Genomic DNA, 72,089 nt, shown 5'->3' on the forward strand with positions numbered 1-72,089 from the left:
GTTGTGTGAAGGCTTGAGAGTTTGATTGTGTAATTGGATGTTTGGTGATGTTTAAGTGTTATAGAGCTTGGGTTTTGCTGTTAAACTTGTTATAATGTTGTGGTGATGATTGATTGTGATATTGAGATTGGTTTGATGAGTTTTGGCTGGGTTTAGATTGAGAAAAATGCAGGGGAGCTAGGTTCGCGGGGTCAAGTTGCGATCGAGTTCATGCAAGTCGCAACCTGAGTGAACCCCAGGGCCTTCATTGGGCTCTGCTTGGCAGGGGCACCGCGACCCTTGAGGACAAGTCGCAGCCCGCCCTTGGCACCCAGACAGGGGGCTCTCTGTCTTGGGGGTGTGCCACGGCCCTTGGGGGCAGGTTGCGGTCCACCTATCCTCTTTGAGCCATATGGGGTTTTAGTCAGTTTTGAGCACGGGTTTTCGAATCTCAAGGCTCGGGATCGAATTTACTAGCCATTTTAGTAGGATTCGAGGTCTCGGGAGCTAGGTTTTATTCCATGAACCTTTTATTACTCATTTTTATTGACGGGATTTTATATTTGGTTATGATTGGGTGATCGCTAAGGGCTTAAGGACAGGATCGTTCTCAAGGGTCGTTATTTATTTATTTTACGCTCGAACTTGAGGTAAGAAAACTGCACCCAGTATGTGACATACATGATTATTGATGAGGCATGTTGAGTGCTCTATATATGGACATTGGTTGCATTGTAAATGCCTGGCAGCATAGCTTACTTGTGAATGGCACTGACTTATTAGTCAGAAACGACAAAGGTGTTTAGTACTGGTCGCGAAGCTCTGACTTATCAGTCATGATCGGCAATAGTACTGAGCGTTGGTCGTATGGAATTGACTTATGAGTCAAGAGCAGCAATGACATATTAACGTGGGCCAAAATGATTAGATCTCATCAACATGCGCATTAAATGCTTGACCGACCTATTGGTCGAAGAAAACTAAAGCACTTGGCTAGTCTATGACTAGTTACTCAGAGCCAGGGCTGAAAGGCTTAGGTGACTCGATAGTCACATGGCTTAGGGCGCAGGACCCCAGATAGACATATTAGTCATCTATTCAGGGCATAGGACCCCAGGGAGACTTATTAGTCTCTATTCAAGGCACTGGACCCCAAAGAGACTTATTAGTCATTTATTTAGGGCGTAGGACCCCAGAATGACTTACTAGTCATCTATTTAGGGCGCAGGACCCCAGCATGACTTACTAGTCATCTATTTAGGGCGCAGGTCCCTAGAATTACTTAATAGTCAACAATCCAGGGCACAAGACCCCATAATGATTACATGATCATTTATTATTATTCGTATACATGCAATAATAAGTTTTCTTGCTGAGCCTTGGCTCATGAGTGCTATGTGGTGCAGGTAAAGGGAAAGAAAAGCTTACCCAGCCTTTAGTGGAGAGCTTAGGTGTCGATGTGTATATATGTGACCGCTTGACCACCACAGCCAAGGTGTTTCTCAGGGGAACTAGGGTTTAACCCTATTTTTGCCGCTTAGGTCAACGGATTGTAACTTTGAACTGTAATGGCCATTTTGGATTGTAAACAACTTTGTAAACACTTTTATGGGATCCCATGTACAATTTAATGTTTTTAGTAAAATATATCCATTCCTTTTGACTGAAAATTTTCACCTTAGCCCATTAATAACACTTAGATGCATGTGTTATGACCTAATGACTTGTTTAGCGAGTTAAGCACTATTTAAAGTACACAGTGTGCTAGTCTTGGCTAACCAGGGAATTACACTATTCTTTCTAAGTGTTTTCGCTTACCTATTTGTTTCATGTTGTAGGTAAGTGAAAAGCAAAGTGGAGCAGTGAGCGCTAGAGTCTGCTTGCGGATATGTACATGTGGCCTGACCTAGGGAGGTTTTTGATGGAACACCATTTTGAAAAGAAAAAGCTGGGAGCTTGTTATTTCTTTTATGACATTTGTTTTGCTATAACTCTGTGGAAGAGTAGTTGTAATTCTGTTTGCTAAACTAAAAGTGTGTGCACACAGTCTTTTCTTAAAAGTTTTTTATATGGATTTTTGGTACAATGATTTAAAGTAAAAGTTTAGATTTCTGCATGTTTTTGGTCTTATATGTTTTGAGGGTCGTTACAATGAGTATGCTCATATGCATTCCTTGTACTCCAATACTGCTGCATGTGATTGTTTTGCGGAATAATATAGTTCAGCTCATTATGTGTGCATTAAGTATAAGGATCAATTGGTCCACCAATTGCCAACAGTGGATTCTTATCCATAGCATCCTCTGTATTTTCCTCTGCAGCACGAGCATCCTCTGGTTGAGCAGCCTTGGCATGCGGACGATGATGAGGTCTTTGTTCCTCAAGGTCAGGAACTGCTATAGGTGCAGAATAACCATAAACAACACCCCTAGTAATAATACCTTGCACCCGCCCTTTAACATCTGCCTGATGCACCAGAACCTCATAAGTTTCACATAGGTCTGTGATAAAAGATCTATGCCCCAATCCACCAGTTTTCATGAGCTAACAAATGGACCCAATATTATTTCTTATATGTTTTCCCAGATCAATTTTCATCCCCTTTGTGATTGCATAAACTTTAAGCAATCGATCCATGGCAATATCAAAAAAATGTGAAGAAGGGATCAACCAAACACTCACAAAATATAAGAACGCACGCGCTATTCGGTTGAACTGACACCTATACATGTGTTTGGGCTCATCATGAGTATAAGTAACCCTAGCCTCAGTACAACCAATGAACTCTAACATCTCCTCATAATTAATTTCAGTGCGTAAGAACGCATTATACTCATCTTGCTCATCCGAGTAAGACTGAAGCTCGTAAAAATTGTTAAATGTCCCAACACTAATTGGTACCTTCTTCCCCCTCACAAAACATAATTATTTTCTTGCTCATGCCAATTTTCATAAAATTCATACACCAGAGAGACATTTGGTTTAGGAATGCTCTCAGCATTTACCAACGACTGCCAACTTCTATCTTGAAGTATAACCCGAATAGGCTCATAGGTCGGGTCATCATAATGCAAATTCTGGTAGTCCATTCCTCGCTCTGGAACCAAACTCAACTTCATTAATTGCTCATGTCTCTCTTGAGCTTCTTTACTTACAAACCTCGACCTATCAATAGAAGCTACCCCCCTTGAAGACGATGCACCACCACCAGATCTTTTAGGTCCCATTACACTTCTCAACACTTAAATTCTACAAAAATTTGGGCAGCACCTCCCCTTGTTTTTTCTACTTCCCAAGACAATAAACACATCACAAATTCACCAAGATAACACACAAAAATCTTCCTTCCAACTCAAAATCAATAATCAATATCCAAAAAATTAAGATATCCCCTTTTTCTCACACAATAAACAACATCAATCACTCCCAACACCAAAATAACAAAAGATAAAGAGGAATATGGCTTACCCAAACAAAGAATCGTTGAATGAAACTTCAAGCTCTTCAATCCATCCAATGAGTGCTATAATTCCCCCAAATTTTGAAACTAGGGCATGAAGATGAAGAAAATGGGTTTTAAAGGCAATGTAGGATAAATTGATGGTGAAATAGTGTTGAAATAAGATTTATAGGAAGATTAATGAGGATTTCATGGGAGATTTAAGGATTTCGCATGAAAAATTGGAGTTTGGAGGTGAAAAGTTTCGGAGATGGTGAGAGCTTTTGAAAGAATAGGGGAAAAAAATCTGAGACAAAAGCTATTTAGGGTCAAAGTCAAAATAGTGCTGCGGCGCAAAGGGTTAAGGGCCGCGACCCTTGTCAATTTCTAGGTTCAATCCTGGGGATGCGCGCCACGGCTCAATTTTAGGGCACCGTGGCACCTGGGCACTTCGTGAAATACCTCAGCTCTCTATCTGTGCACATGTCGTGGCTCAAAAGTGGGAGCGCTGCGACTCAAATGCGTTCTTGTAGAAAACTTCTTTTTTTTTAATAATTTTCACGATTTCCATGATTCATATTTACAATCTAAAGTCTAAAGGTCCAAAATTCTAAAGAAAAACTAAAACAACATAAAAATTTAACACTAAACAAAAATATAATTGTCCAATTAAAATAAAAGAACAAAATACTAAAAAGAACTAGGGATGCCTCCCAAATAGCGTTGTCGTTAACGTCATTTAGTCGGACACTTGCTTCTTCTTTACAAAGGTTGTAGTTGGATGATGGTCTTGACTGGATCAATAAGACCACCCAAATATGGCTTTACTCTTTGCCGATTCACCTTAAATGTCTCTTGACCCTTTCCTAGAAACTCCACTGCCCCATAGGGAAATACTTTAACCACAGTAAATGACCCTGATCATCTCGACTTTAATTTTCTTGGGAACAACTTCAACCTAGAAATGAACAATAACACCTGCTGCCTAGGTTGAAACTCCTTGCAAACAATATTTTTATCATGCCAAGCTTTAGTATGCTCTTTATTGATCTTAGCGTTCTAATAGGCCTCATTACGAAACTCGTCCATCTAATTCAACTCCAAAGACCTATGATGTCTTACTGATGTGGCATCCATATTCAGCTCCCTCATTGCTCAGTAAGCTTTATGTTCCAACTCCACCGACAAATGACATGCTTTACCAAAAACTAACCAGTAGGGTGACATGCCAATATGAGTCTTGTATGCAGTCATGTACACCCATAATGCATCATCTAGTTTCTTAGACCAGTCTCTTCTTGATCTGTTGACTATCTTCTCAAGGATACTTTTGACTTCTCTATTTAACAGTTCTGCTTGACCATTGATTTGAGGTTGGTATGCCAGAGCGGTTCTATGACGAACACCATGATGAGCAAGCAAGGCATCCATCATCTTGTTACAAAAATGTCTGCCTTCGTCACTTATTAAAGCCCTAGGCATGCCAAAATGAGTGAATATGTATTTGTGCAAGAATTTGAGTACCACCTTGCTGTCATTTGTAGGCGTTGCAGCTGCTTCCACCCATTTAGATACATAATCCACCGCTAGCAGGATGTACTTGTTATTGTAAGATGATGGAAAATGACCCATAAAATCGATACCTCATACATCGAATAATTCCACCTCAAGAATCCCAATTAAAGGCATCTCACTCTCCTTGAAATACTGCTAACTCATTAACATCGATCACAAGATTTCACAAAGGTATCCGCATCTTTCCACACGTAGGCCAATAGAAACCACACTGTAATTGTAATGCCCTAAACTCCAGGGACCGTTACGGTGTGCCTTGTAAACAGTGCTAAACTCGCTAATCGAGTCATTTGGCCAAAATCGTGTACTAAGTATGATTAGCGGTTTAGGGATTAAATTTTTTGGTTAAGATGTAACGTTTCATTAGAACGTTTAATATATATGTTGGGATCCCAAAATTATAATTTCAGAGTCTATTACAAGAAAATGTTTACAACAGATCGTTCTATGCGGCAAAACAGGGTTTAACCCTAGTTCCCCTTTAAACCTCGGCTGTGGCGGACGAGCAGCTGCATATGTACACGTCATCACCTAAGCTCTCCAACTCAAGGATGGTCCAACTTTCTTTTGCCTTTACTTGCACCACATAGCACCCGTGAGCCGAAGCCCAGCAAGAAAACACAATATAACATGATATAATATCAACAGTGATTGTATTAATTATTCAGGACCAACAATCCAAACAAATAGGTGACTATCACAAAAGTCACAAATATGGGGACAACACCCTTTAGCCATGTGACGATAGGATCACCAGGGCTTAACAAATATCAAAAGTCACTAATATGGGAACAGCACCCTTTAGCCATGTGACGATAGGATCACCAGGGCTTAACAAATAAGTGAGCATCTCACTAGCTTTAACAGGATAGGTGCATGGTGATTAGTCACCAACATAACCTTCCTCCTGACTCTAGAGTCATAACTGTGGAATAGCGTTCCCTAGCCATGTGACAAATAGTCACTGGGGCCATATGCCCTGGCTCTGAATAACTAGTCTCAGACTAGCCAAGCGCTTATAATTTTCATTGACCTTCCGGTCGGTCCAACATTAATACCCCATATGAGTCATTCAATGCTGATATCGATTAGATCTAATCTTCATTTGGCTCGGCATTCACAACGCTATGCCATTTCTGACTCTTAGGTCAGTAAAACATGACTAGTGTTCAACTCATTGTGAACTTGACTAATAAATCACAGTCTCATAGATGGATCTAACACCGTTGCCGATTCTGACTAATAAGTCAGTGCCACACACAAGTAAGCCATGCCACCAAACATGTATCACATATCCAATATCCATAACAAGGTATTCATCATGCTTACCTACCAAGTATTAGTACAATTAGGACTATGCACGAACACAAAGGCTCAAGCTCTGAACGATATCATACTTAGTATATAAAGCATGTCCTAATCACACGTTTCTTGTGCATCATATGCATTATATTCAATGATCCAACATGCACCCATAATAGCCATGCATGTCATACTTAATAATCAACCAACATGCATCAAGAATAGCCATGCATGTCACATATACACAGGGTGCAGTTTTCTTACCTTTGGTCCAAGCACAAGTTACCAATAAACGAGCCACAAGCATGACCCTGATTTCAAGTTTCTAGTGATAACCTAGTCACAACCATAATATAAAATCTCATCAAAATGAGTAAATAAATACTTCCAAACCCAACCCAAGACTTCGAGACATCGAATCCCACTCAACTAGGTAGTGGGATCAATCCCAGGCCCTTAGAATTAAGTTCCCATGCTCAAAACATTAATTTGCCCAAAAATGACAACAAGCGCCGCGGCCCTCCCGGCAAGCGCCGCAGCCCTTAGGCAAAACAGAACCTCCACCTGTTTCTTCAAGCCTGGGCCGCGGCGCCCAAGAACAGGGCCGCGACCCTACCTCGAACCAGCCATTTTTCCTCATTTTCAACCTTTTAAAACCTCCCAAAAGCATATCCAAACATCTCCAAACTCAAAAATCAAAGTTCCCAAACATCCCCATCATCCAAAACCAACAAAACCCAAGTCTCAAATCACCCAAAAACTCATCATAACACAAAGTCTAATTCAAGCTTAAAAACTTTAAAAACTTATAACTTAAAACTTGAATTACCTCTCATTGAGTTGTTTCCAACTAAATCCTCCGGCTAATAAGCTTCTAATTTTCCTTAGGATTGCTATGCCACAATCCTCGCTTGAATCCGAGTCCTAGAACTCAAGTTATCTTTGAAAACGCGATCGGGAGATGAAAAGGAAACTTTTAAGGAGAGAGAACGTACAGAACGTTCTTTTTATTTCTTAAAAGGTTACTTCAAGCTTAAGTAGCTTCCAATAAAACCTAATGCTCGGGGTCCCGAAAACACCCCCGGGGATATTATAGTCAAAACTTCCAGAATTTCCCCCTGATCTTACTAACTCCCAATTTATCACCAAATATTAATTCCCATTACCCAATAATCCAGTAATGCTCTAAATACCCCTTAACTTACTCCAAGTCAAGCTTAAATCCCGTTGTGACTTTCCCACTAGCTTACCTCTTGGGATCGTCTTTTGCTGGGTAACCCTGGCATAACCAAATAATAACAAAGAACCACGCCCATTTCACATATATGCCAAAAATGCCCGAAATGGCCAAAATATGAAAATCACCTCGTTAATCACAAATGGGTTCACATGCATATTTAATACACCTAAACATGCATATTATCATTAAATATCATAATAAAGCAATTATGGCCCTCCCGACTTCCTAATCAAGGTCCTAAACCTTATTTAGAAATTTGGGGCATTACAGTAATTCCTTTGCAATTGTCCTTGTTGCTCCGAAATGACCACCACAATGGAAAGTATGACAATGAGTCAAAATCGACACCATCTCATCTTTAGGCACACAACGACAAATAATCTGATCTACGCAATGCTTGTATAAGATGGGCTCCTCCCAATAATAATGCTTTACCTCTAAATATAACTTTTTTAGTTGTTGTCTAGACATCACTGGAGGCACTATATTGGCGGCCAAGAAGTTAACATAGTCAGCAGACCATGGTACCTCATTATTCTATTATACTTCAAATAACTTCTCATCTGGAAAAACATCATTAATCTTCACCTCTTTCATATTTTGACTCTTTTCTAATTCTAATCTAGACAAATGGTCAGCCACCAAATTTTCAGTTCCTTTCTTATCCTGAATCTCCATGTCAAAATCTTGCAGCAATAGAACCCAACGAATGAGACGAGGCTTAGCATCTTTCTTGGTCATAAGGTATTTAATGGTGGGATGATCAATGTTTACTATTATCTTATTCCCAATGAGATATGGCCTAAACTTATCAAAAGTGAACACAATGGCCAAGAGCTCATTTTCTGTAGTTGCATAATTGACCTAAGCATAGTACGACTTGCATAATAAATCGTTTTAAACACCTTGTGAACTTGTTGCCCCAACACCGCTCAAACTGCATAGTCACTTGCATCACACATTAACTCAAATGGCAATTCCCAATTAGGTGCAACGACTATCAGTGCTGAAGTCACTTTCTCTTTAAGTACCTTGAAAGCATGGCGACACTTCTCATCAAATTCAAAAGGTACTCCATTCATTAACAATGTAGATAGGGGTTTCAAAATCTAGGAAATCTTGAATCTTCTACAAAACCCTTCATGACCAAGAAAACTTCTCACTCCTTTAATTGAGGCAGAAGGTGGTAAATTCTATATTGTTGATATCTTAGCCTGATCTACCTTAATTCCCCTATTTGATATCTTATGCCATAAAACAATTCCTTCATTTACCATAAAGTGGCACTTCTCCCAATTCAATACTAAGTGTGATTCCTCACATCTCTTCAGAACTAACTCCAAATTGGCCAAACAGTTATCAAAAGAAAAACCATAAACAGAAAAATCATCCATAAAGATCTCAATACCCTTTTATACCCTATCAGAAAATATATCCATCATACACCTTTGGAACGTTGCAGGTGCATGGAAAAGTCTAAATGGCATTCTTCTAAATGCAAAAGTACCATACGGGCCTGTAAAAGTGGTCTTATCTTAATCCTCAGGTGCAATGGCAATTTGATGGTATCTTGAATACCCATCCAAGAAACAATAATAACTATCGCCCACCAACCTATCCAACATTTGATCAATAAAAGGCGAAAAGAAGTGATCTTTTCTAGTGGCCTTATTTAGTTTACAGTAATCTATACATATCCCCCAACCTGTCACAGTACGAGTCGGAATCAATTCATTATTCTCATTCTTAACCACCGTCATTCCTCCCTTCTTTGGAACTACTTGCACTACAATCACCCATGCACTATCTGATATTGGGTAAATTACTCAAGCATCTAACCACTTAAGAACTTCTTTTCTTACCACTTCCTTCATTGTTAGATTTAATCTTCTTTGAGCATCAATTGTCGGTTTAGCATCATTTCCATCAAAATTCTATGCATCATAGTCGATGGGAATATTCCCCTTATGTCAGCTAGAGTCCATCCAATAGCAGTCATATGAACTCTTAATACTCTTAATAGCTTTTCTATCTCTACCTCAGTAAGAGATACAATACTATAACTGGAAGGGTTTCGTTTTCTCCAAGATATGCATGGCGTAAATGCTCTGGAAAAGCCTTTAATTCTAGAACCGGTGGGTTCTCAATGGATGGTAGTGGTCTCTCAGGCCTTTGACCAAGCTCTTCAAACTTCTTCTCTCTCAATGGTCCATACGATTGTATCCAATTCAGATAACTCATTGCCTCCTCAAAATCCTCTTCATCTACATCATCGACAGTAAGACTTAGCTCAAGAAGATCTTCTACTACCTTCTGACTTGCCACTACTCCATCTATCACATCAATAGAATAGCAACTATCACTCGCCCTAGGATAAGTCATGGCCTTGAATATATTGAATTCCACTTCATCACCTTGTACTCTCAACCAAAATTCTCATTTTTGCACATCTATTAAAGCTTGCCCGGCTACTAAAAATAGTCTCCCCAGAATAATTGGGACATTCTCATCCTTCTCCATATCAAGAACAATAAAATCTACCAGAAAAATAAACTTTTCCACCTTTACCAACACATATTCTATAATACCTCTTGGGTGCTTGACTGATCTATTTTTCAGTTGTAATGTCACTATAACATCCCAAATTTGCTAATAAGGCTTAGAGCCTCGATTAGTGTGCCAGGAGGGAATAATTGGATTTATATGTGAGATTAATTGAATATATGTGTAATTATGTGGCATACATGATTTATATGGTGATATGAATATGTATCAATGTTTATGTGTATTAAACATGCACGTGGGCCTATTCTTGTTAGTAAGGGCATATTTGTAATTCTCACCCGTTGAGGGTATAAATGTGATTAAGACCACATTATTATGTGGATATATTCGCAATACTTGGTTTGAGGCCATCCTAGTGAGCAGGTTAGCGAAAAATTCACAACGGGGTCAAATACCCAGCTCAGGGTGAGCCTAGGGATATTTTTGGCAAAGTTAGTGTATAGTCGGGATTTATCGGGTGATGGGTAGTTATTTGGTGATTATTTGGATATGTCGGGATTAATCAAGGATTTATAGTGAAATTTGAGGATTAGCGGGAAATGTAGCTAATGACCGTTTTGCCTTTGAGGGTTTTGAAGGGAAACTCTTGGATGAGGCGTATTATGGTCCTTTTCTAGGCTTGGTTGGTCTTGGTTAGACTAGAGGACCTTAGAAACTAAGGGAAACATAACCAAAAATACTCTCAACTCACTCTCTCTCTCTCTCTCTCTCTCTCTCTCTCGCTCGTTCATCTCTCTCTCTCTCTTGAAGTTTTGGAAAGCCATAGGATTTTTGAGGTGGAAGGTTTGAAAAGTGAAGCTGTGAATTGAGGAATCAAAGCTAGGAATGAGATTAGAGGCAGTTGGAGGTTGTGATCTCTGTAAGGTAAGATTTATGCCCTGGTTTTGAGAAAATTTTGGTTATGGTTTAAGTGTTTTTTTTTAGGTTTAAACTTTAGTTCTGATCTTGAGTTTTGGTGAGGATATGGATTAGTTTCTGGGGTAATTGTAATGCCTATGCTATGTGATTGAGAGTTCTAGACTCAATTTTTGGGTTTAGTTATGTTTAGGGTGATTTTGGTGAGTTTAGCTCGGAGAAAACGCAGGAAAAGTGCTGGGAATTCTGAGTTTGCGGGGTCGCGCCGTGGCGCTGTTCTTGGAGCGCCACGACCCACATGAATTCAGAGGCGTAAGGGGGTTCTTTAAACCTCCTTAGCACCATGGCGCTGGGTGGGTTGCGCTGCGACGCATGTCTAGGAAATTTAGGAGTTTTACTCTTTGACTTGTGGAGGGCCGCGACGCGGCTCAAATAGGGAATTTTGGCCAATTAGGGTGTTTAAGCTCGGGAACTCAAATCTAAAGGCTCAGGAGAGATTCTACTACCCAGTTTAGTAGAATTCGAGGTCCCATAGGCTAGAAATTTATCTTGAGCTCTTAAATAGTTTAAGTGATTGATGGTTATCCGTTATTGCGTTGTGACTAGGCTATACCGCTAGGGCTCAGAAGTATGGATCGTGCTCAGAGATCTCCATGCACCATTTTTTCGGGACTCGAGGTAAGAAAACTGCACCCTGGTTGTGGTCAGGGTTCGAACCCCTATTATTGGATTATGATTGTGATTATAAATGTGATTACTCGTCTGGGCATGCTTGTATATGCTGCATTTGATTATGTGTTGTAAAATCCATATGTTTGATTATGTCCAATCTGAAAGCTCTACCTAATGGAGCTGGGGCCGAAAGCAAGCGTGCGGAATGCATCTCGGCCTAAGAGAACCGAGGTCGGCAATAAGACCTGAGAACTCAGCCTAAGAGAGTTGGGCCTGAGCCTCACTTAAATATTCAAAAGTGTCGATTGCACTTGTCTAACTCATTGATTGTTAAATTGGATTATGTGTTTTATTGATCATATTATTACTGCTAAGCTTATGATTTATATTATGTTGCTTATTGAATTTGTTGATTTGATTTTTCTTGCTAAGCCTTGGCTCACGGGTGCTATGTGGTGCATGTAAGAGAAATGGGAAGCTAGACCAGCCGTGAGTTGGAGAGCTTTAGGGGCGGCGTCTACATTTGCAGCTGCTCGACCGCCACGGTTGAGGGATTAATAGGGACTAAAGCCAAAACTAAATTTTGCTACTTAGGCTGGCTTATGTTGTAATTTATTTTGAAGTTGTAAATTCCTCATAAACACTGTTTTTTGGGATCTCATGTACAAACTCAAACTTTTAAATGAAAACAGTATTCCTATGATCAAAATCTTTAAACCCTAATCAATTAATTATCCTTAGTTACACGTTTATGTCCAAATGACTTGATTAGAAAGTCCAACACTATTTAAAATACAAAGTGTAATGGTCTTGGCTATCCAAGGCATTGCAGTCACTGTCGTGGGCCTCACTTCTCCCAATCCAAGTCTGCGAAATACTGATAATGGCATCAAATTTATACTTGCCCCCAAATCAGAAAATGCATGCTTGCATTCAAACTCCCTAATGGTGCATGGTATTGTAAAACTACCAGGATCTCTTAGCATTTGTGGAAGCTTTCGTTGTAAAATAACACTACACTCTTGTAATGCCCCAAATTTCCTAATGAGGTTTAGGACCTTGATTAGGAGGCCGGGAGGGCCATAATTGATTTATTATGGTATTTAATGATTATATGCATGTTTATGTGAATTATATTATTATATAATGGTGAATGCATGCATATGGGCTCATATTTTAAATGAAAGGGTATTTTGGTAATTTGGCCGTTGGGGGCGTGATTGTGTGATTTTATGCATATGGGTGAATTATAATTTTACCACATTATATGTGGATTGGTTCGAGCCATTCGACATGAGACGATCATGAGATGCAAGTTTTCGGTCTAGTCATAACAGGTTTTAGTTCGAGGCTCGGGGTGAGTCTCGGGGTCATTTTGATGACTAGAACATTACCGGGAATTAAATGGTAATGGGGTATGATTTATTGGTATTTGAGAATATTGAAAATAGCGGGAATTGGAGAGCGTTAATTATAATTAACGGTATAGGTTGGAAATGACGAATTTACCCTTGGAAGTGTTTAGAAGCTTTTAAGTAACCTAGGGGCATTAAGGTCATTTGGCAAGGGATATGTATCAATTAGAAGGCTGTAGAAAAACAGAACCAAAACAGAGCATCAACATCCTCATCCTTCTCTCCTTGCCGTACACCATTTTCCTCCTTTCTTCCTTTGGAATTTTGAGAGCCAATTTGGAGGAACAAGCTAGGAAATCAAGGTTTGGGCTTAGGGACTTGATTCAGCCATTAAAGGGGATTGAAAACCGAGCTTGAGGTAAGGAAACTCAGCCATGAAAGTTTGATTATACTCTGTTTTCCTTTAAGTTTGAGCTTGGGATTGTGAGGTGTTAGTGGTGGGAATTCATGGAGGTTTTTGTGTAAGTTTGGGTGGGTTTTGATGAGGGTGTGATATAGATGATGTTTGGTGGTTGAATTGGATGTTTGGGTGATGTTTGGGATTGGTTTGGAGGTTTGGTTTCAAGAGAAATCGCAAAGAAGATGAACCAGAAAGTTTCTGGTCTATTTTTGGCGCAGCAGCGCTATTCAGGGCTCAGAATTGGGCTCTCTGACTTGGAAATAGGGCTGCAGCGCCATTTATTAGGGCTGCAGCGCCACTCATAGGGTTGCAGCGCCATCTGATGGGGCTGCATCGCTAGGCCATTTTTCAGCAAACACATTTTAGAGCTCGGAATGATCCTTAAGGCTCGGGGTTTGGTTCCTATGCCCCGTTTGAGTATTTTAAGAATCCCGAGAGTGGGGGATTGATCCCGGGAGTGTGGTTTTAGATTGTAAACCATTTATTAATTTATTTTATTAATGGATTATAATTGGTTATGACTAGGTGACCGCTAAAGGACCTAAAAGTTGATCGTTCTCAAGGGTCGCTCTTTAATTCTTTCTAGCTCGAATCTGAGGTAAGAAAAATGCACCCCATATGTGACATGCATGGCTATGATTGATGCATGTTGGATGTTTAAATGTAAACATTGATAGCATAATGAATGCTTGGTAATCTTGCCCATTTGCATATGATTATTGTTGAGGCATGCTGGATGATTAAGTGCGATGCATGTGACACACGAGGAACATGTGATTAGGGCATGCCATGAATGATGAACATGAGATTGGTCAGAGCTTGAGTCTCTGTGTTTGTGCATGATCATGATTATGCTAGCAACTGTTTAGTAAGCATGCTGAATGCCCTGTTCTTGGATGATTGGCATACGATATACATTGATAGCATTGCTTACTTGTGCATGGTACTGACTAATTAGTCAGGTTTGGCAAAGGTGCTAGTATCAACTGTGAAGCTGTGACTTATTAGCCAGGTTCGGCGGTGGTACTGGGCACTGGTCACACAGTGCTGACTCATTAGTCAGATTTGTCAAAGGTGTTAGTATCAACTGTGAAGCCGTGACTCACTAGTCAGGTTCGGCAGTGGTACTGGGTACTGGTCACATTGTGCTAACTCACTAGTCATGACAACCTTAGGGTGTTTAGTGCAAGCTTTGTCGATTGGATCTAATCGACCCTCTGCATTGAATGACTCAAACAGCGTTAATGCAGGACCGACCTCAAGTTCGATGAATATAAACAAGCGTTTATCTAGCCAAAGGCTAGTCATTTAGAGCCAGGGCCAGCAAGCCCCGTGACTATTAGGTCACATGGCTATGGGTACCGGACCCTTAGTGACATGCTTGTCAGTCACTCATTTGATAAGAGCCATTGCAGGAAAGCCTAGGTAACGGTGTCGTTACACGGCTATGGGCACTGGGCCCCTAGTGACTTGGTTGTCAGTCACTCAGTATGGTTTACCAGAACCTCAAAGTGATATTCACTCATCTGATCAGAGCTATGAGCTCTGTATGATCATTCTGATCATCATATGCATGGCTTTGGGCACTGAGGCCCTAGTGACTTGCTTGTTGGTCACTCAGCATGGTTTACCAGAACCTGTTGAAGGTTAGAGGCTTACCCAACAGCCACCCTTCCACTTGAATTAGTGACTCGCTTGTCGATCACTCAATATGGTTTACCAGAACCTCAAGTGTTACGACACTCATCTGATTAGGATTGGCGTGATAGTCCTCCAATCAAAAGGCCATGACTTCTTGTCCTGGATACCCCAGCATCTGTTTGAATTCATTTTTATGCTGAGTAGAGCTATGAGTGCTAGGCATGCCAGATATGATTTGGAATCATGATATGACTGTTTATGAGCATATGAGTTTTCTTGCTGGGCTTCGGCTCACGGGTGCTTTGTGGTGCAGGTAAAGGCAAAAGAAAGCTGAACCATCCTTGAGTTGGAGAGCTTAGGTGATGACGTGTACATATGCAGCTGCTCGACCAATACTTGGGCGAGGTTTGAAAGTGGAACTAGGGCTGAACCCTGTTTTGCCGCTTAGAGCGGCCTGTTGTAAACTCTTTCTTGTAATAAACTCTGAAATTATATTTTTGGGATCCCAATGTATACAGTAAACGTTCTAGTGAAACGTTATATCTTAACCAAAGTTTTTAACCCCTAAACTGCTAATCATGCTTAGTTACACGTTTATGGCCAAATGACTCGATTAGCGAGTTTAGCACTGTTTGCAATGTGCACTGTAGCGGTCCCTGGAGTTGGGGCGTTACAACTCTTCAGTCAATGCTACAGTTTCATAAACTACCATCTTCCTCTTGTTAGACAAGATCTCCTTCATAAACTTTACATATCTAGGCATCTGTTCCAGTGCTTCAATGAAAGGTATGTTAATATGTAACTTCTTGAACACCTCTAAAAACTTCGCAAACTGTTTATCTAAATTCTACTTAAGAAGTCTCTGTGGATAAGGAATCTTTATATGATACTCAATTCTCATTGATGGTACCACTTCTTTCTCTGCTAAGCCTTTAGTAACCTTCTCTTCACAAGAATTATTCTCTGCTATGCCTTGTTCCTTTTTCTCCTAACTCATCTCCTCTGTTTGATTTCTCGTTGGCTCCTGGTACTATGTTCCACTTCTTAAGGTGATGGCTTGGCACTATTCTTTAGGATTCACCTCAGTAGTGCTAGGCAAATTTCCTTGAGCTCTATTTGTCATCAAAGTAGCCAACTGCCCTATTTGAGTCTCCAAACTCCTTATAGATGCCCTTGTCTCTATCATGAATTGGTTCAGTGCATCAGTGTAATGCCCCAAAATCCCTAATAAGGTTTAGGACCTTGATTAGGAGGCCAGGAGGGCCATAATTGATTTATTATGCCATTAAATTATTATATGCATGTTTATGTGAATTATATTATTATATGATGATAAATGAATGCATATGGGTCCACATTTCATTATAAGGGCATTTTGGTAATTTGGCCCGTTGAGGGCATAATTGTATATTTTCATGCATTTCGGTGAATTATAAATAATACCACATTATAATGTGGATTTTTTCGAGCCATTCGGCATGAGACGATCTTTGAATGCAAGTTATCGGTCTAGTCATAACGGGGTTAATTTCAAGGCTCGGGGTGAGTCTCGGGGTAATTTGAAGATTAGAACATTACTGGGAATTAAAAGGTGATGGGATATGATTTATTAGCATTTGATAATATTGAGAATAACGGGAATTGGAGGGTGTTAATTATGATTAACGAGTTAGGAGGGAAATGACGATTTTGCCCTTGGTGGTTGTTAAGGGTTTTAATTAGGCTTAAGGGCAATATGGTCTTTTCACCCTAAGGTTATATTTAGCCATTAGAAGGTTGTGGAAGGTTGAACCAAAATAGAGCACTTCATCTTCCTTCTCCCGTTAATCTTCTTCTCTTCATTTCTCTTTGATTTTTGAAGCTCTTTTTGAGGAACCAAGCTAGGGAACCAAGCCTTGAGGGTTTTAGGTTTTGTTCTACCTTTGAAGAGGGTGTGATTATGAGATTAAGGTGAGTTTTTAACCATTAAAACTTTAGTTCTTGCTATGTTTATATATTTGAGTTTCAGCTGGATTTCAAGTTGGATAATGGGAATTGATAGGAGTTTTTGGCAAGGGTTACTTGGGTTATGATGCCTAGGGCTTGTGTATATGGTATTTGGGTTCATTTGGGGATTTGAAAGAAGTTTGGAAGCTCGATTTTTAGGTTGGAAATGGAGGACTCGTAGGAGCAAAAAACCAGGGTTGAAAACCTTGGTTGTAGCGCTACAACGCTAGCCAAGGAGTGATTCTGCTCTGCCAAGGGCACTGGGGCACTAGGGGGGTAGCGCTACCCTGCTTTTCCAGATTCCTATTTTGGGCACTTTTGAGGGTTTTTGGCTTGGGGTTTCAATTCCTAAGGCTCGAGATCAAATCTACACACCTTTTGGGTACGATTCGGGGTTTCGGGAGTGAGGTTTAGGTCAAGAACCTTTTATTGTTAATTTCATTAATTGGAAGTTATATTTGGTTATGACTAGGTGACCGCTAAGGGATTAAAGGATTGATCGTTCTCAAGGATCATTCAATTGTTATTTCTCGCTCGAATCAGAGGTAAGAAAACTGCACCCCATATGTGACATGCATTGTTATTATTGAGGCATGTTGAGTGTTTAAATGTGGACATTGATTGCATATCAAATGCTTAGCAAATCTTGCTCACTTGTGAATGACACTGACTTATTAGTCAAAATCGGCAATGGTGTCGGTATTAACTGTGAAGTTGTAACTTACTAGTCAAGTTCAGCAGTAGTATCGAGCACTGGTCGTATGGTATTGGCTTATGAGTCAAGAATGGTCTTAGCGTGTTTAACGCAAGCCGATAAAGATTAGATCTAATCGACATAATCATTGAATGACTCATCATAAGCATGAAATGCTTGATCGACCTTAAGTTCGATGAAAACTAAAAGCGCTTGTCTAGTTTAAAGGCTAGTTATTTAGAGCCATAGCCAAAAGGCTAAGGTGACCTACACGTCACATGGCTAGGAGGGTATGGGACCTCAATGGTAGACTTATCAACCATCTGACCGAGATAGGCTTATCAGTCATCTGACCGAGATAGACTTATCAGTCATATGACCGAGATAGACTTATCAGTCATCTAGTTAAAGAGTGACTTATTAGTTGCCTACTTCAGAGAGACTTATTAGTCATCAACCTCAGAGCGAGAGACTTATTAGTCATCTACTTAGAGCGCCAAACTCCACAAACATTTATTTGTATCTGCTTGCATGCATGAGTAGGGTTATTACTGCTAGGCATGCCTATTATGACTTAGTAACATGTTATTACTTGTTCATGAACATATTAATTTTTTTTGCTGGGCTTCAGCTCACGGGTGCTATGTGGTGCCGATAAAGGCAAAAGAAAGCTAGACCATCCTTGAGTTGGAGAGCTTAGGTGACGATGTGTACATATGCGGCTGCTCAACCGCCACAGCCGAGGGTTGAAAGAGGAACTAGGGTTAAACCCTATTTTGCCGCTTAGGTCGGCTGGTTGTAAATGTTTTATTGTAATTAACCTTTAAATTATATTTTGGGATCCCAATGTATACATTAAATGTTCTAGTGAAACGTTGCTTCTCAACCAAAATGTTTAATACTAAACCGTTAATCGTACTTAGTCACACGATTATGGCCAAATGACTCGATTAGTGAGTTTAACACTATTTAAAAGGCACGCCATAACAGTCCCTGGAGTTTAGGGCGTTACAATCAGGTTGTGTTTCAGGTTGTTTCATGGGCATTGGCTATTGTGGTGGTCTATTTTGTGGTTGATAAAAGCCAGATGGAGGTTGTTGATAAGATTGTTGAGTGGGTTGATTATTTGTCCAAGAAAATTTTGGGTGGTTCTTCCAATCTTGGTTGTATGACATGGAAAAAGGGTTATTGTTTTGTCTTTGGCAATTTCCTATAGCTTGCACTTCTTCCATGGGCATGTTATTCATATCTAGGACATGGAACTGATTTTGTGGATGGCCGCTACCACCTGCCTCGCATAAATTTTGTACTTGCATGTCTTAGGATGGGAGATTGGTCTATTTTAATTGTTTTGTTAAAGCTTCCACTTGTGTTGTAAGCATGGAAATAACATCCAATTCAATCATACTAGCCACCTTCTTTGGTTGTCCTCTCTCAGTTGGCCACTGGTAGTTATTCATTGACATCTCCTCTAGGAATTCATAAGCTTCATTAGCACTTTTTCTCATGAATGCACCTCCTACTGCAGCATTTATTATTGTACGAGTAGTACCATTCAACCCACTATAAAAGTTGTGGACTAGCATCCACGTCTCTATACCATGATGTGGGCACTTCCTTATTGTGAATTAAAGAATTTCTATCTCTATTGTGATAGTAGATTACAATTGTAAATTATATTCTTACTAGGACTTACAATTCTCTACAATAACATCTCTGTGGTAGACTAACATTGCAGGCATTAAACACGTAATCCCTAAGCCATACAAATCATACAGGTACTCTCGTTCAATATAAATCAATGATTATCTGACTATAGCATATTTATCCTTCACTTCCCAGATCTCAAGTTAAAATCATATAAATCATGTAAATGGTGATCAAGCATTCACAAGCATTAAACATAAGTCAAACAATTCATAATATTGATAGGAAATTCATAAAAATTGCATTAGATAATCATAAGATTTCAAGAGATTCCATTAACACCCTAAATAAGAAAATTAGTTCATGTTAAACATAATTAAATCCATCAAACAAACTAAATATAAACATCACTACACGAGAAAGTAAAAGAAAAAGAAGAAAAAGAATGATAAAACTAGTTGATCTCCAAACTTTTGCCTCCACATAGTGTTCCTTGAGTCTCTTCTTCACGCCCTCCTTTAGAAATCATCATAATGTTGCTTAAATAGTAGTTTGTGCTTTGAAAATGAAATTCCACTTTTGCCCCTGCTTAAAATGCCCTAATCTGCACGTTGATCGCTCAGGTGTCGTGACCCTCTAATGAAGCGTCGCGACCTGTATCACGGAACTGAAGTCTGCCTCGTCTCTGACTCAATAAGTGTCGCAGGTCTAATGCTAGTACGATGCGACTCAAATTCTCCAACCAATAGCGTTGCGGCTCTCAAAGGTAGCGTCACGACCCTTGACTTCTCAAGATTCGACATCTTTTTCTGATCGCAGTGTCGCAGCTCTAATGCTCAGAGCCGCAACTCAAATGCCTTTTTTCACCAAATCACATATTTTCAAAGCCAAACACGATCATTTATCAATTATTCCACAAATTCTGAAATATTATCAAGCACAGGCAACAAAAACGTCATACTGAACAAACATAACTAAATAAGCTAAAAAAATTCCTTAAAACAACTCTTTAAAACACTATAAAAACTACTCTATTAGCATCTCCTTAATCCCATGTTGCATACATGACCCATAAAAGACTTTGCAGGAAGTGTCTTGGTAAACGGGTCAGCCAGATTTTGTTCCGACGCTATCTTCATAACAGTCACATCACTTTGGTGTACAATCTCTCTAACCAGATGATATTTCCTTTCTATATGCTTTCCTCTCTTGTGGCTTCTTGGTTCCTTGGAGTTAGCTACTACTCCAGTGTTATCACAATATAGGATTAGTGGCTTATCCATATTTGGAACTACTTTCAGATTAGTGTGGAACTTTCTCAACCGAACCGCCTCCTTAGCCGCTTCACAAACCGCTATGTATTCGACTTCCATGGTTGAATCTGCTATGCTTGATTGTTTAATACTCCTTCAGACTATAACTCCTCCACCAAGAGTGAACACTAACCCAAACATCAATTTATGATTGTCTTTGTCTGATTGGAAACCAGAATCAGCGTATCTAGTAGGGTTCAACTCACCCTCTAAATATACAAGATTATAATCTCTCATTATCCTAAGATACTTGAGAATGTGATTTACTACAATCCAGTGCTCCAAACCAGGATTTGATTGATAAAGACTCACAATCCCTACTGCATAGCATATGTTGAGTCTAGTACACAACATAACATACATTAGACTACCAACTGTTGAAGCATAGATATACTTTCTCATATCATCTTCCTCTTGAGGTGTCTTAGGACACTGTTCCTTGGAGAGAGTAACTCCATGTCTGGTCGGTAACTGACCTTTCTTGGAATTCTCCATAGAGAATCTTTATAGGGTGGTTAGAAACAGACTTAGAAAATAATAAAGATGGCTTAATAGTCTAAGTATAGAAACACACCCTAATTTATAAAGATGAGTTACATAAATTTTCATAAGAAATCATAACTGATAGGTCCGAGTTATGTTTGCTTAGACTAAGGTTTGCCTTAGAAACTATTAGGGTAAGTTCTAACATGTTTTTCTGGACTGTTAGAACTTTGCTGAAGATGTCGCTATGAAGGTCTGCACGGACGAATGACAATGCCCCCAGCACTACCAATGAGACTCACGAGGCCCCTCCAGTCCGAAGAAAGGGAAAACGTACTGCCACTGTTGTTGTTAATAGAAATGCACCACCTCCAGTTGACAACAACACTGAGACCATCTGGTTACAGCAACAAGTAGAATCATTACTGCAACAACAACGGCAACCTCAGTCGCAGCCTCAGCCAGCAGCTCAAGCACCCCAGCAAGAGCAAAATGCAGGATATCCATATGGGGGATGTTCGATGGAAAATTATGCGCCTTATCCAGCTCAGTATGTAGAGCCAGTCTACGAGCGTTTTCGAAAACAACACACTCCAAATTTTGAAGGGACAACTGACCCTTTTGTGGCTAAAGAATGGCTCAGGAATGTAGAGCCGATTCTGGCACACATGAACCTCGACAACACATATCGCATATCCTGCGTTTCTTCTCTACTGAAAAAGGATGCCAGAATCTAGTGGGATTTGGTACAGCAGACTCATGATGTCACCACCATGACTTGGGCCAGATTTGTGGAGATGTTTCACAAAAAGTACTACAACTTGACAGTCATCACTACAAGGGTGGAAGAGTTTGCCAGTTTGAAACAAGGCAATTTGACGGTAGTCGAGTACGCTCGACAATTTGATCGGCTAGCCAAGTTTGCACCAGAGTTGGTCCTGAACAACAACTTAAGGGTAACCAAGTTCACCAGGGGACTCAGGCCCAAGATTGAATTAGGGGTCAAGCTTGCAAATCCTGGAACCACTTGTTATGCTAATGTTCTAGAAATAACTATAGAGGTGGAAAGGATCCAAGAAAATGTTAACAAGGAGGAGGCAAGCAAATCTGAACCCAAGCAATAGAATCAGACTCAGAATGGTCAAAACCACAACAACAACCAACATAGCAATAATGCGCAGAAAAGAAAGCATCTCGATAATAAGCAGATCGATGCTGACAAAAGAGCACGGACTAGTAATGGTAATAATAGGTCGGGTTATGTGGAATACCCTCAGTGCTCTAAGTGCCAGAAATGACATACTAGGGAGTTTCGTACAAATAGCAAGGGTTGTTACAACTGTGGCCAGGAAGGTCATCGAAAAAGGGATTGTCTGCAGCTCAAACCAAAAGAAAAGAAGGACAACAAGATGGTTCCAGCAAGAGTCTTCGCCTTGACCCAGGGAGAAGCCGAAACTAGTAACAAGGTGGTCACAGGTCAACTTCCCATCCTTGATAATATATGTTTAGTATTGTTTGATTCGGGAGCAACACACTCGTATATCTCGTTAGGAATGATAGAAAAACCAGACAAACCTTGTGAAAGATTTAGAACTAGGTTTGTTACGAAACTTCCCTAGGGCGAAATTGTTCTATCATCACAAATAGTACGAGGAGTACCGATCAAAGTCGAGGCACGGAGCTAGAAGGAGACCTGATAGAGCTAAAGATCAAGGACATCGACTTAATACTGGGCATGGACTAGTTAGCAAGACATGGCGCAACCATCGATTATAGACGCAATCAAGTGACGTTCGAAACTCGTGAGGGTCAGAAACTATGTTTTATAGGAAAGGTTTCAAGACTACGGACACCACTTATCTCATCTTTCAAAGCTCATAGGCTAATAGAGAAAGGATGTCACACATTCTTAGCAAGCATCATGGATGTGGCACAGAAACCACCATTACAGGTTTGGAGACGTTCGCATTATAAATGAATTTCCAGAGACATTTCCTGACGACTTACCAGGGTTACCCCCTACTCGGGAAATTGACTTCACAATCAAACTAGTACTGGGAACCGAGCCTATCTCAAAGGTACCATACCGGATGGCATCTACCAAACTCAAGGAGTTGAAAACACAGTTACAAGAGCTCTTAGACTTGGGTTTCATCAGACCGAGCCATTCGTTATGGGGGGCACCGGTTCTATTTGTGAAGAAGAAGGATGGAAGCATGTGGATGTGTATCGATTACCGTAAGCTGAACAAGGTGACAATTAAGAACAAGTACCCGCTACCTCGGATCAACGACTTATTTGATCAACACCGAGGAGCGACTATATTTTCAAAAATTGATCTGCGGTCCGGTTATCACCAGCTTAAGGTAAGGGAAGAAGATATACCAAAGACAACTTTTAGGACCTGATATGGACACTACGAGTTTCTAGTTATGTCTTTTGGTCTAACCAACACTCCAACCGCATTTATGGACTTAATGAACTGGGTCTTCAAGGATTACTTGGAAAAATTTGTCATGGTATTCATTGACGATATATTGGTGCACTCTAAGGACGAAGTCAAGCACGAGGAACATTTAAGACTGACCATGTTACGACTAAAGGAGCATCAACTTTACGCCAAGTTTAAGAAATGTGAATTTCGCCAATCACAAGTAGCATTCCTCAAACACATATTATCAAAGGAAGGAGTGGCAGTAGACCCAAATAAGGTAGAGGCTGTGAAGGATTGGCCAAGACCTAAGAATGTGTTAGAAGTTAGAAGTTTTATCGGGCTAGCAGGCTATTACCGGATATTTGTAGAAGGCTTTTCTAAGATAGCCACTCCGCTTACTAACCTTGTGACACCCCTAAGGTAGGGTACGTCTGCCACATACTCATAATTCCAAGGTTTACGAGTATGTTAAGCACATGACCAAATTAATTAACTAAAATGATACTAAGAAATATAGAAAAATTTAAAACTTTTATATAAATTATTAAAAGAAATGATTACACGTATGAATAAATTAAGTTTAATGTAGCAATATGAAAAACTCTAAACCACTATTGCATTGCTACTGAGTGCGTGCTCCACAAGTTACTCAACATCAAAAGCCACACCTGGAAAAATGTTGGAAAATAACATAATGAGCTAACACTCAGTAAGTAAATCACATGCATACACATACACATGAATGTCGTGAGTTTGAAATGCACATATACTAATATGCTGACTTATATACTTATGCGTTTCATTTATTGCTCATGCACTTTCAAACTTTACTTTTGTGCTTTTTCTCATTTTACTTTCACATTGTTATGGGCCCGTTATCTTATGTGCACACTGTTTAATTTAACCAATGCCTACAAGGATTGTTACACATATAATATGAAATCCCATGGGTTCTCCTCCAATTAGCCATCAACGCAGCTGGGCTCATCGTATTACTCATTTCATCGTTGTCATAGCTGCAATACTTATTACACATATAAATGGAGGAGAAAAAGGGGAACATGGCAAATATATCTGAATGATCAACTCTGACCTAGCCCACCCTAGTGGGCAGCCACTATAAGTCTTATAGACCTCCGTCTTCTTTACTAAACTTACTTAATTGCTTCATCGAAACAGTGACACCCTTTTTAAACATCTTATTATCACTTTGCTTAAGCCTTGTGTCATTAAAATGTTTAACTTTACATAAGACTTTTCAAGGCATTTCATAACTTTTCTCATATTCTTATGCATGGTCTTATATCACATAATAATGTACCATATAACTGAACATGCCATGCATACATGCAGATGCTGAAATGCCAATGTTCATGTTCATGATTCATGTGTGATGACATTTAGTCAAGGCATTATATCACATCTCATACAACTCAAACATCTTTAGTCATAATACAAGAAGCTTTGGGTTGGTGGCGTTGTTATACCTTAACGTAGAGCTATGGCTCAGGTCTAAGGTTTCCAGCCTAAAAACTTAAATGCTTCCTATATGATAACATGTAACAAAATCATGAGCATAGAAGGTAGTTCACATATTCATCCACATGAGAACACATACTTGCACATAACTCAGATCAAACTTAACCAATTAAGACAACTTTCGCATATCACGAAATTCATCTATTATATATATATATATCATATAATCCATTATGATATACATACCATACATAACTCATAATGCATTCATCACATACTCATCATATGCATCATCATCCCATACTTAACACAACAGACATACACAATCAATGTAGTCATGCATATCACACTTAAGCACAAAATGTGAAATTTACTTACATTAGGTCCTTAGCTTATTTTAAAATTGCTCACCAAGAGTTAATCAATCTAATCCATACAGATCCTATTTAAGGTACATCATTTATTAAATTCTATAAAAATCACAAATATACACTATTGATGGTGTATATTAACAATACCAGAAACCACATAAATGATAATAATATTTATTATCATCATAATGCTAATACTCTTCATGCATCATAATCCTCTTTACAAAACACTGCTTTAGGCCTTACTCATAATATAATGTATTTTTATGATACATTAATAATAATAACAATAATAATAATACTTTTCGTTTATAAATAAACTTATTTCAATATTAATAACAAAATACCTTAATAACAATACGTATGTGAATGTATATATTCAAATAGTCATTTTATAAAAGAAATCATATTTTTAACATAAAATTGTAATAATCGATATAATGATAATAATATCAATCATAGTGATATAATAAATATACTTTCTCTAAAATTCACTAGTCTTACAAATATCAATAACTGAAAGAAACTAATATTTTATATTATTTTAATATTCCAATATTAACGAAAATATTAATATGCAATAATAATTGTTAAATAATAGGTTTACTATAAATCACACTTTTCATATATATATATATACATGAAAATATATTCTTGATTTACTTAACAAAATAATAACAATAATAATTAAAATTAATTAATCATAATAATTTCTATATTAATAGAAAATCAATTAAATATGTATTTTTAAACTTTATTAATTGTCTATTATTTTCTTTAAAATTGGGCAACACAACGGTTATAAAATGGACAAACCCAAAATCAAAACCTGTATACAAAAAATACATATAATCCGAGACAGCCAGTATAATTATAGAAAATATTCAGTACATCAAGAATATATAAATATATACTATAAATACACATAATAACAATGATTCTAATTAATCACAATATAGGTCAAAGAAATTATACCACAATGATCGGGTTTCACAACAAGTCAAACGATGATTTTCTGAAACTCAAAACGAACTCCGGAACCTCGAACACTAAGTTTCGACTGTCGATCTACGGTGGATCGTGGTGGATCGTGGTGGGCCCACCACCCAACTATGGTAGATGTAGGAACAATTTATTGGGTTTTGAAGCCCACAACACGAGGAACACGATGGTGGTGACGGATCGGCAAACGGATGCCCGAGGTGGCCGAATCGCAACTTTGAAGTCGTGGTGGCCGAACTTAAATTGACCGATTGAGGTGTTTAATCGGTGAGTACCATCAAAATTCCTGCGGGGTCAATAGTTCAGAGGCCTCTTAATCCAACGGTCCGATGCATGGCTATATGTGGCGGCCGGAAAGTGGTCGTTCATTGTCAGACACAGTAGCACACAAAGAGAAAAAATAGAGAGAAAGAAAGAGGAAGAGAAGGAGAGAGAAAGAAAAGGAAAATTTTTTAGGAGAGAGAGAGGCTACAGGAAAATAAGGCTGAAACCTTTTTTTTAAATTACATTTGGACCCCAAAATATTAAAATTCTTTTCAAATAAGCCCTTTAACAAAACTTTCTTAATTTTATAAAAAAAAACCCAATTAAAATTATATGAAATTTGGGTCCAATACTTGACTACTCAAGTTTCTCTCTCTCTTTAATCTCATTAATAACTTAAAATCATGTTTTAAACACTATTTTTCCATTATTATTTCTTAAATTTGTAAACTTGTACATTTTATGTATTGAAACTCTGATTTAAAATAAATAATGTATTATGAAAATGTTGGGTGTTTCAAACCTTACCCGGAAGCAACAAAAGTTCAACTGGACAGATAAATGTCAAGAAATCTTCCAGTTGTTCAAAGATAAGTTGTGTTCAACACCAGTACTTTGCGTACCAACACCCAACGACAAGTTTGTAGTATACTGTGATGTGTCCAAGTAAGGTTTGGGTTGTGTGCTGATGCAAAATGACAAGGTGATAGTCTACGCCTCAAGGCAGCTGAAGGAATACGAGAAACACTATCCAACACACGATATGGAGTTGACAGCAGTGGTTTTCGTACTGAAAATCTAGTGCCACTATCTTTAGGGAGAATGGTGTGAGATCTATACGGACCATAAAATCTTAAAATATTTCTTCACGCAAAAGGAGCTCAATATGAGGCAGCGCAGGTGGTTAGAACTAGTAAAGGACTACGACTCTGAAATCCTATACCACCCAGGAAAGGCGAATGTAATTGCAGATGCATTAAGCCAGAAGAGTTACGGAAATCTAGCAGCATTATCCGAAATTGAAAAGCTGCTTCAGCAAGAGCTGATTAATGTCGCAATAGAAATAGTCAAGGGTCAACTGGCTAACTTGTCCATCCAGTCGAGTTTACTAGATGATATACAGATCGAGCAAGGGCATGATGACACGTTCTTATCACATATGGCTGCAGTCAAAGAAGGTAAGACTACAGATTTCTCTATAGTAGGATAGGGGTTCTTGAGATATAAGGGCTGGGTATGCGTGCCAAATGACCATGGAATTAAGATGAAGATTTTAGAAGAGGCGCACACTACCTCATACTCAGTTCACCTAGGGTCTACCAAGATGACTCACGACCTTAAGCCACTATATTGGTGGTCAGGAATGAAGAAAGACATAGCAGAGTATGTGTCAAAATGCCTAATATGCCACCAAGTAAAGGCAGAACATCAGCGACCCGCAGGCTTATTGGAACCGCTTAGTATTCAGGAATGGAAGTGGTGGGAGGACATAGCCATGAACTTCGTGACAGGATTACCACAAACAAATAAGCAACACGACTCGACTTGGGTTGTGATAGATAGACTCACCAAGTCAGCTCACTTCCTCCCTGTCAAGACTACGTACATTGCGGACCAGTACACAGACATTTATGTTTGAGAAATTGTACGACTTCATGGAATCCCTATGGCCATAGTATCCGATAGAGGTTCGGTGTTCACATCGAGATTTTGGGGAAGCTTGTAGCAAGCCATGGGTACCAAGCTAAGTCTCAGTATGACATTTCATCCTCAGAATGATGGACAGTCCAAGCGTACAATACATATTTTAGAAGATATGTTGCGCGCTTGGGTACTAGACTTCAGAGGAACGTGGAGTGAGTATTTGTCACTTATAGAATTCTTCTACAATAATAGTTACCAGGCAACTATTAGTATGACACCCTATGAGCTACTTTATGGAAGGAAATTCTAGTCGCCGTTACATTGGGACAAGGTAGGAAAAAGACAACTTCTTGGACCCGAGGCTGTCAGAGAGGCTCAAGATGCAGTGGAACTGATTAGAAAATGTATGCTCGCTGCTCAGAGTCGACAAAAGAGTTATGCAGATGCCAAGCGACGAGATGTGGAATTCAAAGTCAAAAATCAAGTATTCTTAAGAATATCTCCTATGAAAGGAGTGAAGCGGTTTAGGAAGAAAGGAAAACTTAGTCCCCGGTTTATAGGTCCTTTTGAGATATTGGACAAGGTGGGACCAGTAGCATATAGATTAGCCCTAACGCCAGCTCTAGCAAATAGCCACAATGTGTTTCACATCTCGATGTTGCATAGATATATGTGTCAGACCCATCCCACGTTCTCAAGTACGATACGTTAGCACTTCAGAAAGACCTAAGTTATGAGGAACGACCGGTTAGCATCCTAGAGAAGGGGGTAAGGTAATTACGGTCTAAGAGTATTCCAATAGTCAAGGTCTTATGGAGTAATAGTACAAATTGGGAGGCAACGTGGGAATTGGAGGAAGACATCCGAGCACGTTATCCGGAATTGTGTTGGTAAATAAATTTCGAAGATGAAATTATTTTAAGTAGGGGAGAATCGTAGCGTCTCGGAATTTTTTTAGTTAGATAGTAGCAGCTTGTGCTATACTATTTTAGTTTTCGTGATTATTGGTTCAAGCCAGGAATTTTTGGAAACTTATAGAGATAGTTATGGATTTTCTAAGTTTAACCTATAGTTTAGAAATATTAATTTTATCATAAGGTTTGATTATTGAAGTTGGTCCTATAAATATTATTTATTATAACCTAAGGTTTAGATAGAATAATTAAGAATGTGACATTTGTCACATGTATGTTTATTAAGGATTTAAGGATTTTAGATGAATAAATTAATCAAGGATAAACCTAGGAAGTCTAGAACCTTCCCTTAGCTGTTAGGATCTCGTATTGCTCAGTCAAGGTGGTTAAAACAACTTTGAGTGTGCTGAAAGTGTGCAAAAGCGTGTTTAATATATCAGCGTATGCCGATATATCACAGCTACAAGGGCTGATATCACCTATGATGATACAGAAAATGCGTCGACTTCGCACAAACGAAACCATGGAGCCTCGGGAATATGGGGCAGTCGATATATCGCCTATAGGGGGCAATATATCGGCTCCACTTGTATATTTGAAACTCCGTGGAATCCGAGATAGAAACAACCCTCAACACCTTGGACTTGCTCTTGAACGATTTTGACCGAGATCTGGGCATCTGTTGAGCAGAAAATCCATTTTTTATTCATTTTAAAGGGAGTTAGTTTCACTCCTTGAACTCTATCAATAGGACCCTTCACTCAGCCATTTGCATCATCTTTCAAACACTTCTCAGAGCCTCCAAGCTGCTAAATTCATTCTAGAGAGAAACACTAGGGTTTTGGGGTTAAAAGCTTTCAAATCTAAGCTTGTCTAAACACTCGGGAAGTAAGCTAGAGTGTGATTTCGGTATTGAGGTGTGGATCGAAGTTCTAAGTTGTCTAAGGTACTCTCAATCCTCAAGTTTAGTTCATCACAGTTCCTTTTATTCTTTTCTTTTACTTCAAATCCTAACTTGTTATAATGGCTTGTGGTTAGGTGTTTGATTTCTTTGAAAATTAAGGTTTTCAGTAAGTTCTTATCTTGGTGGTTTAGATCTTCTTTTCATCCTCTTTTCTTTAGGAAACTTATGGTTTTACTATTTGGTTTTGGGATTTTCCAATCTTGCACTTGTCTCCAATACCCTGGTTTTGGTAAGGAAAATAAGTTAGATTTTATGTGTTATGATTATGTTTATATGCTATGTGTATGTATGTATGTTGTTTTTTTATTTTTGTAGTCGCTTGGGAAATATGGTTGCTTAGATAGCAAATAAGCAAATCTCGAGATTTTTATCATTATCGCAGACTATAGTTGTGTTTAAACCTACCTCTAAATAGTAGCAAGAGAACCTAGATGGTTTCTATCACATACTACGGTAATGAGTTAATGGCCATTAATTTATAGACTTATGTGTTATGTTTTATGTTTTCACATCTTATGTTTTATGTTATGCTTTAGTAGTTTTCCTTACTGGGCATTAGGCTCTTTCCTTTTTATTTAGATGGTGTAGGTAAATGAATATGGAAGGTGGGACGAATTCTAGATGGCTTTGGCATGTGTATTGGGAGAGGACTAAAGAAATGGACCGATGGAATCGATCGAGGATGACGTTGATATTTGAGTCTTTATTTATGTATTTATGATTTCTGCATTTAGTATTTGAACAATTAAAATAAAGGCTTTATTTTCTTTATGATTTTATGTAATAATAATGAGATCCCGTATTTTGGATTTTCTATAATAAAGTCTATTATTTTATGCATACATCCAAAAGATAGTAGTATGTCTTAGTAGTTTTTTTAAAGATTCGAGGTCTTTTAGTTAGTCGGGCCTCTACAACTTCTTCACATTTGACAATGTCTCTACATTGTTTCCAATGAGGAGAATGTCATCCACGTAAAGAACTAGGAAAACCACTACTTTTCCTTTGATGTATTTGTACACACACGCTTCATCGATATTCTGTTCGAAGCCATATGTTTTAATTGTTTCATCAAATGTGATATTCCAAGATCTAGATGCTTGCTCTAATCCATAAATGGATTTCAGCAACTTACATACCTTTTGATCTTCCTCATTCTCAATGAACCCTTCTGGTTGTACTGTATAGATACTTTCATCAAGATAGTCATTCAGAAAAGCTTTCTTGACGTTCATTCGCCATATCTCATAGTCATAGGTGGCAGCTATGAATAAGAGGAAGCGAATGGATTTAAGCATGGCCACAGGAGAAAATGTTTCTTCATAGTCAACACCTTCTTTCTAAGTGTAGCCTTTGGCTACTAGCCTTGCTTTGAAAGTCTCCACTTCCTCATCTACACCTATTTTCTTCTTGTATATCCATTTGTACCCAATGGGCTTGACATTTTCAGGTGGATCTACAAGTTCCCAGACAGAATTGGAATACATAGATTCCATTTCTTGGTTAATGACTTCTTGCCATTTCTCCTTTTCAGGATCATCCATTGGCTCTTTGAAGGTTAATTAATCATCCTTGTCTGTATCAGAAACAAGGACATGTGCCTCATGTTAGTAGTGAATAGGTTGTCTTACAATCCTCCCACTACAACGTTGCACCGGGGTTTCTTTTCCAGGAATAATGCTTTCCTCAGTTTGTCATTTATCATTTAATGATGAAGATGAAGGTGATGAAATCTTATCAATTGTGAGTTTCTCCAAAACTACTTTGCTCCAAGGTTTATAGTTATTCATATAGTCATGTTCAATGAATGTCGCATTTGTTGAAACAAATACCTTTTGGTCATTGGGACTATAGAAGTAACCCCCTCTTGTTTCTAGAGCGTAGCCCACAAAAATGCACACTTTAAACCTTGAATCAAGTTTCCCTGATTTAGGTCTAAGAACATGAGCAGGACAACCCCAAATGTGGAAATGGTACAATCTAGGTTTGTTTTCATTTCACGGTTCCAATGGCGTTTTGCTTATGGTCTTAGATGGGACTACATTGTCACTGTTTGAAGTGCATATCCCCAGAATGAAAGAGGAAGTGAAGAGTAGCTTAACATAGACCTGACCATGTCTAACAAGGTCTTGTTTCTTCTTTCAGAAACACCATTTTGTTGTGGCATTCCTGGTGCTGTGAGTTGGGATAGAATACCATGCTCTAGCAAGAAATCTTTGAATTCTAAATCCATATATTCTCCACCTCGATCAGATCGAAGTATCTTAAGAGTCTTACCTAGTTGCTTCTCAGCCTCAACTTTGAATTCTTAAAACTTACCAAAGGTTTCAGACTTCCTAAGCATTAAGTAAATATGATCATATCTTGAGTAATCGTTAATAAAAAATATGAAGTATTCATAACCACCTCTTGCTTGTACATTGATTGGACCACAGACATCATTGTGTACAAGCTCCAAAAGTTCTTTAGCTCTATTGCATTTTGTTGAGAAATGACGTTTGGTCATTTTTCCTTCTAGACAAGATTCACAAACCGGAAGAGTTCAAACTCTTAGTTCTCTCAAAGGTCCATTTTTTGTTAACCAGTTTATCTTGTCTAGACCTACATGATCAAGTCTAAGATGCCAAATATATGTGTCATCCTCCTTTGAAACTTTTTGTCTTTTGTTTCTGTAATGCCCCGAATTTTTCCTAATAAGGTCTGGGACCTTGATTAGGAGGCCGGGAGAGCCATAATTGATTTATTATAATATTTAATGATTATATGCATGTTTACGTGAATTATATTATTATATGATGGTGAATGCATGCATATGGGCTCATATGTTAATTATGAGGGTAATTTGGTAATTTGGCCACTGTGGGCGTAATTGTATATTTTGGGTGCATGATGGTGATTAATTAATATAGCCACATTATAAGGTGGATTGGTTCGAGCTTGTCGACATGAGACGATCGTGAGATGCAAGTGTTCGGTCTAGTCATAGCGGGTTTAGTTCGGGGCTCGAGGTGAGTCTCGGAGTGTTGCTGGTGATTATAGCGTTACCAGGGATTTTAGGGTAACGGGATGTGAATTATTGGTGTTTGAGGATTTTGAGATTAGCGAGAATTGGGAAGCGTTAATTATAATTAACGGGTTAAGCTAGAAGTACCAATTTTTCCCTTGGATTGGTTTAAGAGGCTTTGGATGGTATAAGGGCATTTTGGTCATTTTAGGGGTGGATATACTTGTTTTAAATGGCTGAAGGCTGTAGAATAAAACAGAACAAAACAGGGGTTTGCTCTCTTCTCTTCCCGTACACCACTTCCTCCATTGCCTCCTTTGATGGTTTTGTGTTCTTGGTGGTAATTCAAGCTAGAGGAACTTAAAGGCTAGGATTGGGGACTTGGTTCAGCTTGTAAGGGAGGTTCAAACAAGTTTTAAGGTAAGTTTTGATCATTGAACTTAAGCTATGCTTTGTTTTCGTTTTAGTTTTTAGTTCATGGATTTTGATATGGAAAGTGTGAATCAAAGGGGGTTTTAGTGTTAGTATGATTGGGGGTTCAATTATATGTTTGGGAGAGGTTTAGAGAGGGTTGAAGGTCTGGTTTGAGAGGGGAAGTGCAGGGTTGAAAATCTGGTTCGTGTGTGTGGGGCTTAGGCTGATCTGGGCTGGGTGCCGCGGCACGGCTTTTGCGTGCCGCGGTCCATGCGCGTCTGGAAGATAGGGTCCTCTCTGCTTGGGGGCGTGCCGCGGCACAGCTTTTGGGGGCCGCGGCCCTTAAAGCCAAATTTGCTAAAAAGTGGTTTTTAGCTTAGGGATTCAAACCATAGGCCTCGGGGTTGAACCTAGTACTCTGTTGGGTAGTATTTGAGGTCTCGGGGGCTGGGATTTGGTTTGGGAACCCTCAGTTATCATTTTTATTAATGATACCTTATATTTGGTTATGACTAGGTGACCGCTAAAGGACTAAAAGTTGATCGTTCTCAAGGGTCATTCTTTTAATCGTTCTAGCTCGGCTTTGAGGTAAGAAAACTGCACCCTGTGTATATGGGACATGCATGGTTATTATTGGTGCATGCCGGTTGATTATTATGTATGACATGCATGACTATTCTTGATGCGTGTTGGTTGACTGTTAAATGTGACATGCATGGCTGTTATTGGTGCATGTTGGATTGTTGGATATATTGCATATGATGCATGAGAAACATGTGATTAGGACATGCTTTGTATACTGGGTGTGATATCGTTCAGAGCTTGAGCCTCTGTGTTAATGCATAGTCCTAATTGTACTGATATCTTTTAAGTAAGCATGTTGGATACCTTGTTTATGAATATTGGACATGTGATATATGTTTGGTGGCATGGCTTACCTGTGTATGGCGCTGACTTATTAGTCAGAATCGACAATGGTGCCAGATCCGTCTGTGAAGCTGTGACTTATTAGTTACGTTCACCACGGGCTGAGCACTGGTCGTGTTTTACCGACCCAGGAGTCAGAAGTGGCAGTGCGTTGTGAACGCTGAGCCAATTAAAGATTAGATCTAATCGAGGTCGGCACTGAATGACTCATATGGGGTATTAGTGCTGGACCGACCGGAAGGTCAATGAGAACTTATAAGCGCTTGCCTGGTCTATGACTAGATGTTTATGGCTAAGGTATATGACCCCGGTGACTGTTTGTCACATGGCCAGGGGACGCTGTCCATTGCACGACTCTAGGGTCGGGAGGAAGGTTATGTTGGTGACCATTCACCATGCACCTGTCCTAATCAAACTTATGAAAACATCACTTATCAGCTAAGCCCTGGTGACCCTATCGTCACATGGCTAGAAGGAGCGATGCTCATTATTGTGACTTTTGGCTATTGTCACCTATTTGTTTAGACTGATAGTCCTGAATGGTTATTATGATCGTTGTTGATATTATATCATGTTATATTGTGTTTTCTTGCTGGGCTTCGGCTCACGGGTGCTACGTGGTGCAGGTAAAGGCAAGAGGAAGTTGGACCATCCTTGAGTTGGAGAGCTTAGGTGATGATGTGTACATATGCAGCTGCTCATCCGCCACGGACGAGGTTTAAAGTGGAACTAGGGTTGAACCCTATTTTGCCGCTTAGAACGGCCTGTTGTATATATTTTCTATAATAAACTCTGAAACTTTATTTTCGGGATCCCAATGTATATATTAAACGTTCTAGTGAAACGTTACAACTTATCCAAAATGTTTAATCCCTAAACCGCTAATCGTACTTAGTTCACGATTTTTCCCAAATGACTCGATTAGCGAGTTTAGCACTGTTTACAAGGCACACCGTAACGGTCCCTGGAGTTTGGGGCGTTATAGTTTCCTTGCGTTTTTGCTACTTTAAATAATTTTGAGTTATTAAGCGTTCGTTCAATTTACATGAAAGTGTTTTTAAAGTCCAAATATTCAATTGCAAGTCTAAAGAAAAATTAAGAATAATCAAATTATAAATAAAATATTCCAAAGTCAATACATGCAATAAAATTCAAAATACTAAAAGAAACAAAATAAGACATTGTTCAAATAACAATAAAGTTTTATTTTAATAATAACTATAGAATTTTAAAAAATAAAAAGACTTTCTTCAATGATTTCTTGAACTAGACGCTTTCTCTCTCTTCCTTTTTCCCTTTTTGTCTCCATCTGCAAGTTCCTCTTGATTGCTCAAGTGTCTGTAAAGAAGAATAAAATATGTTTAGTGGTATCCAAATCAGAGATTCAGAATGTTATATTTTATAATCCACTATTAAGTCTAAGGTAAAGGTAAATCATATCTACCTTTTTCGTGATTGCGGTCTTGTCTGTATATCCTCATAGACAACATTCCACATATCATGAGCATATTCAATGTATTCGAACTTTTTCCTTAGCTTTTCTTCCATGGTAGTAAGAATGTAAAATCTCGTCATGTGATTTGATCTCATCCAATCAGCATATTTTTCATGTTCCTCTTTCTTTGCATCCCATGATGGTATAGGAGGAGTTCGTTTTTCATTATAGACATGTTTAAGCTTTTTAGTCGGAAAAACAAACAAAGTTGAATTTATCCATCCTCCTTCATCTTCTTCAGTTAGTTTTACTTTACTTATATGATCATCAATCATTTGATGCATCACCGAGCACATACTAGGAAAATAAGTGGGTGGCAACATTTTATGACTGAAAATAAATAAAATACAATAATATTACTATTTGAAAAAATATTAATTTTTTGGAAAGTAAATATGATGCATGAATGCAACAATTAAAATACATAAATAAACATTTACTTTTCCATGATATAACTATCCAACAAATAAAGTGTCGCCTTAGGGTCGGTCAAGTTAAATTCAGATAGCTTATAAGACAATCTTATCTTTATAATTTAAAACTCAAAATAACTCTTTATTTTTCTCTTTTAAAAATAAAGTATCGCTGGTTTGGTCAAGATGCAATTATCCACTGCAAAAGCTTAATTGCATCTTTGTAAGTGTAACCTATTATTTCAGAATTCATGGCTTATCTTAGAGAGTGTCACCTTAGGGTCAGTCAAGCCTAAAATACATCACTCCTTCCTATCTTCATAAGAAGCCAACCTTGGTATTGACATGTCTAGAAATTCTCCTTAGGGGGACGAAAACAAAGCCGCCTCGATGCCCTATTCATATTTCATGATGTTGTACTAATAATGGAGACCACATGACACATTGAGAAGTTCACCTTCTCCCACTTACTATTTTTAGAAAGAAAAAAATGTGTTTTAAACTAATCAATTAATTTCAAATTAATTACTAGTTTATTAATAACCTATGAATGTAATTAATTAAAAAATACATTTAATTATAAAAGAGTTTGTTTCTACGATTAATGTGATCTAGATAATTACCCATTACATTAATCTAACTTTACTAAAACACTTTTGATATAAAATTGGTTGTCTTAGAGGCCTATAAAAACTATTGTCTTTATTATGGTGTGAGTTACCAAGTTTTAACTAATTTAATACTTAGTAGTTTACATGCAAAATAATTCACATAAACAATTAGGACAATCCTAAATAATCATGCTTTTAAAAGATGCATGATTAATGAAAAACTGTGTGGGGTTTCATGAATGGCATGTAATTACTAATGCATGATCATGTTATCAATCAAACATTAGTTAATATTTATTTAAATGAATACAATAAATAAACAATAAATGATGAATCAAGTACTACTGGATATTTCTAAATTTACAACCTTTGGAAAATAGAAATAAAATTTCAAAATAGTCTTTGACTTGTTTTCAAGACTCCAAGAATGCTTCTCCTCTCTTTTAGGTTTTCTTGCAAATCTTTAGGAATTTGTTAAGCCCAACTAATTAATTAGAAACTAACTTTCTAATTAATTTATTTAATTAAAACTAACTTTTAATTAAATAACTATTTTGTCATCTTTTTAATTTAGTTGAATTTAAATAATTAAATAATCAAATTCAAATAATTATTTAAGCTTAAGATAAAATCTTAACCAACTAAAATATATTTTATTTTTCTAACAAAAACAAAATAAGATAATTAAACTTTTTAATTCAAATAATTTAAAATTTAATTAAATAAAATATTTATCCACAAAATTAGGATCTATAGTTTTGGGCACCAAGTGTGGTGCCCTAAAGTTAGGGCCGACGACACAAGGGCATGAGCCAAGGCTCGGGTGGCCTCTGCATGGTGGCTGGCGCAAGGACTCGACAGAAAGGGCACAGGGGTGTGGCACACCAGCGGCGCAGGGGCACGGCACACCAGCGGTGCAGGAGGCAGACCCGGGGTTGGTGTGTGGTGCAGGTGGCATGCGCGCGCGAGCAGGGGGCTCGTCTAGGCGATGCGCACGGGATCCTGGGGCTCGCCTGGCTAGGGAGGGCTCGGATCGCTGGCTTGGCTGGTGGCTCGGGTCCTCCTTTTCTTTGTGTGCAGATTTTTTTTTAAAATTACATATTTCAAAAATTAAATATTACAAAAAATCCTATGCCCTCTATGGCTTACACAAGATCTAAAAATTCAAATTCCTAACCCAATAACACCATATAATTAACGATTCATCATTCAACCATACATTCACAAAATATATCCATCCGTTTAATATACATATCAACATACATATAACAAATGCAAGAAATCCACACAATTTAATATATATATATATGTAAACTGCTCTGGTACCAATTGTTGGTATTAAAAGAGCAAATCAAAGATACGTAGCGAGGAATGGGCCCTTTTTAATAATTATTAATATCAGCCAAGATCACACACACACACACACACATATATATATATATATTAAATCACATACAATCACATTAGAGATTTCTTCTTGTAGCCTATAAAGTGTCATCGAATCTTTTTTTTAAAAATCAACGATCTTCCTATCCAAGTTCTGAAAGCTCACACCTTGATCTTCCAGACCAATCCTCAAATACACAAGGACATGTGTGGGCACGTAGGATTCAAAATATTGATTTATGACTCTCTAGATGTACTCAACACATGAGATCTAGAGAGGTTTGATAGAGAGAAGAAGAATTGAATAGTTTTCAAGTTTAGGAAAACTATTTCATCTGTTTTCAAAGAGATAGTGTGATAGTCTATGAAAAACAATGACCTTCTCAAAAGTATCACTTCTTTTTTCGGTTTATAAAGATAATTAACTAATTTAATTAATATTTATCTTATTAAAATAAAATTGTTCAGTTATAACCTTATTTAATTTAAATCATATTTAAAAAAGAATAATTAAATAAAAAAATTATTTGAAATTCAAAATTCAAATCCTAGGGATAGGAAATCCCAGTGTGTGGCGTCACACTCACTGTACGGTGAGTGTGTCTGTAACACCTCAATTTCTTGAAGCGTTAATTTGACAATTACCATAATTAAGGTTTAAAATAAAAATACTCTTTTATTTATAAAATATTTCATAAACACCAGTCAAACGTTTAAAAGAATGAAACTCTGGAGTTTCGTAGTTTTCATAAATAAAATAAAATAAACAACTTAAAATCCAATCCATAAAACTAAAACATCATTCTAAAAAAAATACTTAGTAAACTTCCAATGTAGGCCCGATCCCCTATGATCGTTAAATCTTTGACATGTACGCCCTCTGCCAAAGCTCTCCAACTTATTGCGTAGTAACCACATCTTTGCCTTTACCTGCAGCACAAAATACCCATGAGCCAAAGCCCAGCAAGAAGAGTTGTGTAGGACACAACCCCATAACCTTAACCGGGAATTTAAATCAATAACATTACCAATAATATAACATAAATCAAAACTCATGAAAAGAAAATGCAATCCAAGTTTAGTTGGACAAGTATCGTATAACGTAAGCATGCATTTTCAACATATCATAAGCATGCATTTTCGTAATGTAGACATGTATTTTAAACGCATGCATGCCAAAAATTTATCACATACACATATTCAACACACAACCGTAATTTCATATAAGCTCATCAAACATAAACATTCACCAACAATATCATGCATATAACACCCCAATTTGCTAATAAGGTTCAGGACCTTGATTAGCATGTCTGGAGGGCAATAAGTGAATTAATATGATAATATGTGAATTTAAATGAATAGGTGATTAGAATGCATGTTTAGGTGGTATAAATGTGCATGTGAGCCCCGTTTGCATGATAGGGGTAAATTGGTAATCTTAGCCCGTTGAGGGCATAAATGTGATAATTGTATTATGTGGTTTGTACCACATGGGTGTGGTGATATTAATGTGATGCACGTGCCGAGACGGTCCTAGAGAGCTTGATAACTCAAAAGTCACAATGGGTTTTATACCCGGCTCGGGAGGAGCCTAGGGGTACTTTGGGGAAATTTCATGAGTTGAGTTGTGAGTTTGTGGTTAATGGTTATTGGTGATTAGGTAACCTGAGTAACCATTAGTAACTGCTGAGAGTAACAAGTTATGATGGGAAAGTGGTAGAATAGTAAAAGAAAGGAAATGATGAAAAGGGCCCTGAGGTTTAGTTAGGAAAGGATTTCTATGAGGGGTAAAATGGTCATTTTGGGTGGATGGATATGCTCAATTAGAGGGCTGAAGACTCTAGAACCATTTAACAAAAGGAAGCTCAACCTCTCTCTATCGATGCTCTTTCTCTCCCTCTCTAAGGTGACTGAATTTGAAGGATTCTAAGCTAGAGCTCAAAGGATTCAAGGCTAGGAATTGGGGGATTGGTCTACTAGGCTCAAAGGTGAGTTTTACTCAGTAACTTGATTGAAATCTGCAGAGAAAAGCTAAGGTTAAGAGCTGATATATGTGTTTCTGTTTGGTGGATTTTGGGTTGAAGCTTGGCTAGGTCAGTTTGGGAAATAAGAGGGATATGCTTGGAATTGAACTTGGAGAAGGCTCAGGGACGAATTTCAACTTGAGGTAAGGTTCTATGCAACTTTGATATGTTTTAGTTGAGATGGTTTAAATTTCTGGTTTATTGGTTTAAGTTTCATAAAGTTTCAAGCCAATTGGTGAATTAGGGATTTGATTGTGTGTTTGGGTTTATTATTGATGTTTATGAGTTGTTAGATGGTCTATGTGGGGTTTTGAATTGATTTTGGGGCTTAGGTGCTTGCTTGGGATGATTTGGAGTGGTTTTAGCTCGGGGAAAACGCAGGGAAAACCCAGAAATTTGGGTTTCGCGAAGGAGCATCGCGGCCCTGTTCTTGGGCGCCGCAACGCAAGGCTGTTTCTGGGAAGGAGAATGCTCTCTGACTTGCTGGGCGCCGCGACCCTCTAAAGCAGCACCACGGCGCTAGGCCATTTTCAGAACATGGAATTTTGCAATTTTGAGCTTTTGCTCTGGGGGTTTGGGGGATGTTTCTGATGTATTGTTTTAGGAATTTGGGGTTTCCGAGAGTGTGGGATTGGTCCCGGGAAGTGGTTTTGGATTGGTTAGCATTAAAGGATGTTTTGTATGTGTTGTGACTAGGTCTTTGGAGAGGCTCAGGTTAGAGGACCGTGCTCGTGGCCTTGGTGCATCGGGAAGCTCGGGATACAGGTAAGAAAACCACTGATCCCACAGAGCTTGTATGCAGGGCTGAGCCCAATATGTTTGAATTGCAGGGCATAGCCCTTTGATTGAATTTGTTAGTAATCAGTATATGTTTGTTATGCTATGAATATGATTATGTGAATGTTCGGTGAGAGCCGGGAACAGCGTAGGCCGTGATCGGTAAGGGCCGAGAACGACAAAGGGCCGGGAACGGCGTTCGGCACGTTGAGTGCAAGGCCGAGTACGGCAAGGGGCCAGGAGCAGCGTTGAGCACGTGGAGTGCGAGTTGCTAGGGTGAGACCCTAAAGGATACCTGGGATATCCTCACGGTGTGGACCGCGAACCCAGGGCCTGGTAGAGCACCTGAGACGGCATGGCCATATGTGTTTAGCCCATTGGTGGCCTGATTATATGCTAAGTATTTGTTGTGCATGTGTTTTCTGCCTGTGAGGGTTTTCTTGCTGGGCTTCGGCTCACGGGTGCTCTATGGTGCAGGTAAGGGAAAGAGGAAAGTCAGCCAACCATGAGTATGGAGAGCGTGAAGCGGGGTATACATGTTTGGTCTGCCTGGCTGCCACGGCCAGTGGTTTTGGGAGACGGTTGTATTAAAACTTATATTTTGTCGTCTAGTCGACTCAAACTTGTAAATTTTATGTTGTAAATATTTCTAAACAGTATCTTGGGATCCCAAGTGTCAAACACTCAACGATTTGTAGTAAATAGAGTTATTTTCAAAGTTTATTTCACTATTCATGATTTAATTACACTTTTGACATAAAAACCTCGATTAGCGAGTTAAATGCACGTTTAAAACTCACTTAGTAACGATCTAAGGAAGTAGGGCGTTACAATGCATAACATAAGCATATCACGTAAATAGTTTCTACCATAGAGTACGTCAAGCGTACACCCTGCGTGCAGATGTCTACTATTCTTACCTCAAATGCAACAACGATTCACACACCCTAACACTTCTCTTCAAGTATCCTCAGTGAGCCTAAACATAACATATAACATCAACGTCTTAAAACCTCAACCAAACAAAACAATAATTATATCCACTAGTACTCTTTCTATGATTAATTTACCCCCATACCATCCTTAAGAAAGCCTTAAAACTCCTCTGCATAGGGTCCTAACAATTACAAAGTTAAATAAAAAATACATTAAAACCCTAAAAAAATACATTTATGGGAAAGCCAGTGTCTAGGCGCGGTCGTGCTCACAGAGTGACAATCCAATCTAGACAAGTAGTGTGGTCATGCTAGGGCTGGGCGCAGTCGCGCTAGGCCCTTTTCTGGAAATCACAGATGCGATTTTTAAACCTAGGAATCGACCCCAATTGCAAAACTTTGACCCCAAATCCTCAAAACATGTATCCTAACGTGTTAACAACCCTATAAATCCAGATATTATCATCTCTAAACCTATATTAAACATTCACCAACCCATAAACAATAACAACAGTCTCAGATTTTCAAAAACTTCAATTGACAAAAAAACTTTGAACAGAAGTTGAACACCTACAAATCAAGATTCAACCACAAGAACTAAGGTCCTTGACGCCTATGAAATTCCTAGCCCTTCAATAGTCCAGACTGATGATCTCCTTCAACCTCAAGCCTTCACAAACTTAGATCAAGAACGTGAGATTTTTCTTGGTCTGTTTCCCCTTTAGTATATCGTCCAAAACCAGAGTCTGAAAAGATACGATTTCTAAACCTATTTTACTTATTATTTGATTTATTTAATCTGACTTAATTTGTGTAAAAACCAAATCACCTTTCTATCCCCAATCTCAAATTTATCCTTAATTATCACTTAAGACCCTTATTATAATTTCCAACCAAAACTAATAGTTTTAACTTTTGATAATTACACGTTTTATCATAAAACTCATAATTCTACTTGGACCCTAATGCACAACTTCTATTACACTTTGACCCCTAATACTTGAAGAAATTAATGTGTGTGGATCGCTTGACAGAACACATAAATAAACATACATCATAATTCATATAATTAAACACATAATGTCATGCAATTTTCCATAATACTCTTACTAGTAAAAGCGAATATTACAATGTCGACCACACCATTATGGTTATCCCTAATTTTCTCATTTGTTTATTTTATTAATATTTAAGACAATATATTTATCCCTAAATAAATATTAATTAATTCAAAATTAACTTTATCTTCAAATATCAGTTTTAAATAAATACATAAATATCTTATTCTAAATAAAATAACTATTAATCTCTGTTTATATATTAATCCAAACAAGATTAATATTTATTTTAACTGATAGTTTTTCAAAATAAAAACTATATATATTTAAATAATTAATTAATTCATAATTAATCAATTTCCCATAACAATCACATAATTATTTCATTGCCCTGGAAAATTAATTCCTTTGCAATTAAGTCCTTCTCTCTACAAATTTTTCTTTTGAAATCCTTACCCTTGACAGTGTAGGAGAGAGGTGAACTGATGACCATATACCTATAATACGAAGCTCCAATAAACCAAATTATTAATTAAACTCTTTAATCAAATAATCTTATTTATTAATTCCACGATTACTCTACTATAAATATGGAATTGCACTATAAGTATTTATAGAATTATATTACAGAGTTTCTCTTGTAGTCTATTGATATAATCAATAAATGTAGTTATGTCCTCTAATTATTGGTTCATTAATTAGAGTTGGTCAAGATTATCGTTTTACCCTTCTAATCTCCTTTTGATCCTTAAGTACCATTAATTCACTAGCGAATAATTAATCTATAATCAAATTATAGATTTGAGCTCAATAACTATTCAATCCCAGAATTAATCCTTACAGGAACCAATATTCGATCTGTTAGGAAAGTATGAATTCCATTATTGTAATTCATGTTCCCAGCCATTCATGATATTGAATCTCCAAAACAAAAGTCATTAGCCTCATTATACTATGAAAACTCAACGAGTGAATCAAAAGATCCAATAAACACAAACAAGAGTTCATGAATACTCATGATTTAGACTAATCAACAAATGATCATCTATTATGTTAAGAATCAAATATTTATGTCAAACGACAAGTTTATAAAGATAATTAATTCTTATCGGTCCTGTCATATATAATTTCTATTATATACAACACATTTACTAAGATGTTTATCCGCATCAGTAATCCGAATCTAGATCACTTACATTCCATATGCTTAGTAAACTGCACTAGTAACCATTCATTAAAGATTCCATACTTTAATATGTTACTGACTATTTCATTCATTATATATGATTTTAATTCTCTCGTACTAATACAAGATCATATTCTCATGAATGAATAAGAAATTTTCTTGATATTATCATATAATTAATTCATACAATAATTATAATATTCAAATATAATAAAATTATTTTTTTATTTAATTCAATAAAATGTCTTTACATGCTTCTAGGGCATTAATCCTAACACCACCATCTTCATCCCAAATATGCATTGCAACTCTGCCTTATTGTCCACTGTCACACTTTTTCCAAAACAAATCTCAAATTTAGTAAAATTAATCATTTGACCCGACACCTTCTTGTAATTGTTCAAGATCTCCTTAATCATCCACCCCTCATCTTTTTTGGCTCCACAAAATAGAAGGCTAAAGTTACCTTTTATTTCCTCATTGATAAGGAGAGAAAATGACATTGAAGTCATACATTGCTCTATCTTTTTAACCCATTCTTCCACATAACCCAACTTCTCATCACCTCAAGGACAAACACCTATTTCACCCCTATCATAGGCCTTAGACATGTCTAATTAAAAAGCCATTGCTCCTCCGTTTCCAAACCTTCCTTTCTTCATAGTAAATAGTCCCTCAAACCCCACCATAGAGTTGTCATGAATCTGTCTTTGCCCTACAAATGCCCCTTGAGTGTTCGAAATAGCCACTTCCATAATACTCCTCATTCTATTCACTAAACACTTTGAAATGAGCTTGTACACCACATTACACAAACTTATGGGTCTAAAATCACCTACCTCTTCTGGATTTTTTTATCTTAGGAATTAGAGCAATAATAGTAGCATTGATCTCATCAAACGGGACCCTTTAGTTAAGGACACTCAAGCACATACTAGTGATCTCCTCCCTTACCAAAGGCCAAAATTTCTTGTAAAAATAGCCTGAAAACCCATCTATCCCAAGGGCCTTGGAGGGGTTCATGTCATTGAAAGCCTTATACACACCCCCCCTTGGTAAATCTATCCATCAGCCTATCATTCATATCCATAGAGATCCTGCATGTTACAAGACTCAAGAACTCCTGAACATCATTTATATACGGGTGAACAGAAGTGAAAATATTGGCAAAATAGTTTGAAAGAACACCTTCCACTATTATTTACTCTATTTGCCAAACTCCATTTTCATCTCTGAGCCATTTTATTTCATTTCTATTTCTTCGCTGACTTTCTTTAAAGTGGAACAATTTAGAATTTTTATCTCCTTCCATAAGTCACAACACCCTACTTCTCTACTTCCAAAAAATCTATTCATTCATCAAGAGTTTATTCAATTCTTTCTCCCCAGTCACCAAAGTTTGCCAATCCTCCCTCCTTATAGAAGTGGACAACACTGCCACTCTCTCCTTTTTCTTGTTAATTTCCTTAAAATGTTGCTTTTTAATAATCTTTTCCCATTTATGGAGCGCCTTGCCATAACTCTTGAGCTTCCAACAAATATTTTGCACCTAGCTAGATCCCCACACTAGAAACCATTCCTTTTCAACTATCTCTTGACACTCAGAATCCTTAGCCCAAGCTTCCTCATATTGGAACCTTGTATTTCTTCCCACCTTTCCACCTTCTCGTCCCTCAATACCATGGGAACACTTAAACAAAATGGGGCAATGGTTAGAACCCCACATGTTTAAGTGTTTCCCAATAGCATTAGGAAACAACGTACCCCAATCTTTATTGCACAAACCCTTGTTCAGCTTCTCAAATACCAAATTATTATCCACTTTATTACGCCACGTGAACTCACCCCCTTCACTCCTTACCTCCTCAATTTCACACTTGTCCACCACCTCTCTGAAATTGTTGATAAGCTACGCAGGCTTCTCCCTCTCCCTAAGTTTTTCAGTATTGTTAAGGATCTCAGTAAAATCCCCACAGCAAGACCAAGGCCCAATTGTATCAAAGCAAAGCCGCTTCATGAGAGCCCAAGATTGAGTTATTAAGCTCGGATATGGATTTCCATAAAACCCTCTCAGTCTCCTAGGGTGGATGTTTGAGCCGAAACAAAAACATCAATGTGATATCTTTAAAAGGATCTCACTGTCACAACCACTCCCACCTTCCACATTAAAGCCAAACCCTCGCTTAACCCTAATCTACCTACACTAAGAGCAACTCCAACCTTACTAGCCATGTTAAATAATTAGTTATTTTAGCTAATGATGTGATATTTTTTTTAACTTTTTATCACTCCAACCATAATCCTTTTAGGCTAGATATAATAACAATTTACTTTTTAACTAGCCAAATATAACTAGTATGAAGTGGTTAGCCAAACTCATGACATATTATTTTAATAATAAAAAAACTAATGATGGTAATCTAAATTTGTAAAAGTTATTATATTAATCTATGTTGAAAATATAAATTTGTAAAAATTATTAAATTAATTAACTTTAGCTATTATAGAGAACATTGTTGGAATGATGGTATTAAAAGCGGCCAGCTAAAATAACTTTTTAGCTAAAATTGATCAATTAATTGGCTAATTTGGTTGTGGATGAGCACTTTCACTCAGATTTTTCTATTGAACTTGTGTTGTGTTCTCAAAAGTCAAAACCTTATTCTAAAAACCTCTTCCCAAAGTGGCTGCATTATAAGGTTACGTGCACTTCAGTTTTGACCAAAAAGTATTTGAGGTGGGCGGCTGAGATGTGCCCTAAAATTACTTCTGATTAAACTTAAAAAAAAATTGACTTTTCTTACAGGAAGGTGAGGTGAAAGGTGAGTCCGCGTTCGAAACGAAAAAAAAACTAAGCAAAGTTCAAAACCTAGAGGCAGGGGATACGATTACCAGCTACGACGATCCCTAAGAAAGGTGCACACAGATACTGACTCGCTCCGCTCTCTCTTATATATATTCTATATGCGTCTTCTTATTTTGCTACCTACAGCTACAGGTACAATCCCTTTTAAACTCCCATAGCCGCCCTCCATCGCCCTTGCTCCAAAATGGAGTTAAAGTCAGTCGCATTTCCGCCCGATACTCCTCCGCTCTCGGTCATAGCTGCTGCTAAGGTTTCCGGGATCTCTCTCCCCATTGACACTTCCGATTCTTCTGATTCTCCTCCATTTTTTAAGTTCTCTGATGGGTAATTATTCCCTTTTCTTTTTTCTTTTGTGCTCTGTTGTTTGCTTAGTATTATTTAGTTTAAGCTTCAGTTGCAAAACCAATGAATGGGGGTTTAAGTTTTTTTTGGTTTGAATTATTCCAATTTTTTGAAGATAGATTCGCATGTGATGTAAAGAAGAAGAAGAAGAAAAAAAGCTGATACCCTTGTTTGTTTGGTTTGTTTTCAAATTGATCTAGAGTTATTGCTACTTTGAGTTTTAGTTTTACAATTCAAATCATTCATTTTGTGCATGAATGAGTTTTACAATTCAAATCGTAGATAACAATTACGCTAAACTTATGCATGAATGAGTGTGGATATCACAGTTTAATTTTGAATATGCAAAGGATGGATGTAGGTGTATTTTTTCAGCCAAAGTGATTCTTTTAAGCACATTTTTTAAGTCGATTTTTTTTTAGGATTTATTTGTGACTTTTAAGTCACAAAAATTATGATTATTGATCACACATTTAGAGGCGATTTGAAAAAGGTCATTTTTTAGAATGGTTCCAAGAAAAGTTGTTTAGGCCTAAATTACTCTTAGTCTCAGCTTTTTTGTTTGTTTAAGATATGTTTTGAAAAGTGGAATGATTGATGGGGATTTTTACAAACAACATCTGAGCATTATGCTCACCATTTATTTTACTTTTAGAAACCAAAAAAATGAAAATGAAAGTGTGGTCAAGCGAGCTCATGTCGTATTGAATTATACCCAAGAGGGGTAGCTATACGCTCTTGGTGGTTTATCTCCCATAACACCTTTTTCTTCTTGCTTGCTGTATAAGCTGTGCTCAAAGAAGATAAGATTTCCCTCTACTGTTGAATAATATACTTGCTCCGCCCTTTGTTACTCATAAACATTCCGTGTAAGATACAATTTTTCAATCTGACATAAACTTGTGTTTAATATTTATAGGCTAAAACTGCATGGAACATATGTATTGCTTCGATATGTTGCTCGAATTTCCCCCATTCCTAATTTCTATGGGAAGAATGCATATGAATCTGGCCAGGTGATTTTAGTTAAAGATAACCCAATTTCATTTTTGTTTAATGTTCATTTTTGTATTACTTTGTCGGTTACTTGCTCTCCTTTCCTCTATTTTTCAGATTGATGAATGGCTGGAATATGCTCCTGTCCTTTCATCTGGTTCTGCATTTGAGACCGCATGCAAGTATGTGGATATTTATTTAGAGGGCCGCACATTTGTAGTGGGTCATTTTTTGTCAATTGCAGATGTAGCAATTTGGTCAGGTCTTGCAGGTATATATTTTCCGAGTAAAAAGTAGACACAATGAACTGTTTATCACATTGTGCTTGAAAGATATGCTTAATATTATGTCTTCTTCAGGAACTGGGCCAAGATGGGAAAGTTTGAGGAAGTCAAAGAAGTATCAAAATCTTGTAAGATGGTTCAATTCAATCTTGGTAGAATATAGTGATGATTTAACAGAAGTTCTTGCTACATATGTTGGCAAAAGAGGAAAGCCAGTGCCTGTCAAATCAAAAGAGCATCAAGGAGTTAGCCAATCCACAAAGAGTGTAAATGGAGATGTTTCTAAAGCAGGAAGCAGGTCTACATTTGAAGTAGATCTTCCAGATGCTGAGATTGGAAAGGTGAAACTGAGATTTGCCCCAGAACCCAGTGGTTATCTTCACATTGGACACTCAAAAGCAGCACTGTTGAATCAGTATTTTGCTCAAAGATACCAAGGAGAAATTATTATACGTTTTGATGATACAAATCCTGCAAAAGAGAGCAATGAGTTTGTGGACAATCTTCTAAAGGATATCGAGACCTTGGGCATCAAGTTTGAAACTGTTACATATACTTCGGATTACTTCCCTCAGTTGATGGAAATGGCTGAAAAATTGATTCGCGAGGGTAAAGCATATGTTGATGATACCCCACGTGAGCAAATGCAGAAAGAAAGGATGGATGGAATTGAATCAAAATGCAGAAACAACAGCATAGAGGAGAATCTGAAATTATGGAAGGAAATGATTGCAGGATCTGAAAGGGGTCTGCAGTGCTGTGTGCGGGGGAAACTGGATATGCAGGATCCTAACAAGTCACTTCGGGATCCTGTATATTACCGTTGCAATCCAATTCCTCATCATAGGATTGGGTCAAAGTACAAGATATACCCAACTTATGATTTTGCATGCCCATTTGTTGATTCTATTGAGGGTATAACACATGCTCTTCGATCTAGTGAGTACCACGATCGCAATGCTCAATACTATCGAATTCTTGAGGATATGGGTTTGAGAAAGGTCCTTTTATATGAATTCAGCCGGTTGAATATGGTTTATACACTTCTTAGCAAGCGTAAGCTTCTATGGTTTGTTCAAAATGGAAAGGTTGATGGATGGGATGATCCTCGTTTTCCAACTGTCCAAGGAATTGTGCGAAGGGGTCTGAAAGTTGAAGCATTGATTCAGTTCATTCTTGAGCAGGTAAAATAACTGTCAGCCATAGCCCGATACATTGATATTATGTTGAACCTTATTATCTTGTTTGTAGTATTTTGTGCCTTTTATTGATGAAGCCCTCACACTGTAAGAACTAAGGTGACGAGTTAGAATCATTTAATCATCAGAGTTTCATAGTGTATCCATTTAATACTTCCTCTTCCTGTATACTAAAGCCTTCCTGACCCAACTGAAAGTTTATCTATTGATTCTACATTTTTCTTCTATAGGGAGCTTCAAAAAATCTTAATCTCATGGAGTGGGACAAACTTTGGACCATAAATAAGAAGATAATTGATCCTGTGTGTCCTAGGCATACAGCTGTCATTGAAGAGAGGCGTGTGTTGTTGACCCTGACTAATGGACCCGAGGAACCATTTGTCCGCATCATTCCTAGGCATAAGAAATACGAAGGTGCGGGTGAGAAGGCTACAACATTTACCAAGAGGATATGGTTAGACTATGCCGATGCTGAGTTAATTGCAGCAGATGAGGAAGTTACTTTAATGGATTGGGGGAATGCTATTATTAAGGGAATTGAGAAGGACCAAGAAGGAAAGGTAACACAGTTAACAGGAGTTCTGCATCTTGAAGGATCTGTGAAGACTACAAAGTTGAAGCTTACCTGGTTACCTGAAACAAATGAGCTGGTTAACCTCTCATTGATGGAGTTTGATTATTTAATTACAAAGAAGAAGGTATGCGTTAATCAATGAATTACATATAAAAATTTCAAATATCCTTGGAGCATATTATTTTGCTTACACTTCACAACATATGTGGACTTCAATGATCGGCTATGGTATATGAAACCTTACCTCAAGTGGTTGGTACTTTTGACTTGTTATTGCAGCTTGAAGAAGGTGAGGATTTCCTGGATGTTCTTAATCCATGCACTAAAAAGGAGACTGCAGCCCTTGGGGATTCAAACATGCGAAACCTGAAGCGGGGGGATGTATTGCAGCTGGAGAGGAAAGGATATTTCAGGTGTGATGTTCCTTACGTTAGGCCTTCAAAACCTGTAGTCCTACTTGCAATCCCAGATGGCAGACAACAGACTGGTTTGAAATAAAAGCTTTTGCAGTGCAGCATTGTGAGCAGGGAGCGCAGTGGTTATTTTCATTTCCTAGTACAAGTTTTCACTACATTGAGGATTGTTGATCTAGTGTCGACCTAATGTTTTTCTAAACTATTGAATGGAGCAATAATAATTTAACTTTATACCTTGGTTGTGCAACATGTGATTTTCGTCACCTGTGTTAGTTTGATGAATTTATTCCATTTTTGTTTCTCTCATATACAAGGTTGAAATTTTAACATTTAGCCTGAAGCTGTGTACTTATCTCCTTTTTTAAAGTTTTTATTTATTGCCCAAAACTAAAGACATCAGACACAGACGCCCATAGTGAAAACACATTTATGTGTACGCGTACGTAATACAATTTGCACAGCAGCCAACTCAGATATCAAAACATAATTAAAAAGGCTTTGTTGGTTTAATTAGGCTTTTTTCTGATTCTGCAAACATGAGACGTGTATCTGTTTTATTACTTGCTTAATTTATAATTCACCATTACATGTTCTCGATACTAAGCCACGAATGTTCTTATTCAAACTCCTCAACTAAATATTCGTTATCATTGGTTAAAGAGCAAAGCCAGCGTGGGATTTATGGCTGCTAAATAATATCAATACACATTTGAGTTGTCACTCTCAGCTTATCATTTTTTTACTCCATATATTATGGTTAGGCTGCCCTTTTCACCCACACAAAGTTATGGGTTGTATTATTAAGGAACCTTATTTTAAAGGCTCACGTGGATGTGCACTTGTGAGTCGTAATTAATCCAGTTTTACTATGATTCTCTCTTTGTACGTATTTGTATTCTTTAGCTTAAAGTGCAGGTGAATATGAAGGTGACCACCAAATATTATATATATGCACTTCCAAATTTTAAACGTTAACGTTATTTTCAATAGACCCATCCTTGGTTGCCGGATTATGCGTGTGTTTATCCAAGAGGAAAACTAAATAAATCAAATTAAGCAAAATAATAATAATACTTGTGGAATCTCTCCAAATAAAATGCATGTGCTTATTTATTTTATTTATGCTATTACTACTAAGAAACTAATATACATATATATAAGCACACCTACTCCTATTAGTAACATAAAATAATACGTTAAAGATCAATAATTTATATCATGAACGTTTAAACCTCCCTAAAGTCTTCACTTCCTCTATTAATGCTTTGACATTATATTTTATCCACTATGCATGTGTTGATTAAAAAAAACAATTTCCATTTGGAGAAATACAAATGGAGACAGGTCCAACTGAGATTTCATGGAGAGAATGAGAGCCATTAACCAAAAAAAAAACATACACAATTATCACCAAAAGGAATTAAGTACAACCCAACAATTAAATTCGGAATTAAAAAAAAGTATAATGAAGTGTTATTTTGTAACAAGAGGAACAAACATTACATTTTGAAGAATTTCTCATACAAAAGAAATAAGTACATTATTTTCATTTTCTAACACCCCAATTTATTTTTCTATTTTTTTTTTCATTTTTCGAATTATAAAAAAAACGGAAAAAAAGAAGAAGAAAGAAAGTAATGGTCACAACATTAAACAATATTGCTCTCTCTCTACATCTTGGGAGCAAATCTAGACTTGATTTTCTGAACCTCCTTAGTACCAACCTGGAAGGCCATGGTCAAAACATTATCCGGCACAGGCGGCGTCGCGCCGAACAATGTGGTCGCAATGGACTGAGTTCCGGGAAACTGGCTATTGAATCCGGCGATGACGGCGGCGGGGGAATTCCCGTTGTTCTTCTGGAAGTGAACAAGTCCTCTAGGGAAAGCAAAGACCTCTCCCTTCTTGATCTTCTTCGAGATCAAAACATTGGCGGTGGTGATGAACCCGACGTCCAATTCACCCTCGAGAACGAAGACGACCTCGGTGGCGCGTGGGTGGGTGTGGGGTGGGTTGATGCCTCCGGGAGCGTAGTCGATACGTGCGAGAGAGACACCGAGGGTGTTAAGGCCAGGAATATTCTGAACATTGGCCCCGGTAACCTTAGACTTGAAAGTGTTGTTGGTTAGACCTGGATTGGCTAATCCGGCGAAGAAAAAGTCATCGGCGCTTACGTTGGCCTTACAGGGGAAGCCATTAACTTTCACAGCTGTTCAGTAATCAATCCCAAACATAAATTAAACTCAATCATAACTACTAAAAACCAACTTTACAGTTGTTCGATCTCACTTTTTTCTTGATTAGCCAAAGCAAAAAAAAGCAATTATAGCTATAACTAGCTACACACAAACTTAATTAATTAAAATAATTTCATACCGGAGTTGAGATCGGCAACGCAAACATCTTGGAGGAGTTCGGGATCGGCGAAGGAGGTGGCGAAGAATGAGGCAAATGTCAACACGAGAAGTGCCATGAGAGCCGCCATGACTTAATTTGTAGAGAGAATTGAGAGTTTAAGACTTTTCTTATTGGTTATGGAGAAGGAAAAGAGGAATGATGAGGTAGTGATGGGGTTAGAGACACAGAGTGCATTTATAAGGGAGAGAAATACAGATGTGAATTGAAAGATTAGTTTAATTAATTTCTTTTTTTAAAAAAAAAATAGTTCAAAGAAAAGTTTTTATTGATTTTTTTTTTTTTGGTGTTGTGATTGTAAAGCATGGGACATGGCTACCCTGTTGCTCTCTGCTTAAATTACACCCAAAGTTAAGTCATGACTAAGGCTTGGTCTCTCTTTTTTTTACTTGTGTTTTTATTCGACCCTATTTTTGGCTTCTTTTCCAATATCTTTTTCTAAATTTCAAATAAATGGTTTTAAAAAAATTATGACATGAACGTTAGAGATTAATGTGCAAGTGTTCAAAACAACTTGGAAAAGGTAAAGTATAATTGATGATTCATTTAATGAGTTACAGCTCTTGTTTTTTTACATCTATTATTAGTTATTCACAGGCGTAGATAGATTTGCGGCCCAATTGTAGTGTATTTACTAGGTTGTATTAGGCAAACCAAAAGGAATAAAAATTTAATTTTGACTTAAAAAATACAAATATTTTTTTAGAAGTAGCTGGAGATGCTTGACAAGTACATGATTTATGTCTTTTTTTTTTTAAAAAAAATTAAGAAAAACATTCACTGTGGCGAATAGACTATTTCCACGGCCTTCATCATTACACATATATGGTTTTTGTATATCACAAAGACAAAGCCCTTTTTTATTTGGCCAAAGAGATCAACCTTCTAATCATTAGAAAGAAACCGCAAAACAAAATCTACTAACAAGGCTTCATGAACAACAAGTACCATTTATTTAATTGTTTTATCTTTCCTATTTTTTTTACTCAGTTATTTCCATTGTTGTTGGGAAAAAACTAAAAAAAAAAACCTTCCATGCAAAGGTAGTTATCATTATTTGGTGGCAAAATAAATAAATAAAGGGTTGGGAGTGAAAAAGGGTAGAATGTTGGTCAAGTTATAAGGATCTAATTAATCTCCAAACCCTAAGTTTACATTGTTGGGTGGGGTCTCTTTTTTCCTTGAGTAAAGGATTACGTGCCTTGAAACGAAATTGGATTTTTCAACATCTGTTATATATTGTACAGAAAACGCAGTTGTATCTACAAGCAACTACTTTGGTTGTTCTAAGTGTGTCAATACTAATATCAAAACTTACGAAATTTGACTAACATGTATTTGCATGTATGTAATATTATGTAAGTATACATTTCTTTTACCTGTGTTTTGATTTATTGTATGTATATATGCTTGTTGAATGTGAATGTAACATCTATACGCCATTGACTTTTAATGGCACTACCTGCTCATTACTCCATAATGAGAGGAAGAGATCAACAAGTTGTCTTTTGGCTAATAAGGTGATATTGTTTATATTTATATATATATATATATATTATTTTGTGCTAAGCCAGAGACCTGGTCAAATTGTACTACACCTTAACTGTTCTGTTCTTGCCTTGTCCTTAAACTAAGGATGTGTACATAGGGACATCACATAAAATTACCAAAAGGTTAAAAAAGCCTAGGTAGCCCATATAAAATTTTCTAGGGCTTTGATTAATTATTAGGTTCTTTCATGTTTATAGTTTTAATTGGATTAATAATTATGGTTCTAAACTTAGTTGTCTAGATAGATTCCCACATTTAATTTTGTTGGATTATCATGGAGCACTAATTTGGGATTTGTGAAAGTTGATAAAGGTCCGTTTAAGCTTTTGTTTTTACTTATATCTAAAATTATAAGATAAGTAAAAATTTTGACTTATTTTGTTATGTTTAGATAACTATTTTATAAAGATATTTTTTTTAATAAAAAGTTATTTTTAATGTGTTTGTATATCAATAAAAAAAATATCTTTTATTTATAAGTAAATTAGGAATAATATAATTATTCTAATTTATAAAATAACTTATCAAAAAAGCCTTTTAAAAATCTACAAATTCTAGCTTCTAAAAAGAAGACATTTTAAATTAAAAAAATACATTTTACTTTTTACCTAAACACTTCTAAAAGTATTTTTTTAATTTAAAAGCTAAAATCAGCTTAAAAAAGTGAATCCAAACAGAACAAACATTTCTGTCTATTTTAATAAGACATACACTAACCTTGAAATCTCTTAATTTAATAAAAAAAAAACATAATGATTCAGTAGTTCGAATTTGGATAGTTAACAATATATACCCGTGAATGTAATTTAGTTTTCATCATTTTATTTTGTTTGTTACCTTTGATGTTGATGGATGTACATATAATTAAATGTAATATTTTGTTTAATAAAATGATATGTCTAATAAGTGAGATTTGTTAAGTTAGTTCGAGTTTACTTCAAGGGAAAAACAATCAATCAATTAACATGCAATTATGACTAGTTACTAGAAAATTAAAGTTTGAAAGCTGTAACTAAAATTCGTGATGTTACGAATTGAGGTCTTGTTCTTATGACTTATAACCCTTTGTTTTTGAATTGGTCAAAATGGAGTAACATGGAAGTTAAATAATATATAATTAATATTTTAGTTTGGTTGTAATAGGAAATGACCAATGAAAACAAATCTATATTTGACTAACTACAACCAAACAAAACAAGCATGATTCTGCCTGTTTTATGGATCAAAATCATATCCACCTACATCAAATGAATAAATCATTTCAAAATAAATAAATAAAGCATCACAAACCTTTATTCTATTTAAATGAATTCATAAGATAATTAAAATCATGGTCCGAATAGTACTCCATTCTACATTAAGTAATTAGTAATCTAATAAAGAATAATGATTAAATAAGGTTCATAATAATAGTGTTAAAGTTTGTTGATTAATTTCCCAATTAATGCTCGTCTTCCACGGCCATGTTTATATATATGCAACCTAAATGACTATATTCTATGTTATCTACCACTATCTCTCCTTTGACATTCTTTGCAAACATATATCTCTTCCATATAAAAAAAGTGTGTAGATAATATAAATTTAAAGAGTGTGTAGATAACAATTTTTTTTAATTTTAGCAGTTTGTTTGATTAGTTTTAAGAGATTATTCTAAATATTTAACGAAATATACCTTTAAAACTACTAAAAAAATATTTATTAGTTATGTTAAATTCAAATATTATAAAATATCATTATTATAATAATATTTAATATAAAACTACATATATAATAATTATATTAATATAAATTCAAATTCAAATTCAATGTTATAATATATTATTATTATTATTATTATAATATATAATACAAAACTAGATATTTAATAATTATATATTGATATAAATTTAAATATTATAAAATATTATTAATCCTAATTTTTTTTACTAATTATATTAATATAAATTCAAATATTATAAATTATTATTATAATAATATTTTATACAAAACTAGATATTTAATACTTCTCTTCTATATAATAAGTGTGTAGATAACATAAATTTTTGGTTTTAACTATTTTTTTATTTTATTTCGTTAATTTTAACAGAATATTCTTATATATAACCGAATATTGTTATATTTAACAGTAGATTGTAAACATGATTTAAACTTAAATCAAATTAAATAAATAAACAAATTAAATAAGATATTTTTGAGATATTTTACAATGACAATTATTTAAAAATAATAAAAATCATACGTTTTATAACTTAAACTTAAACTTCACCTATTAGAATAATATCATATTAAAAAGATAACATAATATAATCTACTATCAACTAGAAACGAACTTCTTTAAAAAAAATACTAGCAACAAACTTAAATTTAAAATCCATGTATAATATATAATCTCTTGTTGTCACTGCCAAATTAAAAAACTGGAATAAACATAAATCTAAACAAAAATAAATAAATAAGTAAATAAATAAATTAAAATATAATATTTTAAAGATATTTTATGATAATTTAAATAATTAAATCATATTTATTTAAAAATAATAAAGCCATACATATCATTTTTATTTATCTTATAAATTTGTGTGATAGTTTATTTTTTATCAAGTGATTGAAGCTTTTTTTTTTCATCAAATTGCGAGTTACATTAGAAACTAAAAATAGTTGATGCATGTATACTACTCTACACTATAACTTTTTCTATTATTATTTTATTCTATTATTAATTTCTTTTTAAATATTATTGTAATATATATATATATCATGTAGCTATGTAAATATATATCTATGTCAATGTTGTATTTAGATGTCATACATGTAGAAATTATTGATATATATATATATATATATATACTATAGAAGTACTGTAATTCATTCTATTATATATTGAAAAAAGTACCAATTTTTATTAAAATTACAAACAATATTTTGCCCTAATTTTTTAATACTCATACATTATATTAAGCATATTTTATTTATTTTTATGATATTGTTTATTTATTTAAAATGTATATGATAATTAAAAAATAAATACATGTTTGAATAAGTTTATAACTTTAAAACTAAGCAAACGTGCATTGCACACTATGTTTACCTAGTATATTAATATATATTTATATATTACAAAATATCATTGTAATAATGATATATAATACATAATCTTAATTTTTATTAAAAAAAATTATCATTTATGTTTAAAAAAGTTATCATATTATCTCTTCTATATAATAAGTGTGTAGATAACTAAAATTCTTGGGTTTAACGATTTTTTATTTTTTTCCATGAATTTTAACGGAATATTCTTATATTTAACGATAGATTGTAAATATGTCTTAAACTTAAATAAAATTAAATAAATGAATAATTAAACAAATTAAAACATGATATTTTTAAGATATTTTACAATGACTTAAACTTAAATAAAATTATTTAAAAATAATAAAACCATATATTTTATAACTTAAATAAAATTTAATTAAATTTAAACTTAATATTATATTAAACATATAATATATAATCTTTTGTTGTTATTGTCAAATTCAAAAACTGGAACAAACATAAACTTAAAAAAAAAAAAATTAAGGTATACATATCATTTTTTTTATCTTATAAACTTGTGTGATATTTTATTTTTTATTAAGTGATTGAAGCTCTTTTTTATTAAGTGTTTGGAATTCTTTTTCTTCATCAAATTCACCAAAGGACATTGTGAGATACATTAGAAACTAAAAATAGTTGATGCATGTATACTATTGTCTACACCATGACCTTTTCTATTCATATTTCATTTCATTTCTATTGTTAATTTGTTTTTAAATATTATTGTATTTTATATATATATATATCATGTAGTTATGTAAATATATATATCTATGTCAACGTTGTGTTTAGATGTCATATATCTTGATATTATTGATATAAATGTTTATATATACTATAGAACTATAATTCATTCTATTATATATATATATATATATTTTTTTTAAAATAGTGAACCAATTTTTATTAAAGTTATAAATATTGTTTATAATTTTAAAACTAAACAAACCTACATTGCACCGTATTTCTACCTAGTATATATATATATATTTAAAAAAATTATAAACAATATTTTTGTTTAATTTTTTAATTAATATATTTATGTCATTATATATATATATTATTTATTTGAAATTGATACGATAATAATACAAATTTAATAAAATACTAATAAATTCTATAAATAAAACTAAAACGTACCTTGCACATTGTTATATCTAGTATATATATTTATTTTTGAAAAGCAAAGAGTACTAATTTGAATCCAATAAGCAAAACCTTGTTTTTAACTACTATATCAGAATATGTTGCCTTATTTTTAACCACAAAGAAGTCGAACCCAGTTGGACTTAAGTTCTTTAGAGTTTACTAATTATAATATATATTTTTTGAAAGAGAATATATATATATATATATTAAAAAAATATACTTAAATAAATATAATGTCAACATTATAAATAAATAGTAATTTAAATTGAACATGGTCTGGGTTGAAACTAACATTACAAGTCCAATGTCCAAGTTGCATAGAGAATGAGGGTATCAAATAATCGTTACTGATTCTGAGGCATTGACTAGGGAAGGTCGATCGGAATCGTAAAACACTACAAAAATTATAAAACATTATTATATAATTGGCTTTCAAGGAATATTATTATAGATACTTATCATTATTATTGTGACACCATATTTGTAGGTGCCTTTTTCTTTTTTCTTTTCTATTATCACTAGATACCAAATTAAGGAAAAAAAAAAAGAGCTGTTAGTTTGCTTCGATGTCGTTAAATCTTTAAATAAAGCCAAGCAATGATAATTTGTTGTCTTATAAAATTAATTATCCACGTAATTTTGGTCAATATTGTTGTATAAGGATATGATATTTTATTTTTATTTCATTATAATTAGTGTAATTTAAAATAATTTAAGGTGCTTCTACGTACACTTTTTTTTCCTCTTCTCACCACCTCTTTCTAAATAAACCATTCACAAAGTTTAATAAATCCCTTTCTCAAACCTTCTAAAAATACCAAACAAGTAAATTAAAAATAAATTTCACCTCTATAGGTATTTGTTTATTAAAGAAATAAAAACATCTTTTACAGTCTCAATTTAAAAAACAAAAATTAAGAATAATAAAGCTAATCACAATTTTCAATTTTATTTTTAACTCAAAATAAAAACAAATATAATAATTTTAAATTATCTTATTGGAATTAAAATCATTTGTAAAATTACAATATTAAATTTATACGTATAAAATTTATAATATTAAAAAAATATTTTTTTGATAAAAACATGAAAAATCGATTAATATATAAGTGATATGTTATAAATTATGGAAGAGATAACAAATAAATTTTTTATTTCTTAAAATTCAATGAGAATATTTATTTCAATTCACAAAAATAATATATTTGATAATAATTTATATATTTATATAAAGAAAAATCTCAAAAAGATAATGTGACAGTCTAAAATCTATTTAAACCAATTTATCTATTTTTTCATTTAATCTATTTTTTTTTTATTCATTTCATAAATTATAATAATAGTAATTAATCCTAATTATACTTTTTAACTACTTAATCATTAAAAATTACTAAAAAATAAAATTTAATAAAAAAAAATGTATCAGACACGTTTACTCCTTATAAAATATTTATATATTAACTACTTAATCATTAAAAATACCATACATGTTTACTCTTTTTTTTTAATTAATTTAAAAAAATGTAGTTACATGTAACTACACATTAGTTTAAACGTTTTATGTTTAAAAAATAAAATTAACTTAAAAAATGTAGTTAAATTTAAATAAATTCCCAAGGAGATGATATTACTAAAAAATAAAATTAATTTAAAAAATATACAATACATGTTTACTCCTTTTTTTAATTAATATAAAAAAAAAATGTAGTTACATGTAACTACACATTAGTTTAAATTTAAATAAAATATTTACCATCTTAATAATAATAGTTACATATTAATTTAAATTTAAATAAGATATTTACAAGATATTATTATTTAAATTAAAAATAATATATATAAATATCTCTTCGTGATTTTATATATATTCTAAACATTCTCTATTAATCTCATATTTTCACTACAGCCGCCCCTAATAATACCAAAAATCGTCGCTGATAGTCTAATATTTTGACGCTAATGTCGATTATTAGCGGCGACAAAATAGTCACCCCTAATAATTAGTATTAGCGGCGACAATTTCGCCTCTAATATATCGAACGTTGCCTCTAATAATCGTGATTCCCATAACATATTTCGCCCCTAATAATATAATATTAGCGGCGACAAATATCGTCCCTAATACTTTTATATAATTAAAAAAATAAAAAAAATATTAAATTTTTTTTTTAATTTATAATATCAAAACTAAATATGCATAAAATTAGTAATTTATTCAAATTACACAACTAATACAATATTATCCAAATTAAATATCCATACACTAATATATTAATTAAAAGTTATTGTTTAATACAATAATATATAAAACATATCAACCCTCGACGTCCTCTGTATTGTCCCCTTCTTCTGGTGTCTGCAATGCCTGTGGTGTGTGCGGAGGCATCAACCATGGATATTGTGGAGGTAACGATGATCCTCCAGGTCCATATATGTAAGGATAAGGATAGGACGAAGGTTGAGACAACAATCCACTCATATGAGGAGGTGGGGGTTGGGACGAAGGTCCGCTCATATGAGGATGATAAGCCTGAGGGTACGGAGGCATCGACCATTAATTCATATGGCTGGGCCGAAGGTTGAGATGGAAAAGTTGGTGCAGACATGTTGGGATTGACTGGTGAAGGTTGAGAAGCTGAAGCTTGAGACATGTGATGTGTCTGAGTTTCAAAAGGCGAGTCTGCATACTTCTCAAAAAATCACTGATATGTATTCTACATCTCCACGTTTGTTGCCGGACGTTTTTCAGGTGAAAGTTGCTGATACACGTACTGAAGCTACTCATTCATGACATTCACAATATCAACCAATTCACGTATTTCCTCGGTCGACTGTTGAGGTGGTGCCTGAGACTGAGTGTTTTGAGAGGGACGGGTTAACAGGTTTCCCTTTAATTTGCGGCCAACTCCTCGTTGGTGGCCCCGCCTTTCACCAAGAACTTGACTTAATATCTTCATTTGATCGACCGAGGAAGAATCATCGATACCGGATTCAACTGTCTGTTGAGTCTCAACTTCAAGAGTTGACTTAAACTTAACCTGCTTTTTAAAAAAATATTATAATACAAAAGAAAAATATAATTATTTGAATTGATAATAAAGTTAAAAATCTCGTTCAACATCCTCGTTGACAAAATACTTATTCTTTTTTGTCCAGTGATACTCCTTCCATTCCTCAATGAGGTTCAGGTTCAACTAATAAAGAAAATGAGAATGTTAGAGAACTTATAAATTCATACAACTTAATTAAGTTAATATTTTAACTTACTTTTTCGTGACGAGTGGCCGCTAATGATTTTTTACCTTATGTTGTAGAGTACTTCATTTGGTCTCAATTTATTTTGGTCTTCACTAAGCGCGTAATAAACTCTGGACTCCTGAAAAACTCACAAATTTGTTTCCACTCATCGACGTTGACATCTTTGAGTGGATTCTTTAGGACCTCATCCCAATCATCTGGTCCTTTGTAGAACTTTTTGAAGTGGGCATGCCACTTAGTTTTCCTATCTCTGTATCTCTCAGCCATCTCAACATTGATACTGTCAATGAGGATGGTATAATCTGGCTGCCCATCTATTTGATAGATGTGTTACAATCAAGAGAAAACATGTTAATTGTGCAGGAATTATAATACAATTATTATCAAAGTAAATTCTAAAAAAATTACCTTCACTTTACTAATGACATTGTCCTTTTACCATTTTGGGACACTCGTCCAATCCTTATAATATCCTGGAACCGCTGATGTGACTTGGGTGCCCAAAAAGGCGAACAAAAGCAGCATGTTCCATTCCCACCACCTTGTACGTGATAGGGTCAACCACTATGGGGAGTGGATATCCAGTTTCTTGCCTCCTGTCATCTAATTTTTTCATAGCGACAGGCCCACGACATTTTCTCTTTGGTGGAGCTACTATATTGTTTTAAATAAGTGCATCATATAATTTAGTATGTTGTATAATAAGGTCTGATTAGAAATAAATTTTAAAATACCCGACTCGCAACTAGAGGGGATCGTAGTAGGATCCGGTGGATCTTGACCACCACCATCTTTTCCATGGTATGAAGCTACATCTGCTGATATCTTTAAACTAAATATGACCAAATTTGTTTGTTAGTATGAAAATTAGATATATATTATTTATGGATATATAGTTGTAATGACCACATAAAATTCCAAAACACCCACAACATAACAAATCCATAAATTGTTCAACATTTCTGATATATAATTATTTAAATATAAAGTTTTTCTTACACATATACGATAACTAAGTACAATAGTCACTGTCATCACTTATCAAATTAACATCTATAGGTGAAACATGATTGGTGTTATGATCATCACTAAGGTCAACAAGTAAATCATCCTCGTCATCTGCTTCTTCTACGTCTTCGACTTCTTCTTCATCATCATTAATAAAACCCTAGGTATCTTGAATAGTTGAATAAGGTTGAACGATGTTGCCTATGAATGTTGCTGGTTGATTAGATTGTTGAACAACCAACAAGTAAATCCTAAGGTCAACAAGTAAATCATCCTCATCATCTGGTTCTTCTTCATCATCATTAATAAAATCCTAGGTATCTTGAACAGTTGAATAAGGTCGAGCGACGTTGCCTATGAATGTTGCTAGTTGATTAGATTATTGAACAACCAACTCCTTGAGCTCAACAGTCAATACGAAATTGGATGAATTTGTGTCATGTACAACATCAATATTAACAATCTGATCAGAATTGTCCGGAATATCCCAAACTTGCCTATGATTCACTTCTTCATCAACTTTCCAAGCTCGACCTCTAAGTAGATCATTGAGATAGAAAACCTGTTTAGCTTGGCTAGCAAGTATGTATGATTCATCTTTATACCATTCACTGCTCACATTTATACTGGTGACATTATTTTCAGTTATTGTTTTTCTTTTTTTTTGGGTCCGTGTTGAACCATTTACATCGAAACAATACCACTGAATATACACTAGTATAAGATACCTCCAATATCTCTTCAAGCTGTCCATAATAGTTAAAACCTTCTGTCCCAGCAACACACACTTCAGTATTTTGTGTAATATGATTTTGATCTCAATTGTGTGTAACATATCAAACCCCATTCACTATACATGCTTGATAGAAGTATGCCAAAAGATCAGACCCAAATGCTAAAGCTAGCAACTCATCCATATTCTGTAATGACCCGAGTTGCTGCAAGTCATATATCTAAATATAACAAAATATATTATAATAAGAAACTTATATTTCAATATAACAACAAAGAATATCCTAGTTATAGATTACCTTCTTGTGAAACCAGGAATGAAACCCTTTTTTGTGCAAAAGGTAATGATCGCCCAATGGATCCCTCTGTTTTGATCTCACGAAGGTGTTCGCTATTGATTAACATAGTGTTACCATTACAGTTGAAATATGTTACAACCTACTCCATATAGAGAATTCTCCAGTATGAACCACTCAGCTATATTCCGAGTCTTTTCATCGAGAGGCACCTGAAATCCCTTACTCAATGGACGACATTCAGATTAAAACACTGAAAGGTGGCGTGGAACATAAACTTTATCCGAATTTCGATCCGGGCGATTAAATTTGGTTTCCACGCCTTTGAAATACATGGAACAAAATGTTAAAGCCTCATCTGCCACATATCCTTTAGCTATGGACCCTTCAGGACGAGCTTTATTCCTAACGTAGTTTTTTTAATTTTTTTCATGCATCTTTCGAATGAAAACATCCATCTCATAAATACTGGCCCACCCAATAAAGCCTCTTCTGGAAAATGCAAGGCCAAATGTGTCATTATGTCAAAAAAAGCTAGGGAAAAAGTAGCTCCATTGTGCATAAGATTTGAATGACCTCCCTTTGAGCTTTCTCCATATCATTTACATTAAAGGTCCATTATGGTGTCTGATATAGATTCTGGTAGAAACTTGCAGATACCCACTGGAAGTAATCGTTGCATTATTACATGAAAGTCGTGTTACTTCAACCCAATGATATTTGAGTCATTATCAGTCACTTTCCTCTTCAAGTTCGAACAAAAACCATCTGCCAGTTTAACGCCTTTTAGAAGTTGAAGAAATTCTCACCTATCTTCAGGAGTCAACATGTAAGGAGCATGTGGTTTCATTAACTTTTTATTATGATATTCATATATCCACAATGCGTCCCTAACTCCCATATTCTCCGATCATGTCTTGCATTATTAATGTCTTTGGACTTATCATAATCCAAGAAAGTACCAAGGACACTGTCACATACACTCTTCTCAACATGCATAACATTTATGTTGTGTTTTAACTCACTCTTACTCCAGTAGTCAAGTTCATAAAAGAGGATTTTTTTTCCTCCAACCTCTTTTTCTTTTTAAACCTCCAAACCTCTCATGTTTCCCTAGGACTTGAGGTGGTAGGGCATTAACTTGATCTAAGATATCCTAACAAGTAAAATTTCTTGGAGGACGTCTTCTCTCAACTTTTCCATCGAATTGAGTATCCTTTCTCCATTGATGATTACTAGCCAAGAATCATCTATGACCAACGTAAGATGTCTTAGCAATCACTCGGATAGAGAATGTGTCTTCGTTTCATGTAGGACAAGCCTTGTAACCCTGACCACTCCATCCAGACAAACTACTTCGAGCAGGAAAAGCGTTCATTGTCCACAAAAGGGCCGCATGCATCTTGAACATGTTGTTGGTTCTACCATCCCTAGTTTCCACCATGTTAATCCACAACTTTTTCAACTCGTCCACCAATGGCCTCAAAAATACATCTATGTCCTTACCTTGTGATTTTGGCCAAGGAATAAGAAGAGTCAACATGAAATATTGGTCCTTCATACAAAGCTAGTGTAATGCCATGGATAACCAAGACCGTTACACTATGTGTTTAAAATAGTGCAAGACTTGCTAATCAAGTAGTTTGAACATAAACATGTTTCTAAAGTCAACTGACAGGTTAAGGTCAAAAGGTTTTGATCATAAAATGGTTGACTTTCATTAAAATAAGAGTTTGATACACGGTGTTGACCGTGTTTTTGGCCAATGACGCGTAGACGTCAAAACGACAAAAACCTTCAAGAGAAATAAACGACACATAAATTTTTTATAGTGGTTCAGCTCCAATGTGTTGGTAATAGCCTAATCCACTTAGAGTTATGATTATAGATCTACACTCAAGATCAGATGAACCTGAGTCAACTGAGTTTCTTCAGTGCAGATTCCAAGAATACAAGAATTCTCTCAAGATACAATTAATCTCTCTCCAGAAAATTAGAATTCGAATCCCTTTATGATGCCATGAGCCTTGTATTTATAGGCTCAGGATCGTACAAATGATGTTCCCCATCATCGGGATATTTTGTTATTCTCACTATATTTAATTTATAATAATATTCAAAATATAACGATACACTAAATTTATGGGATAATCTGAGAGATTCTCGCGCAAGCTAAGACCGATTCTTGCTGAAGCCATTTCTGGGATCTTTTGCGTAGCCCTGCCCTGTCTAGTCGATCCATATCACATCCAGGCTGGTCGGCCAAACCTTCATTGGTCGGCAAAACACTTTACTGGGCGGACACACACCTGACTAGGCAGACATGCACTGACTGGTCGGCCAAGGTCATGCCTGGGCAGACAAACATGTGACTGGTCGGACGTGGTCATGACTGGTCGGACACGGTCATGACTGGTCGGACATGGTCATGCTTGGGCAGATAAACATGTGACTGGTCGGTCATGACACTTGACTGGCCAGTCAAAATTCTTCACTGGTCTACCGAGTCACTCCCAAGTCAAATTACCCAACCATTCCTTGCCATTTGTCATTTCTATTGCCACGTCATCGAACTCCAATTTTTGGGGATAACACACGGGATCCCAAAAATAATGTTTACAAGGCAGTTACAACCCTTAAAAGTAAATATAACTGCAGCCAACCTAAATGGAAAAATACAAATTTTGGCTCTAGTCCATGTAAATCCCTCGGCCGTGGCGGTTGAGTAGCTGCCGATGTACACCCCGCCCCCAAAGCTCTCCAACTCATGGCTAGTCTAGCTTTCCCTTGCCTTTACCTGAACCACGTAGCACCCGTGAGCCAAGGCTCAGCAAGAAAACCAAATTAAAAAAGCATAGATAATAGCAAAGTGTGCATAGTAAACTTTAGATCAACTAGTTCAATCAACAACATAGTACACGTACTAAGCTAGGCAGCAATAACAATTTAATCCAAACATATAATTCAATCTTAATACAATTAATTAGGGGTCAGCGCCCTTAGGTCGAGCCCTTTAGTTATTTACCTGATCCCAGCTTGCTTAGGCTAAGCTGCGTTCAGTATGGTTAACATCAGCTCTGACTCCCTTAGGCTGGACTATCACATCAAACATAGCAAACATACAAGTTGTGAAGCACGCAATTGAAAACAGCACAAGCTAACTTATCTATCCAGGTACTTCCATTCACAAATACATTTATAGTTTCACACATGTTCAATTACAGGGGATCCCAACCCCAATAACAACTTGGGTGCAGCTTTCTTACCTCGAGTCCTGAGCGGAGGATGTGGAGCGGTCCCGAGCACGATCCTCAATCCTGAGCCTTAACGGTAACCCTAGTCACAAGCGACAATGGAAAATTATTAAAATCTAATCCAATTAAATGCTTTGGGAATAAAATACTAGCCTTTGGGACCTTGAATTCTACTAAACCAGGTAGTAGAATTCGTCCCAAGCGCTTAGGTTTAAGTCCCCGAGCCCAAAGACCTATTTTGGCTAAGGTTTCCTAGGTTGGCTGCGACCTGGCCCTAAGGGTTGCTGCGCGCCCCCAAGTCGGAGGCGCCAAACTCAAACTCCAGGGGTAGGCGGGCTGCGACTTGCCCTATAGGGCCGCGGCGCGCCCACGAAACAGTAGGCCCTTCAGGGTTTCTGGGGCCACGCAGGCCGTGACGCCCATGAACTGGGTCGCGGCGCGCCCCTGTGAACCCATAAATCCTGAGGCTTTTCCTGCATTTTCTCCCAACTTAATTCCTCAGAATCTAACCCAACATACACCAGAACCGGAATTTCAAACACTATACCTGTAACACCCTGGTTACTGAGCTCATTAGCACCCGTGAGCCAAGGCTTAGCAAGAAAACTTATTACTGCATGTATACCATATAAATAAATCATTCTAGGGCTTGCAGCCCTAATAAGATGGTGACTAATGAGTCACTCTCTGGGTAGGTGACTAATGAGTCACTCTCTGGTTAGGTGACTATGTTGGGAATTGTGCCCTGAAAGCATATGTAATAGACATTGTTTTAAGAAATAAATAAATAAATTGAATTTGTTATAATTGAATTTGTTATGCATATATTTTATGGACTATATTATTTTGTGATAATATCAAGTAAATATAAAAAAAATTCCTAAGTTCATATATGTGATCTCAACCACGTATTGGTACGAGATGATTGTATTTGAGATAAATGAACTTGAATAGTTCGCAGTAAAATAAAGTTATGGAATCTTTAGATTAATTACTACAAGTACGGTCCACTAGTATTATGAATACATGTGATCTAGATTCAGATTACTAGTGTAGTATGCCACTTTAGTGGAGGTGCTTTATATATTAGAGAATATATAGAACTGGACCAGATATGTTTACTAATACTTAGTTAAATAATATTTCGAAGTATTAATTAACTATATCAATTGATGATCGTATACAAATAGATCTTAATCCTGAAGTTACTATGAACTCTTGTTTATGTTATATGAGTTCTTTGATTCATTCATTAGGGTTTGTCAGAATGATCAAGCTAGAAACTTTTGTTTTGGGAACTCATTAATGTAAATAGCTGGGGATATAGTATACAGGTAAGGAATCTATACCTTCTCGTAAGAGATTGAATAATGGTTTTCTTAAGGGTTGATTTTTGGGACTGAAAGGTTATTGAGTTCAAATTGATAATTTGGTTATGAATTAGCCTTCACTAGTAAAGTCAGTGGTACTTAAGGAAACAAGATATAATTAAAAGGGTAAAACGGTAATTTATTCTCGGTTAATTATGAACTATTAATATAGGGTTAATTTGTATGTAATGATTATATCAATGGACACTTTATTGTTATAAAGTACTCAGTAAATGAAATGTCTATAATTACAAGAGTGTAGTCTCATATTTATAGTGGAGTAATCATGAGATTAATAAATTAAGATTATTCAATTAAAGAGTTTAATTCATAATCATAAATTTATTGGAGCTTGGAATTATAGGTCCATAGGTCCCTACGGTGGCTCTATCAACACTATTCAAGATAAGAGTTGATATAAATGGTAAAATGGTAAAAAGACATATTTAAGAAGCATTTTGTTCTTCGGGCCAAATATGCAATTATGTGATAATAGTGAGTAATTAATTAATTACAATTTAATTATAATTATCAAAATTAATTAATAATTAATTATTGTGTAATTTTTGAAATTATATAAATAATTAATTTATTATAATTTTCAAAATTATAATAAAATAAATATTAAATTTTCGAAATTAAAATTGGATTTAATTAATTAGTAGAATTAATTAAATATCTTTATTTGAGTGACAAGTTCAAATTGGATTTAAATTTTAAAGATTAATATTTATTCAAATAATTAATTATATGTGATAATTAATTAAAAAGATAATAGATTCAAATTTGAATTAATTATCAAGTTGTTGGATTTTATCTGATAAGGTAGTTTGAATAAATAATTAAATAATTGTGGAAAAAATCTTGGACCCTATTTTGTAGGGAGCTACACGCACCAAGGAGTCCCAAGGACTCACTTAGGCGTGTAGCACAGTAAAGAATCAAGATTGAATTTTTCACTTCTATTTATTTAATTAATTAATTAATGGATAAGTCAAAAGTTAGTTTTGATGTTTATATTTTAAAAATAATTAAATAATAATTGAGAAAATAAATCCCCCTATTTTATGGGGTACTACACACCACACACATTTAATTAATTAATTAATCAGGGAGTGAATTTTTCACTTTTATTTATTTAATTAATTAATTAATGAAAAATTCAAAAAGATAGTTTCGATATTTTCATTAATATGTAATTAATTAATTAAAAGATAAATTGTAATTGGTTACATATTTATTTTTTCAATTTAAATATTTTCTAAATAAGTTAGACTTATCAGAAAATAACAAGATACTCAATTATTCGCTCTACGAAAAGAATGATACTTTCCATCTCTCTCTTAAAAGATACAGAACCAATCTCAGGCCTATTCTCTTGATCTCATGTGTTGAGTGCATCAAGTTGAATCAGAAATATACTATCCTTTATTCTCTAAGTGCCCACACACTTCTTAAGGTGTAGAGAATGTTGTGGAAGATCTTGGTGTGAGTACCTAGGAGCAGCTTGGATAAGAAGATCATTTATTTTACGAAAAGATAGCAATGATACTTGATAGGCACCAAGAGGTATGTTCTTTATTTTTTTGTTTGTTTATGATTAATGTATGTATATTAATGGATCTGCGTATTTAAAAGTAGTTTAAATATGTTACACAATTTTTGTTGTCTAGGCCAACCCATCACACAATTCCGCCGCGTATTAGGAAACTCATTACTAACAGACTAATGAGTCACACTCTGGATAGGCGACTAATGAGTCACACTCTGGGACTCTGCACCCTAAGCCATGTGACGCTTCAGTCACCTGAGCCTTTTGACCCCGGCTATAAGTAACTAGCCTTTAGACTAGACCAGCACTTTAGTTTTCTTCAACCTATAGGTTAGTCAAGCATTTAATGCTCATATTGATTAGATCTAATCATTTCGGCCTGCATTAAACACATTAATGCCGCTCTTGACTCTTAAGCCAATACCATACGTCCAGTGCTTAGTACTACTGTCGATTATGACTGATAAGTCAAGACTTCACGACCAGTATTAACACCAATGTCGTTCTGACTAATAAGTCAGTGCCATTCACAAATAAGCAAAGCTGCTAGGCATTTATAATACAATCAATGTCCATATATAGAGCACTCAACATGTCTCATCAATAACCATGCATGTCACATACTAGATGTAGTTTTTTTACCTCTGGTTCGAGCGTGAAATAATAAAAGAACAACCCTTGAGAACGATCGGTCCTTAAATCCCTTAGCGGTCACTTAATCCTAACCAAGTATGAAATCCCATCAATAAAATAAGTAATAAAAGGTCCATGGTCTAAAACCCCGCTCCTGGGACCTCTAATCGCACTAAAAAAGTTAGTAGATTCGATCCCGAGCCTTAAGAAATGAAAACCCGAGCTTAAAACTCTTAAAAACCCATCCTGGCACAAAAAAGAGGGGCGGGCCGCGACCTGCCCCCAAGGGCCGCAGCGTGCCCCCCAAGACAGAAAGCCCTTGTCTGGGGTGTTAGGGGTGGGCCGCGACTTGACCCAGAGGGTCGCGGCGAGCTTGCTAGACAGCAACCAAGGGAGGCTCTGGAATGGGTTCAAGTCGCGACTTGCATGAACTCAGTCGTGACTTGACCCTGCGAACCTAGCTCCCCTGCATAATTCTCAATTTAAACCTCAATCAAACCTTGACCAAATTAATCTTAAAATCACAACCAACATTTATACAACATATCCATAAGTTAAACCACAAAACCCAAGCTTTGAAAGACTAC

At 35.9% G+C, this 72,089-nt stretch overlaps 2 protein-coding genes across 4 annotated transcripts; one reads left to right on the forward strand and one right to left on the reverse strand.

Moving 5' to 3' along the window:
* The first annotated feature begins 47,293 nt into the window (after positions 1-47,293).
* LOC133788288 (glutamate--tRNA ligase, cytoplasmic) lies at positions 47,294-51,421 on the forward strand. Of its 3 annotated transcripts, none has more exons than XM_062225715.1 (7): positions 47,294-47,427; positions 47,504-47,701; positions 48,639-48,735; positions 48,833-48,986; positions 49,075-50,183; positions 50,429-50,896; positions 51,052-51,421. In XM_062225715.1, exons 2-7 carry the CDS (start codon positions 47,562-47,564, stop codon positions 51,268-51,270), a joined length of 2,187 nt encoding a protein of 728 aa, XP_062081699.1. In that variant the 5' UTR covers positions 47,294-47,427; positions 47,504-47,561; the 3' UTR covers positions 51,271-51,421. The 3 variants fall into 3 exon arrangements, with proteins under 3 accessions (XP_062081699.1, XP_062081701.1, XP_062081698.1); XM_062225717.1 differs by having other exon boundaries at positions 47,296-47,427; positions 47,510-47,701; XM_062225714.1 differs by lacking the exon at positions 47,294-47,427 and having other exon boundaries at positions 47,444-47,701.
* A 1,217-nt stretch (positions 51,422-52,638) lies between these two features.
* Positions 52,639-53,773, reverse strand: LOC133788289 (germin-like protein subfamily 2 member 1). Its single transcript, XM_062225718.1, has 2 exons — positions 53,565-53,773; positions 52,639-53,397 (listed from the first exon to the last, which is right to left on the reverse strand). The coding sequence occupies exons 1-2, from the start codon at positions 53,671-53,673 to the stop codon at positions 52,859-52,861; spliced, it is 648 nt and encodes a 215-aa protein (XP_062081702.1). The 5' UTR covers positions 53,674-53,773; the 3' UTR covers positions 52,639-52,858.
* Positions 53,774-72,089: the final 18,316 nt, after the last annotated feature.

Source organism: Humulus lupulus, chromosome 7, assembly GCF_963169125.1.
Source record: "Humulus lupulus chromosome 7, drHumLupu1.1, whole genome shotgun sequence".
NCBI lineage: Eukaryota > Viridiplantae > Streptophyta > Magnoliopsida > Rosales > Cannabaceae > Humulus > Humulus lupulus.

What these genes read in the sequence shown, in the direction of transcription:
- LOC133788289 (XM_062225718.1), bottom strand. Translation starts at nt 53,673, where the DNA reads ATGGCGGCTCTCATGGCACTTCTCGTGTTGACATTTGCCTCATTCTTC. An exon ending in CGTTGCCGATCTCAACTCCG is followed by an intron (nt 53,398 to 53,564) that starts GTATGAAATTAT and finishes ATTACTGAACAG; the next exon opens with CTGTGAAAGTTAATGGCTTC.
- LOC133788288 (XM_062225715.1), top strand. Translation starts at nt 47,562, where the DNA reads ATGGAGTTAAAGTCAGTCGCATTTCCGCCCGATACTCCTCCGCTCTCG. An exon ending in ATGCATATGAATCTGGCCAG is followed by an intron (nt 48,736 to 48,832) that starts GTGATTTTAGTT and finishes TCTATTTTTCAG; the next exon opens with ATTGATGAATGGCTGGAATA. An exon ending in TTCAGTTCATTCTTGAGCAG is followed by an intron (nt 50,184 to 50,428) that starts GTAAAATAACTG and finishes TTTCTTCTATAG; the next exon opens with GGAGCTTCAAAAAATCTTAA.